The sequence below is a fragment of the Pelophylax lessonae genome (genome assembly GCF_965119305.1).
Source record: "Pelophylax lessonae genome assembly, chromosome: 2".
NCBI classification, from domain to species: domain Eukaryota; kingdom Metazoa; phylum Chordata; class Amphibia; order Anura; family Ranidae; genus Pelophylax; species Pelophylax lessonae.
This window is the reverse complement of record NC_138769.1, coordinates 572,364,355-572,436,443: the sequence shown is the minus strand read 5'-3', so window position 1 is coordinate 572,436,443 and position 72,089 is coordinate 572,364,355. Positions and strand designations below refer to the sequence as shown.

The 72,089-nt window shown below is 42.4% G+C and overlaps 1 long non-coding RNA gene across 1 annotated transcript; it reads left to right on the top strand.

The window, feature by feature from the left end:
* Nucleotides 1-23,708: 23,708 nt before the first annotated feature.
* On the top strand, nucleotides 23,709-71,283 carry LOC309547149. The gene is made up of 4 exons (XR_014224958.1): nucleotides 23,709-23,828; nucleotides 58,325-58,413; nucleotides 62,946-63,042; nucleotides 71,164-71,283. It is a non-coding gene; the product is annotated as an uncharacterized lncRNA (long non-coding RNA).
* Nucleotides 71,284-72,089: the final 806 nt, after the last annotated feature.

Below are 72,089 nucleotides of genomic sequence, written 5' to 3'. Positions count from 1 at the left end.
GTGCAGCTGGCTAGATAGATCCTCTCTGTAACAAATGCATTCGCTTTACAGAATGAAGGGCATTGAATTAGTAATGTGCATGACCCCATTGGTCTTCTAGGAGCTCTTGTGATGTCTGAAAGCAGCCCATCATTTCAATAAGGTACTTCTTGGAATAGGAATAGGTAGATATTTATTTACCAATTGACTGAGTTCACTTTCATGCTCTTTTTTTATGGAGCAGTGTGGGGTGCTAAATTGTTTATTGTGGAGCTACTGTTAAATATCAGGTCTGGTATAGGTGGTTGTTCTCTTTAGGTGGCTCTTCAAAGGATGACGTTGGCTAATCCAGCCTTTTTCAAACAGGGTGCCCAGGCAGATGTTTCATGTAGCCTTTATTCCTGGAACCCATTTGCCCTTAGCTCAGGCATGCAGGCAGGAGGGTGTGCTTAGCTGGGAAATCCCCTCCTCCAGATAAAATAAAAAAATGCAAATGAAGACTCCTGGAATGTATGACATTATTTTGGCCTATGTCATATACCAGGAAGCAACTGAAGAAATGTAGAAGTTTTTCAGCAACTGAAAAAAAAAGTTTAAGTGATTGTAAAGTCTCGTTTTTGTATCTAAATACCAAACAAGTTATACTTACCTTCTCTGTGTAATGGTTTTGCACAGAGCAGCCCACATCCTCCTCTTCTCGGGTCCCTAGCCCCTCCCTCCTGTTGAGTGCCCCCACAGCAAGCAGCTTGCTATGGGGGCACCTGGGCCAAGCTGCAGCTGAGTAGCTGAGTTTGATTGACAGCAGTGGGAGCCAACAGCAGCAGGACAGAGAGTCCTGGACGGCTGAAGAACCTGTGGACATTGCTGGATAGAGAGCAGGCTCAAGTAAGTTTTATGGGGGCTGAGGGGGGCTGCTGCACACAGAAGGCTTTTTATCTTAATGCACAGAATGCATTAAGATAAAAAAAACCTTCTGACTTTATAACCCCTTTTACGCATGTAAACCCTCACCTTGTAAAACAACCCATAGAGTTTCAAATAGAAATTAAAGGTGTCCAGTGCCTCCCCTCACCAATATTTCAGCAGTACAAACAAATGGCCACTTCCCCCACCTATAACTGGCCTTTGCAGCAAAGAGCACATGGAAATTATGAAATATTGGTGAGGGGACGCACTGAACACCTTTGCCGCCATTGTGCTATAGGCTGGGTGTCCAGTGCGCCCCTGTGCCTAAGCAGGGGTGGGCTCCCTCCAGGCTCACCTGCCCTCTGCTTATTCATTAAAAATGAATGTGCTTCCATGGTGAAGGCTCTCTGTAGTTAGGACTACAGAAAATATTAGGGTGCCTTGACAGGGCTTTGCAGCTTACGCATGCATTTGCAAATGTGTGCAACTAAACCCCTGTTTTTAGAGCATACTGTTAGACAAGATAAATTGGTTGGTTTCAGGCAGGTCGGTAAGTTGAGCTGGGAATTTCTTTGTTTTCTTTTTTCAAATACAGTGCATCCGGAAAGTATTCACAGCGCTTCACTTTTTACACATTTTGTTATGTTACAGGCTTATTCCAAAATGAATTAAATTCATTATTTTCCTCGAAATTCCACAAACAATAACCCATAATGACAACATGAAAGAAGTTTGTTTGAAATCTTTGCAAATGTATTAAAAATAAAAAACATAAAAAGCACATGTGCATAAGTATTCACAACCTTAGCCATGACCCTCAAAATTAAGCTCAGGTGCATCCTGTTTCCACTGATTATCCCTGCAATGTTTCTACAACCTGATTGGCATCCACCTGTGGTAAATTCAATTGATTGGCAGAGATGACCTTGCGGTTCGCCTGGCGGTCGGTTCGCGGGGAACTTTGCTCGTTCGCTGTCCGCCGATCATGCCAACATATGGCGATGTTCGCGGCCACCATATTCTTTTACATGGTGAAGAACTTTGACCCATGACACATCCATCAGGTGGTACAGGACAGCCAATTGAGACATTTCAGCACATGGACATACCCCCTACCTTATAAATAGACCTGACCTGGCTGCCATTTTACATTCTGCCTTTTTTCAGTGTAGGGAGTTTGCTGTGTGGAGCAGGGACAGATTGTCAGTGAAACAAATCGCTCTGTAATAGGTCCACAAAAGTCCTTTTAAGGACTGTTATAGGTGTAATATTGTTTGGTGGGCAGTATATAGGGGTGGTATACACTTATAATATACTTTCTAATATAGAAAGCATATTATAGTGTATTTGGCTACTGCAGAAATTTTGCCTCTTTCGCTACGTTAACTCTGCTACACACAGTGACAAAAGTTTCTAGAAAATATTTTTCACAACTGGTGTGATAAACCAGTGGCCCCCCAAAACGACAGATTGAAGCGGGGTGTTATACTTTCATAATAGTGTTGTTGGGTACTGCAGAAATATTGCCTCTTTCGCTGCGTTAATTCTGCTACACACAGTGACAAAAGTTACTAGAAAATATTTTTCATAACTGGTGTGATATACCAGTGGCCCCCCAAAACGACAGATTGAAGTGGGGTGTTATACTTTCATAATAGTGTTGTTGGGTACTGCAGAAATTTTGCCTCTTTCACTGCGTTAACTCTGCTACACACAGTGACAAAAGTTACTAGAAAATATTTTTCCTAACTGGTGTGATAAACCAGTGGCCCCCCAAAACGACAGATTGAAGCGGGGTGTTATATACCTTCTTCCACATATATTGTGCTTCTGTAGAGACTTTTGTCACAGGGTCATCTAAAAAATGATAGGCAGAGGAAGAGGCAGGCCCTTCCGCAGGGGTGGTAGGGGTAGGGCAGGAGCACCAGGCCGGAGCCAAAGTGGGAAGCTGCAGAAGGTGCGTTCGACTACGTCAAAGGATGCACCAGACTTGGTTGAGTGGCTCACTCAGCCTTCCTCTTCTGCACCCTCCTCATCCTCTCTATCTGCACCCTCTTCACTCTCTGCTGTGTGCACCCGCAAAGACACCACCATCAACACCACCACCATATACCCTCCGCTTGAGTCACAGGAATTATTTTCTGATCCATCACAAGACATTTGAAATGCACAGCCATTGTTGGCATCGGATAAGGAAGAGGAGGTAGCAACAGCCGCCCCTCAGCACAGGAGGGACAAACCAGAATGGTAATGTATCAGGAGCAAGCCATCAACCATGTACGGTCACATCTGGCGCTCCCAGGACGCCGGCACATGGCTCCGCAGTGTGGGCTTTTTTTAACCTGTCCGCTGCTGACAATTGTTTTGCCATCTGCAGCCTTTGCAGTCAACGCATAAGACGCAGTAAGCCCGACACTCACCTAGGGACGACCACCTTAAGAAGGCACCTGGACTCCCATCACCGAGCCCAGTGGGAGCAACGCCATCAGAACCCACAAAGCCACACTCCAGGCTCTCACCGTCCAGCCTCTTATCCTTCTCCTTCTCCTCTCTCCTCACAATTGTCCTCCACTCCACCTTCCATCATGCCGTCCTCAAGTTTTTCTGGAAAAAGACTTCCGTGGCCCAAATGTTGGAGCGTAAAAAAATGATGACGCCGGATAACCCTCTTGCCCAACGGTTGACCGCTTGCTTGTCAGAACTGATAGCCCGCCAACTACTGCCATGTAAACTGGTGGACTCGGAGGCCTTTAGAAAATTTGTGGCCATTGGAACACCACAATGGAAGGTCCCAGGAAGGAAATATTTCTTGCAGAAGGGCATTCCAGAGCTATATGGCCATGTTTAGCGGCAAGTGAATGTATCTCTGGCACACAGTGTAGCTGCCAAGATACATCTGACCACAGACACGTGGTCTAGCAAACACGGGCAGGGAAGGTATATCACTTTTACTACCTACTGGGTGAACCTCCTGACGGCCGTCAAGCATGTAACCCGTGGCACCCGTGTAGATTTGGTTTTACCGCCACGGATTGCATGCAGGCCTGCCTCCTCCTTTTCCGCTGCTACCGTCTCTTCCGCTGCACCGCCCAAGATCCCCAGAACCTATTTGAAATGCCAGGTGAGATGTTGCCATGCTGTGCTGCGTCTGTTGTGCCTGGAAGCCAAGAGCCTTTGCATTCAGACAGATCAGTGGCTAACACCGCTCAATTTGACAGTTGGTAAAGTGGTGTGCGACAATGGTGGCAATCTCCTGAGCACGCTGAAACAGGGCAAAATTACACACGTGCCATGCATGGCACGCGTCCTAAACTTGGTCGTGCAGCAATTCGTTGTCAAATACCCTGGGGTCCAGGACATCTTGCGGCAGGCCAGGAAAATCTCGGCCCATTTCAGAAGATCTTACACAGCCATAGCTCGCCTTGCTGACATTCAGTGGCGACACAACCTGCCCATCAGACATCTTTATTGTGACTGCCCAACGCGATGGAACTCAACCTTGTATATGCTTGATAGGCTGCTCCAGCAGAAACGTGCAGTTAACGACTACCTGTACGAACTCTGTGACAGGACAGGTTATGGGGAGCTTGGGTTTTTTTCACTGCGCCAGTGGCTGCTCATGCGCGACGCATGCAGACTTCTGCGGCCATTTGATGAGATCACCAAACTGGTCAGTCGGAGGCAGGGCGCCATCAGTGACATTGTACCTTACGCCTTCTTTATGGAGCGTGCATTGTGTCGTGTCATTGATCAAGCCGTCGAGGAGCAGGTGTAGGAAGATGAGGAAGTCGCAATGCTGGATGAATTCCCAGGGGGGGCTACTCCATATGAGACAAGTCAACAACAGAAGTCTGAAGAGGAGTCAGAGGAGGATAGTGCCAGGGCGGATGAGGAGGAGCAAGAAGAGCATGCTTTAAACCTTTCTGGGATCCCTGGTGTTGTCCGTGGAGGGGGGAGGAGAACGAGGACAAAATTATCCTGGATGATGAGCAGGAGCCAGGCCACTACACCGCTTCCAGTTAAGTGCAAATGGGGCCTTCATGCTCCAGTGTTTTAAGAGGGACCCCCGCATAAAAAGCATAAAGGGCAAGGAACTGTACTGGGTGGCAATGTACTTAGACCCCCGGTACAAACAAAAAATGGCGGAAATGATACCACCATCACAGAGGGCTGTCAGAATGAAGCACTTCCAGGCCTTGCTTCGGGAAATGCTGCGTTCTGCTTTTGCATGTGCTGGCAGAGGAATTTACACTCACAGAGAAACAGTTGCGGGTAGCAATCCAACCACGCCTGCAAGAAGAGGGCGGTTTGAAGATGCGTTGGTCACTTCTGATATGAGATCATTCTTTCAGCCAACCCATCTACAGCTGTCCTCCGGATACAGCATCAGGGAATGCCTAGACCGACAGGTGTCCGACTACATCGGATTAACGGCCGAGGTGGATGCTCTGAGAAGTGATGAACCCCTGGACTACTGGGTGGGCAGGCTTGACCTCTGGCCAGAGCTTGCAGAATTTGCAATGGAACTGTTGGCTTGCCCCTCGCCCAGTGTCCTGTCCGAAAGGACGTTCAGCGCAGCAGGGGGATCGTGACCGATAAGTGCACTAGCCTAGCTCACGACAGCGTTGACTACCTCGCATTTTTAAAAATGAATGAGGCATAGATCTCAGAGGAATTCAACACATGTGACCAGTAGACCATGTTTGATTCAAATTCCTCATGACAGGCCACAAATATCCGCCACCACCCATAACAATTCATGGTCCCTGTCTTAGGTAAATACAGCGGCATAAAAGACCTTTTATTTCCGTTGAATGCCTAATTTTTGGGGCCTGTAATGGGCCACACTTATTTATCCTGTGAATGCCTAATGTACCTCCAGCCACAGAATACCAAGTTCTTTGCTCACCTGTAAACGCCTGTTGGCTAATTTTTGGGGCCTGTACTGGCCGACACTTACTTCTGTATCCTGTGTATGCCTAATGTACCTCCAGCCACAGAAAACCAAGTTCTTTGCTTTTAGGTGAACGCCTGTTGGCTATTTTTTGGGGCCTGTACTGGCCAACACTTACTTGTGTATCCTGTGTATGCCTAATGTACCTCCAGCCACAGAAAACCAAGTTCTTTGCTGTCAGGTGAACACCTGTGGGCTAATTTTTGGGGCCTGTACTGGCCGACACTTACTTGCACCAACGCTCCCCATCCAATCCGATGGAGCTTGAGAGAGGTCCTGCAAAGAAGAATGGGAGAAGCTGCCCAAAAATAGGTGTGCCAAGCTTGTAGCATCATACTCAAAAAGACTTGAGGCTGTAATTGGTGCCAAAGGTGCTTCAACAAAGTATTGAGCAAAAGATGTGAATATTTATGTACATGGGATTTTTCTCCTTTTTTATTTTTTAATAAATTTGCAAAGATTTCAAACAAACTTCTTTAACATTGTTATTATAGGGTATTGTTTGTATAATTTTAAGGAAAATAATGAATTTAATCCATTTTAGAATAAGGCTGTAACATAACACAATATGGAAAAAGTGAAGCTAAAAGTCAGTTTCTTTCACACCGCGTTGGATAAGGCTCAATGGTTACCAATAAGATCAGCCAATCAAATTTGAATATGCACTTGCAAAGGTCAGCTTATGGCTTCTTCACATCAATACAAACAGTTCTCATTTTATACACTGAAACATAATTAAAGGGTAACTGTGGGGACAATAATTCAGTTGCCACTACTGGTTTATTTTTACAAGGGTTTGAACCAAAAAGAACCTCTAATGGGACTTTGTCAAAAAACAGAAAATACACAAAGATTAACAATAAACGTTTTTTTTTTTTTTTTTTTAAAGATCCAAAAGTCAACATCTTTATTTGCACATAATAAAAATATGTCACACAAATTTGGCATATTAAAAGAAGATCTTGTACAGAATATACAACATGTCCATAAAAATATCTAGATCAAGGGTGAAAGTGTGAGTGTGTGATATCTCTCCATCTCCATCCTGGTGTCACCACCTATTAAACCACCTACCCTGTACAAGCATACATCTAGAGAAGTCTGCAAAGTCTCATCTTCAATTAGTCTTTAATTAGGCAGTGATCGTCCTTAAGCCTGGAACTTTAAACAATTAGTCTCTCCTAATGGGTTCCTTTAAAAAGAAATATAATCCTTTAACTCTATTTTCTATTTTCCCACTAAAGGGACGAGCTGTGCTATACTAGATAAAGGAAAATAGGCAAGCAGAAGTATGATCACATGGTGTAGAGACTTATTTGTGGTGTGTTATCTGTGGGTGGTTTCAACAACACACCATTGGGAGCATCCATTCATATCAGAGTTTTTAAAAATGGTCATTGGTTGTAAGATATAAAAAAGAGAAAGGCCTCCATAAAAAGGGACTGCCATTTTAAACCAGAGACAACTACTGTGTATGTTGCTGACATTGATTGGTTAAAAAAGTTTATCACTAAAAATGTTCAGCCAATTAAAAAAATTGGCTGAATCAACCAGCTGGATATATTTAAAGTATAACTAAAGGCAAAAAACTTTTTTTTTATTTTTTTTTTTAATTTTGGATAGAGTGCAGAAGAATTAGAACGCTTATCAGTTTTTATTGCTGTCTGTGCCCCTGTTAAGGAGATTCACCTTTTCTATTTGTCCTGTTTACCATTATTGAAAGTGAAAGTAAAAGAAAATCCCAAATTTTGGGCTGTCCCCAGAAAAGTAATAGAGGGGAAATCTTCCAATGGGGACACTAGGTCTGGTGACCTAGGGGTCCCCAAGACATATGCTTAATTTTAAGGGATTTCCTCTCTTTTGGATTTCCCGTTTAGCTATAGGGCAGTAAACAAAAGTAAAATCTCTGCAATGGGATATGGAAAAAAAATCTGACAGGGGATATAACCCTCCCCTGCTCTATCCAAAATTTTATAAAAAAAGTTTTGCGTATAGTTCTACTTTAAGCTATATTTCAGCAATTAACTCCTCCCTCTTCTCAACAGGTAAGGACAATTGCAGGTAGGCAGGTGTGAATGTTTGATTGTTATTGGGGGAATGGGCAGTGTAAAGCAACACACGCAACGATTGTTGGCCGACCGATCGGCCGTCTTTTGTCCAGTGTTGTTGTGTTGGTTGAAATGTGCTCTAGACTGCACACAAATTTTATCGGCCCACAAAAACCAACTTCAGAAGTGATGTCATGTTCTGGTCAACTTTCCGCGTGTTTTTTCTTCTCTGAGCATGCCCAGTCTTGCTCATCTGATTTTTGTCTGCTGAAATCTGTACTGACTGACGAACAATCGGCTGTTCTGTTGACGGCCAACAAAAATTTTATAGCATGCACACCAGATTTTGTTCGGCCGAAAAGTCGCAGTCGGTTGTCGGAAGCATCATACTAACAAGTCGACAATCGGCCGTTCGGATGTTGGCCGAAAATTCACGGCCAACAATCGTTGCGTGTGTACGAGGCTTTAGTGGGAGAGTTTAACTTTAAGAGATCACTTTACAGATGAAGCACCCTCCTAGATAGGTGCTGGGATTAGGTAGATTTGCTATGGCTCACTGTATCCAGTGGAGCTGCATCTCATTGTTAGGTAAATTTCGTTTTGGCCCACTGAAGTTAGCATGACTGCATTTATTGTTCTGGCCTGTTCTTTGTTTCAGCAGCTGCAAAATTGATTGCTTCCCCCTGGTTGGTCCAGAAATGTTCTGGAAGTTAGTGGACAGGAAGAGTCTAATCTGCATCTGAATATTCATACAACCCTGGCTAATCCATGGGAGAGTTGCCCAGATGGTGACTGGGAGCAGCCTGAGGATGAGATCAATGCCTCTGGGGGGGGGGGGGTTGGGCTGCTAGCTCCCTAGGCCTTGCTGCCATGTGCCTGTGGGGTGTCAAGGCCTCATTTGGGCTGATTGAGGGCCTATGCTAATGAGAGTTGCTGAAGCTGACTGAGGGGCTGTCATCTGAGGATCTGGTCTGGTATCACAGGTAGTGTCTTGAGGATATTGGAAGGAGGCAACCAACTTTCCAAGGACATGTGCAGATGCCATCCTTCTTCTGAAAGAGTCAGCGTGTGTAAAGGGAATATTGTGTCCTATGTCTTGAAGAGCTCTGTCCATGTAATTCTTAGTGAAAGGACTTTACTTAGACTGTCCAAAGACGAAGATTAATCTCCTCAAGTTGCCACTACAAAGCCCCGTCCATTGGTTTCTTATGCAATGACTTATCTCAGTTTTACAAGAGAGAGTTCAGTGTTATCAAATCATTGCTAAGGGTTAATGAAGTGTCCTACTATTATCCACTACCTATCCAAGTTCTTCAATAAAGCATCAGATTCAGAAAAAGCATACTCCTAGCCTGGTTAGTGAGCCTGAAGAGTAACTGGAACTGTGTATTTGGCTGCGAGAAAACCACTGGGAAAAGGATCTGGGCAAACTACTTAGTGGCTCCTATTGGGGTAGCACTACACAGAGTTTGAGGACTTAGACCCTGAAATGCATTTTCACCTGCAAGAAATGCTTAGGAAACATTCCTTGTAATTTGCCAGCCTTAGAAAAAAAAAACTGCATTAGAATTCAAACTGGCCAGTACACCTAAATATTGCATTCAATTTGTGTTTAGTAATTTCTGCAGCAATTGTATTGGTATAAATATTACACCATTGTACTAAAAAGTGAATCTTGCTTTGTGCACTGTTGTGCAGTCATGTTGGAACAGGAAGAAGCCAACCCCAAACTGTTCCAACAATGTTGGGAGCATGAAATTCTCCAAAATGTCTTGGTATGCTGATACCTTAAAGTGTAACAAACCCACAACAGTAAAATCCATCTATACATGCAGTAAAGCATGCTTGTTATACTCACTGTGGAACCTAAGGGGGGGTTAATCCTCTGCATTGTGTATAAAGGCTGTGTGATCCTGTCTCTCTGATCCTCCTCTTTTTTAACTGATTTCAACCCATCTTGTCATAAAACAGAGCATTAAGGGACAAGCTGCACATGCTCAGTTTGGTGTCTATTGCTAGAGAGTTTTTCTTTTTTCTTGGGAGAGTGATTGTGATCAGCACAGGGCCAATCAGCACTGTCCAGACAGAGGATCAGGGGGAAAATGAAAACTCCTCCTACAAGCTTTACTAGGAACTGATACAAGTCACAAGACTGCTATAACTGCTGATGAGAAAAAGTATTTAGAAGTTAATATTTACTAAAATAATTGCATTTCCATGTTCTTTGTACTGTGGGAGACCAGATATAGTGAATGCAGAGTCCTGGGTTTAGTAACACTTTAACCACTTAAGCCCCGGAGGATTTGGCTGCTCAAAGACCAGGGCCTATTTTGTGATTCGGCACTGTGTGATTTTAGCGGAAAATTGTGCGGTCGTGCCATGCTGTACCCAAATGAAATTGACATCCTTTTTTTCCCACAAATAGAGCTTTCCTTTGGTGGTATTTGATCACCTGTGTGATTTTTACTTTTTGCAATATAAACAAAAAAAGAGCGACAATTTTGAAAAAATAATAATATTTTTCAAATTTTTTATATGAAATCCTCAAAAAAAAAAAAAATGTAAAAATCTAATTTTTTTTACATTTTAGGCCAATTTGTTTTCTGCTACATATTTTTGGTAAAAAAAAAATCGCAATAATCGGATTTTGATTGGTTTGCGCAAAAGTTATTGCATTTACTAACTACGGGAAAGATTTATGTCATTTTTATTGTTTTTTTTTTTAACTAGTAATGGCGGCGATCTGTGATTTTTATTTTTTTTTTATTTGCAGGACTGTGACATTGCGGCGGACAGATCGGACCCCTGACTGACATTTTTGACACTTTTGGGGGTACCAGTGACATTACCACAGTAATCAGTGCTATAAATATGCACTGTTACTGTAAGAATGACACTGGCAGGGAAGGGGTTAACTTTATTAGTGATCAAGGGGTTAAGTGTGTCCCTAGGGGCGTGATTCTAACTGTCAAGGGACGTGGCTTGTGATGTAACCACAGAGACATATGATCCTACATAGCAGAATCGTATAGTCTCTGCAGTTACACCAGAGACAATGACAGGCGGCTTTGTTTACATTAGCCGTCTGCCTTTCTCCCTATCCAGCGGGAGATCGCGAGTGGCCGGGGGACATCGGAGACGCCGGTCACTCGCGCGGGGATGTCAGGGAACGAGCGGGGGCGGGATCGCGCCTCCGGTGGCTCGCGCTCACCCCCTAGAGGCTTGTGGGCGAGCGACGTAGCAATACGCCGCTTTGCCCAGGAGGGGCAGACCGCTGCAGTATATGTACTTGCGGCGGTCGGCAAGTGGTTAAGTGTTCCCTTCACTGGAACTAAGGAGCCAATCCAAACCCCTGAAAAACAACCCCACACCAAATTCCCCCTCAACCAAAAATTTTGGACCAGTACACAAAGCAAGGTCCATAAAGACATGGATGTGCGCGTTTGGGGTGGAGGAACTTGACTGGCCTGCACAGAGTCCTGACCTTAACTCGATAGAACAACTTTTGGATGAATTAGAGCTGAGACTGATAGCCAGGCCTTCTCGTACAACATCAGTGCCTGACCTCCCAAATGAGCTTCTGGAAGAATGGACAAACATTCCCACACTCCTAAACCTTGTGGACAGCCTTCCCAGGAGAGTTGGAGCTGTTAAAGCTGCAAACGGTGGGCCAACTCAATATTGAACCCTATGGACTAAGACTGGGATGCCATTAAAGTTCATGTAAAGGCAGGCATCTCAATACTTTTGGTAATATATACATACATAAGATGTATGTATTTTTTTTTTTTTTTTTTAATTCAATTTTTTTTCTATACATCTTTTATAAATGCAATTATTGTCTGACTTGGTTTGCACATATTTCTTTTAGCTTAGGGAGAGGTTGTATATATATTTTAGATTATTTTTTTGATATAGAGATGAATGATTCACTAAATATATTAATCCTAAAAAAACAAATATAAATGGTACTCAAATTCTTTAATTATTGTAATTAATTTCATATGCAGTATATTGGTCAAGGGATAGCTTTAGGCAGCAGTTTTATGTACCAACTACTTATGTATCTATCAATGCATCCACAAGGTTTCCACATTTCACCCATGTACACTAGTTTATTACATATATTTGTTATACTGTATATTCTATTTATATACATTTTTATATAATTCTTTAAAGCCCATCTCTGGGAAAATGTAAAATTATCACTCGCAGTGGGACTGTGCCCACACAGCAAGGGTTAACTATTCCTTTTGTCTAGGGGAGAGGAGAAACACTTTTATTTACTGAATACAGCGCTCCCCTGGCAGATGGCAACATGTCCAGTGCAGGGCTATCAGCCCTGCATTGGTCTTAATGAAGTCAGGATCCTAGACTGCTGGAGAATGGGAGAAAAGACACTTCAGGGATTAGTCTAGCAGCAGAGGATTGGGAAAATACATTTTTTTTATTGTTCCCCTAGTTTTAAGCAAGCAATCAACCCATGAAGTGCGGGCACAACCCTACTGCAAGGGATCATGTTTTAGTTGCCTGGCGTTGGGCATTAAGTTTATTTGTGTTTAACATATTTACCACTTTAACAATAAAAATGGTTTCATTGGTTTTATACCGAAATCTCATAATGTGTAATTGATGTGTCACTAAGCTCCTGCAAACAACCACGGCTATCATATCAGGCATGAGAAAGGTGAGGAATTCCTCAAAATGCATTGTTGTAGGAGCTTCACAACCCAGAAGTGTTGCCAGGAGCAAGGTCACCACCACCCACCTTCATGCCACGGGTCTGTTGTCTATCTGCAAACTGAGACATACAATGGATATAAAAATTCTACACACCCCTGCTAAAATTTCAGGTTTTCTGTAAAAAAAATGAGACAAAGATAAATAATTTCAGAACTTTTTCCACCTTTAATGTGACCTATAAACTGTACAACTCGGTTGAACAACAAACTGAAATCTTTTAGGTGAAGGGAAGTAAAAATAAAAAATTTAAATAATATGATTGCATAAGTGTGCACATCCTTAAATTAATATTTTGTTGAAGCACCTTTTGATTTTCTTTACAGCGGTCAGTCTTTTTGGGTGTGAGCCTTTAAAGGGTAACTCCACTTTTGTGGGGAAATAAAATAACAAATAAAGAAAAAAAAACAACAATATAGCGTATACAATTGCGACACAAATCATATTGTAATTGAATGTTATTAAAAATGACCTTTCCTTTTCAATCTACAGCTGTTGTAATTTTCTGAAAATGCAATGCAATATGGCTACCCGTAGCTGACCACACCCCAGAAACATAATTTCCTGCTTGTGTGATTGGCTCACTGATTTTCCCGGAAGTCTGCCCAAGATACAAGTCAGATTTCTGGCATCCCCTGCAACAAAAATTTCATTTTTGGTGAGATACTCCCAATAGGAACACATCTAAAGGGATGCAGGCCCAGCAGCTTTCCTCATTAGAGCCCTGCAGCTGCCACAGCTGATAGATAATTATGAAACCACTCCCATTTGACCCACTAAGAAAAGAGGCGCAGAGGAACAAACAATGATTTCTTCAGAATAATAAAAGGTAGGAATCTGTAACAAAGTTTGTTAAAATCCTTGTAATGTACATAGATCACCCAGAGGGGAGTATGTTTTTCTCAACAAAAGCGGAGTTACGCTTTAAGCATGGCACATCTTGCCTTGGCAATATTTGTCCACTCTTCTTTGCAAAAACACTCTAAATCTTTCAGATTGCGAGGGAATCTCCTGTTTACAGCTCTCTTCAGATCACCCCACAGATTTTCAACCAGATTCAGATCTGGGCTTTGGCTGGGCCATTCCAAAACTGTAATCTTCTTCTGGTGAAGCCATTCCTTTGTTGATTTGCATGTATGCTTTGGGTCCTTGTCATACTGAAAGATGAAGTTCCTCTTTCTAGCAGAAGCCTGAAGGATTTGTGCCAATATTGACTGGTATTTGTAACTGTTCATAATTCCCTTTACCTTGACTAAGGCCCTTGTTCCAGCTGAAGAAAAACAGCCTCAAAGCATGATGCTACCACCACCATACTTCACTGTGGGTATAGTGTTTTATTGGTGATGTGCAGTGTTGTTTTTGTGCCAAACATATCTTTTGGAATTATGGCCAGAACGTTTAACCTTGGTTTCATCAGACCATAACACATTTTCCCGCATGCTTTTGGGAGATTTCAGATGTGTTTTTGCAAATTTTTGCCGGGCTTGGATGTTTTTCTTCATAAGAAAAGGCTTCCGTCTTGCCACTCTACCCCATAGCCCAGACATATGAAGAATACGGGAGATTTTTGCCACATGTACCAACAGCCAGTACTTGCCAGATATTCCTGCAGCTCCTTTAATGTTGCTGTAGGCCTCTTGGCAGCCTCCCTGACCAGATTTCTTCTCATTTTTTCATCAATTTTGAGGTGGCATCCAGTTCTTGGTAATGTCACTGTTGTGCCATATTTTCTCCACTTGATGATGACTGTCTTCACTGTGTTCCATGGTATAGCTAATGCCTTGGAAATTCTTTTGTACCCTTCTCCTGACTGATACCTTTAACAATGAGATCCCTTTGATCAGGGCCGCTGATAGGGGGGACCACCAGCCCTCTTGTAGGGGGCCCGAGCACACAGGGGGCCCACACAGAGAGGGGGATTAGTGATGGACAACAAATACAGAAATCCTTCTCCAGCACCTGAATCTGCTCTGTCCCCCTCCCTGCTATCAGCTTTTATCTGCTGAGAAAGAGACTAATCTCCCTCCCTGTGTGGGCTCCCCTCCCAGCACTGGCTCTAATGTTATCTCTACTCAGGAGTTTATTTGTAACTTTGTTTCTCTCTCTCTGTCTCTTTGATCACTGAGCTCCAACTGCCCAGCCTGTATATTTTTCTCATCTCATCTTCATTTTTATTTAACATAGTTTTTTTTTTTTTTTTTTTTTTTTTAGATTTAGCAGGAATTTTGTGACTTATGTTATATTTGTGTCTGCTAATAGTGATTTTGTTGTAATTTTAGCTAAATATATCTTTAATATTTTCTTGGGGGCCCTGCCAGGTAGTCTGTACGGGGCCCCGCAATTTCTAACAGCAGTCCTGCCTCTGATGCTTTGGAAGCTCTCTGCGGACCATGGCTTTTGCTGTAGGATGCGACTAAGAAAATGTCAGGAAAGACCTACTAGAACAGCTGAACTTTATTTGGGGTTAAACAGGGGCCTTTTAAATGATGACAGGCGTGTACTGACTCATATTTAACATAAGTTTGAATGTGATTGCTTAATTTTGAACACAGCTACAGCCCCAGTTAAGCACACTTATGCAACCACATTATTTTAGTTTTTTATTTTTACTTCCCCCTAAAAGATTTCAGTTTGTTTTTCAATTGAGTTGCATCGTTTATAGGTCACATTAAAGGTGGAAAAAAATCAGAAATAATTTATTTTTGTCTCATTTTTTAACATCACAGAAAACTGACATTTTAACAGGGGTGTGTAGACTTTTTACTTCCACTGTATGCATAACTGCTTCTGGCCAAAGAGAGCTGCTCAATGTTTTCACTATGCTGCCTACTTAGCTTACCATTGATTCTTTTCAGAGTGTTTGTAAGTGTATTTTATTCTCTCTTAAACAAATAGTTTGCTTTGTTTAAAGGTTTGGTTCACCTTTAATAAAATATATGCCAATGCCGTATACTCATTTATGACCTGTTACATCTAAAGATACTACCAAAATCCCTATACTTCAGATGGTACACCACACTTGGTTTTGGATTGCATATTTTATTATCCAATTATATTCTAATTATATGGGCTTTGCTATTTAATGTTGCCCCTATTTCTGTGAACAGTCTACTGTATACGGGAAATGGGTAGCTTTAACTAAAGCAGTATTACACCCAAAAGTAATTATTATATTGCAGCTTACTTTTTCTTAGATGTGATGGCTGCATTAGTTTCCTTGTTTAGGCTTTTCTTTCTTCTGTTTTCATCTGGTGATCCAGCAAGTAAGTTGGTTGTTTTTCACTAGCTTAAAGTGGTGGTAAGCCACTTAGTGTTAGTGCTACAATCCTCTCTGTTATAATAAATGATTTGCCCCAGTGTATGTGTTTTGTAAAAAATACGCCGCTAAATACCTTATTTTTTAAGGCCGCTCAGCGCTCACGTGACCGGCCACCTCTCTCGATCTGACAGCAAAGTGGGCCGGGCTGAGAAACCTCCGCTGACGTTGCCCAGGAGGAGGAGAGAGGCGGCCAGTCACGTGAGCACCAAGCAGCACTAAAAAATAAGGTATTTAGTGGTGTATTTTTTACAAAACACATACACTGGGGCAAATCATTTATTATAACAGAGGGAATTGTAGCACCAACACTAAGTTATGATGCCAGCAGGTTAGGAAGGGCCGGGGAGCGATTGGAGCTGACAGGCAGGGAGGGGAGGGGGGGGAGGAGGACAGAGGAGAGCTGCAGATGATGGAGGCACATAAACTGACCACAGTGTCAGGGTTCAGCAGCCATGATAAACCCTGGTCAGTTTATAGGGGGGTGGCACAACCAGGCAGGATCAGCCAGGTATTTCAGGTGATAGAAAGGGCCAAACTACACAGCACAAGCGCTGTGCTTTTATTCATACTTTAAGGGAACAGGATCCATGTTTTTCTTTTTAGGGTAACAAACACTTTAAGCTCTCTAGCAGAATGTATCAGTTTACATGGATGAGGCAAACCAAGTAACACTGGCCGGGGTGAATAAAATGATCAGCTTTTATTTATTCATGCAAAACCTTTATTCCAAAAGAAAAAAAAACTGTTTGCTGTAACTGATTATAAAGTGTGAGCTGGTGTTTGGCTTCAAATTGCTAGTGTATCTAAATGTGCTAATACATTTAACATTACCCTCCTTCCCAAACTGACAATGCTGCTGTCTGCAGTGTCTCACTAATACAGAAGGTGTGTTACTGGCCACATCACCAGGTGAAAACAGAGAGAAAAAAGGCAAACAATAGAAAATGAATGCAGCCACCACATCTAATGATTGGTAAGCTGCAATATAATACATTTTTGGTTTTAGGTTTATGCTTTATGCTTGGTTCACACCTATACGTGTGACTGCAGGTACGGGAATCGCAGCGATTCCTGCACCCGCAACCAGTCACAGTGAAAACGCACAGCTGTGAGAAAACATGTGGGGCTGTATTTCATTCTGAATGGCCCCTTATGCATGCAAATTCACAGTGCATGTGCGGAGGCAGGAAACGCAGAAAAATTGCATTGTCAAAATGACAATGCAATTTCCCTGCCAGGTGCATTTTGAAAAAGGTGCATGTGGGAAACGCAGGCGCGGCAGCCCATTGCCTTTGCCTGTGCTTTTATTTAGCCCTAAAGCTAAATAAATAGCTGTAGGTGTAGTCCATTTACATACCTCCCGAAGTTTGACTGAAAAACTCAGAGGTGGCATCCTCTCATCTTGCCTTTGTTGCTAGGACATTGCTAAGACATTACCAGACATTACTGTTTACCCCATCATTACAGGAGTGAGCTCCTAACCACTTACCCACTGGGCACTTATACCCCCTTCCTAACCAGACCAATTTTCAGCTTTCGGTGCTCTTGAATGACAATTATTCAGTCATCATCACTGGGTTTTTTTTTTTTTTGGGGGGGGGGGGGGGGGTTGCACTATAAATGAAAAAAAGACTGAAAATGTAGCTGTAGCAAATTTTTTCTTAGTTTCTGTTATAAAATTTTGCCAATTTAGTAATTTTTCTTCATAAATTTTGGCCAAAAGTTATACTGCGACATATCATTGGTAAAAATAACCCAAATAAGTATATACACTGCTCAAAAAAATTAAAGGAACGCTTTGAAAACAAATCAGATCTCAATGTCTTAGGAACGAAAGGATGCCACATCATTTCATCGAAATGAAAACTATCAACCTACAGAGGGCTGAATTCAAAGACACCCCAAAAATCAAAGAGAAAAATTGATGCAGCAGACTAGTCCATTTTGCTGAAATTTCATTGCAGCAACTCAAAACGGTACTCAGTAGTTTTTATGGCCCCCCGTGCATGTATGCATGCCTGACAACGTCAGGGCATGCTCCTGATGGGAGGATAGATGGTGTCCTTGGGTACAGTAAACCCCCCTCCATTGCGGGGGTTACGTTCCGGACCCAGCCGCGAAAAGTGAAATTCCGCGAAATAGAAAAACCCTATTAAAATGCATTGTAGGCATGTTTTTTTACTGTCACTGTACGTGTAGAAGCATTTTAAGGTCTTTAAACACACTTTTAAAACAATAGAAACTCATTTAAACACATAAAAGATACTAAGAGACATAGCAAGAGCTATGGAAAACACAAAAATATTTCATTTTTAATGATTTATATAGTAAAATAACATTACAAAAAAAACCGCGAATTACCGGGACAGCAAAAACTGAACCGCGATGTAGCGGGGGATTACTGTATTTCTTTCCAGATCTGGACTAGGGCATCACTGAGCTTCTGAACAGACTAAGGTACAAACGGGTGGCATTGGATGGACCGAAAGATAATGTTTCAGATGTGTTCTTTTGAATTTAGGTCAGACAAGCATGGGGGCCATTAAATGGTATCAATTCTTTCATCCTCCAGGAACTGGCTGCATACTCTCTCCACATGAGGCCAGGCATTGTCATGCTCCAGGAGGAACCCAGGACCCACTGCACCATCATAGGGTCAGACAATTGGTCCAAGGACTCCATTCTGATACCTAATGGCAGTCAGGGTGCCATTGTCTATCCTGTATAGGTCTGTGCTTCCCTCCATGGATATGCCTCACCAGACCATCACTGACCCACCACCAAACCGGTCATGCTGAATGATGTTACAGGCAGTATAACATTCTCCATGGCTTCTCCAGACCCTTTCGCGTCTGTCACATGTGCTCAGGGTGAACCTGCTCTCATCTTTGAAAAGCACAGGTCACCAGTGGTGGACCTGCCAATTCTGGTGTTCAATGGCAAATACCAATCAAGTTCCACGATGCTGGGCAGTGAGTACAGGGCCTACTAGAGGACATTGGGCCTTTAGGTCACCCTCATGAAGTCGGTTTCTGATTGTTTGGTCAGAGATATTCACACTAGTGGCCTGCTAGAGGTAATTTTGTAGGGCTCATCGTGTTCCTCCTTGCACAAAGGAGCAGATACCGGTCCTGCTGATGGGTTAAGGACCTCCTACAGCCCTGTCCAGCTCTCCTAGAGTAACTGCCTGTCTCCTGGAATTCCTCTTGAAACTGTTCTGGGAGACACAGCAAACCTTCTGGCAATGGCACATATTGATGTGCCATCCTGGAGGAGTTGGACTGCCTGTGCAACCTCTATAGGGTCCAGGTATCGCCTCATGCTACCAGTAGTGACACTGACCCTAGCCAAACGCAAAACTAGTGAAAAACAGTCAGTTGCCTTCACCTGTAAAACCATTCCTGTTTTGGAGGTTGCCTCATTGTTGCCCATTTAGTGCACCTGTTGGTAATTTCATTAACACCAAAATCAGTTGAAACTGATTAACAACCCCCTCTGCTACTTAAAGCGGAGTTCCACCCTAAAAATAATTTTTTCACCGTCCACTAGCTTAGATGAACCTTTTTTTTTTTGCTTACCTTGTTTTTAATGAAAATATACTTACCTTCCTGCCTCTTCCTCCCTCTGCGGACACGGCCCGAGCCATCACCTCCTCCTCGCATTGACTCCTGGGAGATGAGTGTAATCGATCCCAGGAGTCAATGCGCCTGCACCAGCCCTGCTCGTCACTTCCGGCGCAGGCGCGTCATTCCCTGCTGAACAGCTTCTGTGACAGAAGCTGCACAGAAGCTGTACAGGGATGACGCGCCTTCACCGGAAGTGACAAGCAGGGCCGGTGCAGGGCATTCTGGGACTCCGACGTCACTGAAGAGGACACAGAAGAGGGCGCTCCGGCTTCAGCTGCCCACACCTGAGATGGAAGCGCTGGACAAGGGGACAGTTCAGAGGCTATCGTTGCTTAAATGCACTAGCCCTGACTGTTCCCGGGGGTATTTTTTTTAGGTAAAAAAAAATTTTCAGGGTGGAACTCCACTTTAACTTGCCACATCACTATCCCTGGAAGTTAGTTGACTTAATACTATTCTCTGATTAAAAGGTGTTCTTTTAATTGTTTTGAGCAGCGTATTATTTGGTCTTGTGAAGGTTATAGAGTGTACAAGCTATGGTGTCAATCATCAAAAATTAATCACACCTGATGTACTGCCAGCCTATCTTATTTCTTGAGATGCTAAGATACCAGGACAGCACAAATACCCCTAAATGATTTTTGGAAAGTAGACATTGTAACATCCAAGTAGCACCTCCAGGCGTTCTAGAAGCCTAAATTACACATATAATTTCCTGACAACCTATTACACTTTTGAAGGCCCTGGAGCACCAGGACAATGAAAACGCCCACAAAATGACCCCATTTTGGAAAGCAAACACCCCAACACATAATCTAGGAGGCATAATGAGTCTTTTAAACATGTCATTTTTTTACACAAGTTTTTGGAAAATGTGGAAAGAAAATGAAAACAAATTTTTGTTTACACAAAGTTGTCCATTTATAAAATATTTCTAACGCATAGCATGTACATAGCAAAAATTACACCCCAAAATACATTCTGCTGCTACTCCTGATTATGGCGATACCACATGTGTGAGGCTTTTTACAAAGCCTAGCCATATACAGAGGCAGGTGCTCTAGGGACATAAAATTACAAATCTAATTTCCTGACTACCCATTACACGTTTGTGAGGCACTGATAAGCAATGTAGTGGCACTGGTGTGTCATGGATGAGCACTGATGTGGCACGGATGAGCACTGATGTGGCACAGATGAGCACTGATGTGGCACGGATGAACACTAATGCACGGATGCACGGATAAGCACTCATGTGGCATGGATGTGCAACAGGTGAGAACTGATTTGGCACAGATAAGGCATGGATGTGGCATGGATGAGCACTGATGTGGCATGCATGTGGCACAGATGAGCACTAAGGTGGCATGCATGTGGCATGGATGAGCACTAATGTGGCACGTTTGTGGCACGTAAGAACACTGATGTGGCATGGATGAGCACTGATGTGGCACGGATGTGGCATGAATGAGCACTGATGTAGCACAGAAGAGCACTGATGTGGCACAGATGAGCACTGATGTAGCACGGATGAGCACTGATGTAGGACAGATGAGCACTGATGTGGCACAGATAAGCACTGATGTGGCATGCACGTGGTAAAGATGAGCACTGATGTTACATGGATGTGGCATGAATGAGCACTGATGTGGCATTGAAGAGGCACAAATGAGCACTGATGTGGCATGGGTGAGCATGGATGAGGCATGGATGTGGAACAGATGAGGCATGGATGTGACACGGATGAGCATGAATGAGGCACAGATGAGCATGGGTGAGGCACAAATTGGCATGAATGAGGCATGATTGCGGCACAAATGAGGCACACATGGGCATATTTGAGGCACAGATTGGCATGAATGAGGCATGATTGAGGCACAGATGGGCATGATTGAGGCACGGATGGGCATGATTGAGGCATGGATGAGGCACAGATGAGCAGAATTGAGGCTCCAATTGGCATGAATAAGGCATGATTGAGGCTTGATTGAGGCATGGGTAAGCAGTGCTGCAGACTCTCTTCTCTCCTTGCACGCTGTACCAATCAGTGTGTGCAGTGTGCGAGGAGAGAACTGAACATGCTCCGGTTTGTTGACAACTGATTGCCCTGTCATTGGACGGAGCAATCACATGGTAAAGGGCAGTTGTCATTGGTCCTTTACCACGATCAGTGATGTGGCGGGTCCGGTAAACCCGACGAGCATGGACACTTCTGTGTGCGCGCCCCAGGGGCGATTCTGGGAGAATACGCCCTCGGTCGGCAAGCGGCTAAACCCCAGCACATGTGTGGTTCACTATCTTCTCAGTCTCAGCATCTGTGAGCTCAGAACTAGAGTTACTGCTACAGGAAGAGTTCAGTGGAAAAATAGCACTGGACCTGTAGGTTTATTTTACTGGAATCTTTATCCTAAAGGAGTTGTAAAGGCAGAAGGTTTTTTATCCTAATGCGTTCTATACATTAAGATAAAAAGCCTTCTTTGTGAAGAAACCCCCTCAGCCCCCCTAATACTTACCTGAGATCCATCTAGACCCAACGATGTTGCACAAGAGACTCAGCTGTCCGAGACTCTACCTCCTCATTGGCTGAAACAGCAGCGTGGCGCCATTGACTCCCGCTGGCGTCATTGAAAGTCAGTGAGCTAATGAGGAGAGAAAGGGGGTGGGACCGAGTTATGTATGAATGGACACACAGAGCAGCGGCTCGGGTGCCTCCATAGAAAGCTGCTTGCTATGGGGGCCCTTGACAGGAGGGAGGGGCCAGGAGCAGAGAAGAGGGACCCGAGAAGAGGAGGATCCAGACTGTTCTGTGCAAAACCACTGCATAGAGCAGGTGAGTATAACATGTTTGTTTTTTTTAACAAAAAAAAAAAAATGAGACTTTAGGTATTAATGTTGGTGTAATTGATCTATTTCTTGGGCAGGCGGCTTTTAAACCACAGAGGATCTCTGCAGTCTCCTTGGCGTGTAGTGTAATGTAAGAACCCTTCTTACATTAAACTGCTACAGGGAAGACAGAGTGCATGTTAGGGGGTCTGAATCAGCTGTTAGAGTCAGGGCTGGGACAAGGGGTGGGCAGAAGTAATGGCTGCCCTGGGCGCTGCGTGTATTATAGGGATGGGGGGTGCCACAAGTCCCTTCTACTACAAGACTGACAGGAGCAGTGACAGCGGCATTACTACTTCTGTAAGCTCAGCACTGGAAGCGGCAAGGAGTGGAGGGGAGAGCTGGGAGGAGGTGCAGGCTGTGCTCTTTCTCCCCCTCCTCCTCATAAGCTCACACCTAGGGGGGGGGGGCGCAATTTGGCATCTTTGCCCTGGGCACTGGATGATCTTGTCCCAGCACTGGTCAGAATGTCTTAGCAATGTCCCAGCAATCAGGTAGGATGGTATGATGACATCTCTGGGAGCTTTTCAGTCATAATTTGGGAGGTACATAAATGGCCTACACCTATAGCAAGGGGGTTATTCATCTATTGCCAAAGCTGCACAGTTTGTTTCTATCTACAGACACCCCTTATCTCCACAGGCTGAATTAACCCTTTGTTGCACAAGATTGTTGAACCCTTTTCTCCTTCTATCCCTGCACAGTGTGTGGACTACCCAAGCCTGCTCTAAGGTGCTGCACATTCCATATGCTCCTAATTTTGGATTGGATTTTCTCATATTGATCTTCCTAGCAGTAAGCTCTGAATAACGAGTCGTATGTACTTTCTTCAGTATGTGAGCAGAATGATATGGTGACCAACAGGTTAAGCTATCCAGGCATTTTTTAAAACTCTGCCTTCATCGATAGTTGATCAAAGTAAAGCTGAGCAATAGGGGGTCAAGTGATGTTCTCTGCCTGTGATACTACAGAATGCACGTACAGTAGACCACAGAAATTACAGCAAAGTAATTAATGATCCCTGCAATGGGAAGAGAAAGATCAATACACAAAGGGAGACCAGGGGCTATATGTACCATGAACTACACTAAAATGAAATAGTAGGCAAATAATTGAATTACATTCCCTTCCAATTTATTAACAAAATTATGTTAAGAGGTGTAGGAGGAGGGATAGGAGAGAGGAAGGCAACAAATTTACTATATACACCCACCTCCCTGTGTTATCACCCATCCTTAAATATCCCTGTCTAACAAGACTTGGACTACGACTTGTTGCTGTCAGGAGTCAGAGGCACAAAGCAGAGATCCTACTGAGACAAAATGTGGTGGAAGTTCTCAACATTTTCAAAGCAGGTGAAGAAGCACCCTGGAGTAAGTCCTGCATTTACTATTGTTATAGCTTTTCTTATATATATATTTCTGACTACATAATGTACACGTGCTGTAAACTTTTTAGGTTATAAAAAAAAAGAAAAAGTAGGTTAGAAAATTGTCACAGTTAATTATTTTGCAGTGTCCTGGAAAAACGAGTCATATATTCTGCTGTATATTCTCATCTGAATGATGATGCTCCAGTCACTCTTACAAGTAGGAATAATTTATTGTAAGGGATGTAACTATGCCCAGACTGCTGCTTTTTATTTCAGCACTCTTTTTAGAAGGAAAAATTTTAGTGTATTCAAGGTACTATGTGGTGAGAGATGTGCGGGAGCTGCTATTGCTGACATATCTTTAAAAGAGTGAGGCTAGTGAGTTACAGACCTAGAACAAGTATGCACCCAGTGAAGGCTGTCATCCTGCCTAATCACAGGTGGGGTGAAACTAGTGTTAACTCCTTTTACAATAGGCAACAACTCTTGTATTTATCATCTAATTAATTGATTATAATTCTATAGTATATAACTTGTATTTGAAGCAACATAGATAACGTGTAGAAATTGCATTTACTTAATTTCATTCTACCCTTTGCAGAGTAATCAGCAGTGAATATATATATATATATATATATATATATATATATATATATGTGTGTGTGTGTATATGTATGTGTGTGTGTGTGTATATATATATATATATATATATATATATATATATATATATATATACATTCTTTTTTTTAACTGATTTAAGTTTCATTATCTGAATGTCAGAGCTTCTTCCCGGGTTACTACAAATAGTTATGCAATTGGTAGCAGTGTGAGATCATTTTTTTAAAACCTTGAAATGGTAAAATGTACACAAAGGCAAAAAAGGCAAAATTTATTGTCAAGGTGAGTCCTTTTAGCAGTTAACATATTAAAAACACAAGCTTTATAACACTGGCTTCCTTCTTCAGGTATATTGACTGATAAAAGCTGAAGTACAAAATACTATAGATTCTAAGCTAAGAGTTGTACGGAGCTAAAGTGTTGATAGGATAATAAAAGATGGCATGTAAATTAGCTGTTAATATGTTTGCTCACAAAATATGATACATCACAGCAAATAATAATACAATATTTAATTCCACGTGTAGTACAAGCGGAAACATTTATTATATGTGATGAGCAGCAGCCATGAGGTGTTAAAATAGTACAGCTTATTAAAAAGAAGTCATTGTGCAATCTAATTCTCTAATAGTCTAAAACTTTTTAAACATTTTTGACAGTCCATCTACTGGTGAGAGTAACATTAGAGAGAAAAAATAATCCAAATATAATACTTATAGCCTTGTGATTCAAGGGTATTGCAAGGATTGTGAAAGCTGCAACGGTCAGTACACATGTCCACATCACACTGAGCAGTGGAAGTGGCTTAAAGGGTCATTGTTAAATAGCCCACTCGTGCATATGCTGCACACATATTCCACAGTCCTTGTACTGTCATAAGTGAGAATCTCACAGACAAACATAAACCTCAGGACCAGGGCCGGTGCTAGACTATTTTACGCCCTAGGCAAGACCAGCTACTTGTGCCCCCCCCCCCAAAAAAAAAATAAAAAATAAAAAGGGAAAGGGTTAAAAACTCCTCTATGTAATACCCAGTGACCCTGATCTGATGGTTCCTCCATGTTATGCTGTCATACCCAGTGACCCCCATATTCCTTCATGTCTTTATGTCCCTCTATGTCACACCCAGGGACCCTGATGTTTTTCCATGTCACATCCTGGGACCCCAGTATTCCTCAATGTCATGCTGTCATACCCAGTGACCCCAATGTTCCTCTATGTCACACCAGGGGCCCCTGATGTTCCTCCATGTCATACTCGGAGAGACCCTGATGTTTTTACATGTCACACCTGGGGACACCAATCCCCCATGGCACATGAAGGGACCCCAATTTCTCAGGGCACACATGGTGACCCCGAACCCCTGTTACACCCAGTGACCCCTATCCCCCATGTCACGCCTGGTGACTCCGATTCACCATGGCAAACCTGGTGACCCCGATTCCCTTTCACACCAGGGATCCTCCATGTCACACCCCGGGACCCCGATCCCCTGTTCTGGGGACACCCACTGGGCAGTATGAAGAGAGTGTTCCCCACTCTGCCCTCCTTCACCGTGATTCCTTTTCCCAGGATGCTCCTCTCCTGGACCACAGTGCTCACCACGGCTCCAACCGGCTCGTGGTGGATGGAGAAGCAGCAGTCAGTGCCAAGCTCCGGCTCAGGTTCAGCTCTCCTCCGCTCCCTACTTAATATCGACCCAGGGACGTGAACGGCTGCCCACCAGCTCAGTTCAGAGTTTAGGCCACTCAGCTCCAGCCGAAGAGGATCATCATGCAGGCAGCACTCCGGTGTGCTCCCTTCCTGCCTATTGGGGCCCCCCCAAACAGCAGTGGAAAGCCAAGGCCTGGTAGTTCTGCCACTGCCCCAGACACCTATCATCTTCCTCTGTCCCTTCTTCCTCACTGCCGCCTCTCCCCTCAGCTCACAAGGATCATTAATGATGGAGATAGAGTGCCGACACATGGCTGCGCCCCTAGGTGGCAATGCGCCCTAGGCGGCTGCCTAGTTTGCCTAGTGGAAGCACTGGCCCTGCTCAGGACAAAGGAGAATTTTTACACATCAATTCTCTATCTTTCTGCATACGGAATATCAACACATGATACTTTTTTCTCTACATGCAGAATATAAACAAAGAACTAACACATTTTTGAGCCTGCCCTAAAGAAGAACTTCATATAAAAAGTTAGGAACCACTTAGTAACCAACTGAGATAATGAATACTTTAGTCTTAGACAATATATATATATATATATATATATATATATATATATATATATATATATATATATATATACATATACAGTATCTCACAAAAGTGAGCACACCCCTCACATTTTTGTAAATATTTTATTATACCTTTTCATGTGACAACACTGAAGAAATTACACTTTGCTACAATGTAAAGTAGTAATTGTACAGCTTGTATAACAGTGTAAATTTGCTGTCCCCTCAAAAAAACTCAACACATATCCATTAATGTCTAGACTGCTGGCAACAAAAGTGAGTACACCCCTAAGTCAAAATGTCCAAATTGGGCCCAAAGTGTCAATATTTTGTGTCGCCTCCATTATTTTCCAGCATTGCCTTAACCCTCTTGGGCATGGAGTTCACCAGAGCTTCACTGGTTGCCACTGGAGTCCTCTTCCACACCTGCATGACAACATCATGGAGCTGGTGGATGTTAGAGACCTTGCGCTCCTCCACCTTCAGTTTGAGGATGCCAAACAGATGCTCAATAGGGTTTAGGTCTGGAGACATGCTTGGCCAGTCCATTACCTTTACCCTCAGCTTCTTTAGCAAGGCCAAGGCAGTGGTCATCTTGGAGGTGTGTTTGGGGTTGTTATGTTGGAATCCTGCCCTGCGGCCCAGTCTGCGAAGGGAGGGGATCATGCTCTACTTCAGTATGTCACAGTACATGTGGGCATTCATGGTTCCCTCAATGAACTGTAGCTCCCCAGTGCCGGCAGCACTCATGGATTCCCAGACTAAGACACTCCCACTGCCATGCTTGACTGTAGGCAAGACACACTTGTCTTTGTACTCCACATCTGGTTGCCGCCACACACGTATGACACCATCTGAACCAAATACGTTTATCTTGGTCTCACCAGACCACAGGACATGGTTCCAATAATCCATGTCCTTAGCCTGCTTGTCTTCAGCAAACGGTTTGCGGGTTGTCTTGTGCATCATCTTTAGAAAAGGCTTCCTTCTGGGACGATAGCAATGCAGACCAATTTGATGCAGTGTGTGGCGTATGGTCTGAGCACTGACAGGCTGACCCCCCCCCTCCCCACCCCTTCAACCTCTGCACTCATATGTCTATTTCCCAAAGACAACCCCTCTGGATATGACGCTGAGCATGGGCACTTATCTTCTTTGGTCAACCATGGCGAGGCCTGTTCTGAGTGGAACCTGTCCTGTTAAACTGCTGTATGGTCTTGGCCACGGTGTTGCAGCTCAGCTTCAGGGTCTTGGCAATCATTCTATAGCCTAGGCCATCTTTATGTAGAGCAACAATTATTTTTTTAGATCCTCAGAGAGTTCTGAGGTGCCATGTTGAACTTCCAGTGACCAGTATGAGAGAGTGAGAGAAATAACACCACATTTATTATTCCTGCAATTTGGCTAATTTGGCCCAATTTGGACATTTTCACTTAGGGGTGTACTCACTTTTGTTGTCAGCGGTTTAGACATTATTGGCTGTGTGTTGAGTTATTTTGAGGGGACAGCAAATTCACACTGTTATACAAGCTGTACACTCACTACTTTACATTGTAGCAAAGTGTCATTTCCTCAGTGTTGTCACATGAAGATATATTAAAATATCTACAAAAATGTGAGGGGTGTACTTACCTTTGTAAGATATATATATATATATATATATATATATATATATATAGTAAATATAAATATATATATATATATATATATATACAAAACCTCCCAGCTTATATAGTGCAGAAGCCTGGATGTATGCTATGTCCAGCACAACTTACAAAATGAAGCAGCATTGATTACATACAGCAGGGCTTAGGGAGGCCAGTGATCAAGAGTATACCTGGGGAATAGACATGTGCAATTTGTTTCATTATGATTATGAATGTAAATTCGGACGAATTTCAGCAATTTATACATTCGGATGCTCATGAATGTCCGAAGTGCAGAAGTACCAAAGTACTGACGTTCGGGAGTTCGGAAGTGCTGAGCCAAACCGAATTGCTGAAGCACCGACACTTGGGAGTTCGGAAGTACCGAACCGAATTGCCGAAGTTCTGAAGTGCTTCAGAATTCCGGAAAAGTGGCAAAACAAAAGAGATGGAGGGAAAATTATGTGAATGATGACAGGAATCTTGACCAATAAACTATTTCCTTTTGTGCAATATAATACTTGCTTGCCAAATCCGATTTCAATATTCCCTGTCCAATGAAATGAAGTGAACTGCTAGCCAGAGGCATATCCCATGGGCACAGCAGAGCTGACAATCTCCCCCTTCAATGCTTAGTGAACTGACAGCCAAAGGTGCAGGGGGAGATGCTGCTGGCACCACAGAGTTACTGATAAGATGAGTGGCCACGGGGTGATCTGCTAGAAGTTCACTGTTGTGTGTCTAGGGAAAGTGTGTGTGCACTCGCGTGTGTGTGTGCGTGTTTAGGGGGTACAGAGATGTGCTGGGGGTTGGAGGTGCACATCAACTGGGTACAGAGCAGAGATGGGTTGGACCTCTTTCACACTGGTGGCCTGAAAAATAGACAGGTGGTCCCAATCGGTCCATCCATAGCTCTCTATAGAACGGTAGGTGTAAAGCTGATATCCCCGCCGATGTTTGATCCAATCCTGTCCGCTAAAAACAGACAAATGCAGATCAGTACCCCATCCATCTGATCCAGATGTGCGGCAGAGTACATAGAGGTGCTGGGGGAATACAGAGGATGCTGGGAGGTGCAGAGGTGTGTTTGTGTGTGTTTTTGTGTGTGTGTGGGGGGGGGGGGGGGTTGGGGGTGCGGAGGTGTGCTGAGGCTTACAAAGGCTTGCTGGACGTATGGAAGCAAACTTGGGAAATAAAGAGATTGCCAGAGGGTGCAGAGGTGGAGAAGGATCTGGGTGTTTTGGTAGATCATTAGCTTAATAATAGCATGCAATGCCAACCTGCAGTTTCCAAAGCGAGCAAAGTTATTTCTTGTATGTAGCACTGCCCCCTTGAGGACTGCTTTATTATTCACCTTAGAATCCCCCTGGATTACCGTTAGCAACTGCAGCATGCACATTTAACTCTTTACTCCTTGGCTCAGTCAATAAACAGCCTAGGGGTTGTAGTCATTTTTGTGGTTTTTATTTAATTTAGGGATGGGAGAAGGGAAGAGTGGGATACTCCAAATTAAACTATTCACAATGGAGTAAGACTCCTGTCTGAAGATGCAGCCATGCTGCAGATCCACCTTGCCACTAGATGAATCAGGATTAAGTTTCTATAAGATCACTTGTAAGGAAGACTATCTTCAGGATACCCGCCTAGTATCCCCTTTTCACTCCACAGACTGACACCCGTCCTCTGACTATCCTACACCGGGGTGGCCCCCTCTCAGGTCGGGCCTTTAGACACAATCCCCTTTTACTCAGGATACTGTTTTTCAAGGGTCTCCAGGGTCTCAACCCCTTCCAGTCAGATCTTCTGGACCCCTGGGTTCAGCTCCTTTCCTACTGGTCCCCAGGCTGACTGCCTGGGACCACGTGCCACCAATGCAGAGGAGGAGACAGCCATCACCCTCCCTCCGGGACTCTGCTCACCAGCCAAGGACCCCGCAGCACACATGCTCCTGGCTTTTATACCACACCTTAGAATGCACCGAGACCACTAGTCTATGCCAATCACTGAAGCTGTATCATAGCCTGTGTACCCACTGGTTAGGTTTCCTCCACTGCTCAATGTGCCTCCCCATTGGACCAGCGCGGAACACAACCCAGACCAAATTAATCACACACTGAGCACCATGAGCAGACCCAACTCACAGATCCTGCTCTCTGGTAAGCAGAAAGCAATAAAGAATTTGCCTGCTACTCCTCTGATAGGCAAACAGAGCCAGAACTATACTCACTTTCTAGCACCTACCTAGGAGGGTGCTACATGTATTAGGAGAGGTATGGACTCCAAAGAGAGAGATATCGTTTTGCCCCTGTACAAATCATTAGTAGGACCTCCTCTGGAATATGCAGTTCAGCCTTTGGCACCAGTTAACAAAAGGGATATCCGGGAACTGGGGAAAGTGCAGAGAAGAGCAACCAAACTGATCAGAGGCATGCAGGAGCTCAGCTATGAGGAAATATTAGAGGAACTGAATTTATTCTCTCTTGAGTAGAGGAGATTAAGGGGGATATGATCAACATGTATAAATACATAAGGGGTCCATATAGTGAACATGGTGTTGAGTTATTCACTTTAATGTCAACACAGAGGACAAGGGGGCACTCTTTACATCTGGAGTAAAAAATATTTACAGTTTAATTATGGAAAGGCTTTTTCACAATAAGAGCTGTGAAAATGTGGTATAGGCTCCCTTCTGGCCAGCTCACTAGATTGTTTAAAAAAAAAAAGGCCTGGGTTATTACCTAAATGTACTGTACATAATATAACTCAATACTAATATTTATAGATAAAGTTGGTAAGTTATTGTTATTAATAAATGATTGCCTCTTGAGGGTTCAGGAAGGATTTATTTTCCCCGCTGGAGCATATTGGATAATGTTTTATTGGGTTCTTTTTTGCCTTCCTCTGGATCAACTGTGGGTATAGAATTGGGTATATGGAGGTTTGTGATTTGTATGTGTGTATTTGTTTTTATGCTTGTTTTTTTTTTTTTCTCTGTGGGCTGAACTGGATGGACTTGTGTCTTTTTTCAACCAGACTAACTATGTGATTTTATATATTAGTGCCCAGTGAAGAAATTTCCCTTTCTGTTGCTAGTGTAGTGCCCCTTATATTGGCGGTGAGTGAATAGATTTTTCTCAATTTTATTTAGCATCTATAAAGGTCAATGCAAAGTATTGCTATAGCAATGCTATGTTGTTTGTTCTGTATGTTAATGTTGATGGAGATACACTGCAAATGTTTCAGAAGATGAAAGTAAACCTTTATGTTAGTACTGGTGTGCTTTGGAATTCTTATGTTTAACACTATGGGGTGAAAGGTCTTTCATTTGGAGGCTGTCCAGAAGCAGAGCACACTTCCCAGGACCTCGCTTCCTCCCCAGATTCATTCCCGGTGGCTGATTATACACAGTTTTCCCATCAAACTCATTATTGTCCCTCAGAGTTATCACAGAATAACAACCTCTATAGGGCTCATTATCATTGCAGGGATCCTTAGCTGCTGCCTCGTATGTACTCTGACTTGAGCATGACTTGAGCACGGGGCACTGACAGGCTGTAGAAAACTGACTTTACTTTTGTAAATAGTTATCTAAATGGGTGATTGCTCCAAATAATAATAATAATACATATACATTAAAAATAATGATAATGTGCATTTTACAATGAAGCTCTACCCAGATTTTTCTTCTTTAGCTTCAGATAAAGTAACATTTAGTTTGATCCACTGGCAGTCTTTACATGTTTTTGTCTGTTCAATTAAAATCCTGTCTGTGACAGCCAGATTTTGTCTGTGAGCTCACTGGTTACTCTCTTTGCAGTGTTCATTTGAACATCCAACAAAAAAGGCATATCATTTAAAAGGGATGCAAGAAGTTCATCTTACAGTTGGTCCTGAGGCTGTAAAGGAAAGACCGCAAGTAGGAAAGATTTCCTTTTTGAAGGGACATTATAGACCCAGTAGGGATCAAATCCCACCCAATCTACCCAAAACTGAATGAAAATGTGTGGTGTACAGTTTGCTTTAGCATTAGTGCATATTTATGTGCACAAACCTTTACTTTCATTTACACTTTAGTTAATCCATATTTTATGATCTTTTCTGTCTCTATGTATCCCTAAAACATTGAAATAATTAAAGGGATGGTCATCAGCTATGCTATTTTTTTATACATATTTTCAGTATTACTGTTATAGGGAATCAAATAATTATCTAGCCATAGAACATCCACTAATGTACCACTAATAGAAAACAGATGATTCTGAAACTGTGATCCACTGTACTGAAGAGTACCGAAGAGAAGGTGGGAGAAGTAAAGAAGCTTGACATTGCCTTATTGTTCCTTACTGTGTTTGAAGTCTATGTGTGGACAAAACTTAAACTTTTGGGTAGATTAAGGAAGAATTAGAACCCGTGTCAAAGTTTTGTTTGTTATCTGTGTTCCTGCTAGATGGAATAACCTTCTATGTGGGAGAGTTACTAAAGCTGGAGAGTGCCAAATCTGATGTACTTCTGCACCAGTGGCGGCTGGTGCTTAAAATTTTTGGGGGGGGGGGCGCAAACAGAAAAATGTAATAGGCATTGTTTTGCGGCAAAAAACGCTGTAAAAAATTGCGTGACTTTGAGGTCACAAAAGTGTGAAAGGGGCCTTCAGTAATTAAGGTATAGCGTGCCCCCTTTCAATGCAGACATCCTCATCCCCCATCATCAGTGTCCCCCCCACACAGACATCATCATCCCCCATCATCAGTGCCCCCCCCACACACACAGACATCATCCCCCATCCTCAGTGTCTCCCCCCCTACACACACACACACAGACATCATCATCCCCCATCATAATTGTCCCCCCCCACACAGACATCATCCCCCATCATCAGTGCCGCCCCCACACACAGAGACATCATCATCCCTCATCATCACTGCCCCCCCTCCTCTTCCCCGATGTCACACTGTGTCCCCCGGAATGTGCACTCACCCCCATACACAGGAGAAGTCGGTGGACAGATCATGGCTCGGTGGGTCACTATCCGGGCTGTACACTGCAGCCGCTGGGTGACTCCTTGCCAGGCAGATGTCCGGTCGGCAGCAGCGGCTCGCGGCTTCAGTTCCCCGGTGTGGCGGCGTCTCCTGAGTCCTCACTCAGGCCTCCCGGCTCCCGCCTCCTCCCCAGTCGATGGCATGGGGTTTGCCTTTCGGCCAATCAGGAAGCGCATATCGGACCCACTTCCTGATTGGCCAGAAGGAGGATCCAGGTGACAATAGCAAATTTTCATTCGCTGTTGTCACACAACTGGGTGGGCTCGGGGCGCACTGCTCTGCGCCCGGGCCCACCCTTTTTTTTTAGCCTGTGAGAGCCTCTGGCTCTAATCACATGGCTAAAAAAAAAAGCCACATTGAACTCAATGCGTCCGGCGCCCCGCATGTAGATTATGGGGCCGGACGCATGGATAGGGGGGGCGGCGCCCCTGCGCCCCCAACACACCGGCCGCCACTGTTCTGCACAGAAAATCATCTTCCAGGTTTTGTCAACCATAATTGAACAAGCTGAAGTTAGAAGCTGATTGGCTACCATGAACAGCTGCACCATATTATGAGTGCTCCAGTTTTATTGAATCTCCCCCTCTATGTCCTGGTGGTCATTTTAAAGAGGAGCTCCAGTCATTTTTGTTTTTTATTTTAAAAGTCAGCATACATAAAGTGTAGCTGCAGACTTTTAATAAACACACTCACCTGTCCCAGAATCCAGCGATGTGGTCACCCGAACCGTCCTTTGCCCGGCAGCTTACAACTTCACAGCTGGGTGCACACTGCACACCCGCCTGCTGAATGGCTTTGCAGTCTTCTGGCACCTGTGATGTGTCCCAGAGAGGTGCAGGGAGGGAGGGGAAGTGAAGAACTTCTGCTCAGATCACTTAAGTACCCGCTCCACTCCCCAAGAAAAATGACTTGCCAAATGTGGCACGGGAGGGAAGGAGGAGTGCTTAAAACAGAACCTCCCCTTTTGGGTGGAGCTCCGCTTTAGGAAATACAAAAAGTGAAGGGGAAATCCAACATTTTACAGTTGCCACTAAGAACAAGTGGCGAGGGGAAAATATTACTTTTGGTGGTCATTTTAAAGAGGAGCTCCAGTCATTTTTGTGTTTATTAAAAGTCAGCATACATAAAGTGTAGCTGCAGACTTTTAATAAACACACTCACCTGTCCCAGAATCCAGCGATGTGGTCACCCGAACCGTCCTTTGCACGGCAGCTTACAACTTCACAGCTGGGTGCACACTGCACACCCGCCTGCTGAATGGCTTTGCAGTCTTCTGGCACCTGTGATGTGTCCCAGAGAGGTGCAGGGAGGGAGGGGAAGTGAAGAACTTCTGCTCAGATCACTTAAGTACCCGCTCCACTCCCCAAGAAAAATGACTTGCCAAATGTGGCACGGGAGGGAAGGAGGAGTGCTTAAAACAGAACCTCCCCTTTTGGGTGGAGCTCCGCTTTAGGAAATACAAAAAGTGAAGGGGAAATCCAACATTTTACAGTTGCCACTAAGAACAAGTGGCGAGGGGAAAATATTACTTTTTAGGGATTTCCTCCCACTTCCCATTGCATCTCCAGGACAGAAGTAAAGCAATACTTCCCAATAGGACACAGACAGTAAAGAGAAAACCTGACAGAACTTTTACCCATTTCTTCTCTACGCAAACAAAAACGTTTTGGCTATTCTACACTTTAAGGAATCTATTTTCTAAAAAAAAAAAAAAAAAATTGTTGGACAAATGTGACAAACATTTGCCTAGCTTTGATGAATTCTGACCATATTTAACTTAAACGGGGGATTTCCTATAATGGTCAGCTCCATCTAGTGGCCATATTGTGATATTTGTTTGATTCAGGCATTTCAGAAAAAATACCGCTTTATGGCCACTATATGAAACTGTCGATCATTGGAACTAACTGTATTCAACTTAATACAGTTAGAAATTGTCACAGCTGAGAAAATGCTTGTCAATACGGTCAGAAATCATCACAGCTGAGAAAATGCTTGTCAATACGGTCAGAAATCATCACAGCTGAGAAAATGCTTGTCACATTCGTCCAACTAATTCTGTATAAATAGATCCCTACCCTTAACAATAATTTCCCTTTATTTCCTGAAGTAAGAGGATAACCAAGGAGGATCTCCAAAACAAGGGGATATCCCCTCTTCTTAGACAGTTGTCACCAGAAGAGGTTAACCCATTGTTAATTTTACTGGTGACAACTGTCTAAAAGGGGATATCCCCTTGTTTTGGAGATCCTCCTTGGTTATCCTCTTACTTCAGGAAATAAAGGGAAATCATTGTTACTGTGACAGTTTAGATGTCCTTCCCTTTCTGTCTCAGTGATAATAATCAACAGGAGTGGGGGTGAATCCCCCCCCAGTGGGGACACATACAGCAGAAAAAACCTGGCAGAGGTTCTATTCCTCTCCTTCTCAATGCAAAACTAAAAATAAAAGTTTTGGCTAGACTTACACTTTAAATCATAGCTCATTCATAAATCTAATTCTAGAGCAGCTTCAGGAGCTTCAGGGTGCCACTTAGATACATATTCTGTAAATGCTGAAGGAAAGAACATATTTTACCATAGTTTTCTAGGACAACCTAACCTCCCAGTACTGATATAGTAACAGTCAACAAAGATAGAATAGTGCAATACTACAGTAGCTCTGAAAGATTTTCAAAATACAAGGTACATTTTTATTTTTCTGGATGTGCTGATATGCTAAGCCAAAGCAGCAGAATACTCAATACTCTGTTTAGTTCCATAATGCTCGTACAGTGGTTTAACGTTTCCATTGTGCTCGATCAAGAATGTTCACATTTTGCTTGTTAACCCGTGAGAACACGTGGGAAGTACAAAAACTATTTTATGCCGTGTCTGTAAACATTGCATAGCTCAGTTATAAACCATTGGAAAATGAGCCTCAACTGCAGACAATATTTTATCATTTCAAACAAAAACCAAAGAAAATTCCCTGCTCAACCTACCGACCAGCCTGCAACCAACAGAATTATCCTATTTTATCATTTCAGGTAGGTTAACATGGACACCATCCAAAGCCCATCCAGGCTTGAAGCAGAACTTCAGTTTTCATTTATTTTTTTTTGTAATAAATCTCTCAGATGTCTTTTAAAATAGGAACACAGTGTCCCCCACAGATGTCATCTCCACTGCTGCCTACCAGCTCCTATTCTGAGTTGAATGGTGGCCAGAATCATTCCACTCCCTTCCTGTGAGCCCTGGCTGTCATGGACACCCCCCCCCCCCCCCGAGAGATTAGTCATCTTGTGGACGAGGGCTCACAGGAGAATGCTAGAGAGAATGGCCCTAAATTCAGTATGTGTGTCATCTTCTCTGCAGCATTTATGATCACCCACTACTGACAGACACCAAAGAGAATAGACCCTGGGACTGAATGGCTTGCTGTGTAGTGTAATTCACTACAATGGTCACCAATGAACCCCAGCGCTAAGACCAAAGTAGCCCCTGTTCTTCCATTTGCTTAAAGCAATATTAAACCCAAAAAACACAAATGTATTATATTGCAGCTTACCAATCCTTCGATGTGATGGTTGCATTCGTTTTCTTTGGGGGTTTTTTAGGCTTTTTTCCTTTATTTTCATCAGGTGATCCAGCCAGTAAGTCTAATACTTTTTACCTTCCTTCAACAGAATGAGCTGTACAGACAAAGTAGCAGTTGGAAGGTTGAGACAAACTACAGTGGGGAAAATAACTATTTAATCCCCTGCAGATTTTGTAAGTTTGCCCACTTACAAAGAAATTAGGGGCTATATTTTTTATCATAGGTGTATTTTAAATTATATCAACTAAAATTTAAAACAAAAAAAACACGATACAAATATTATAAATTGAGTTGCAGTTTAGTAAGTAAAATAAGTATTTGATCCCCTACCAATTAACAATAATTCTAGCTCCCACAGACTGGCTACTGTATGTGCTCATTTGGTACACAGATTAGTCCTGTCAATATAAGAAGGTGCTCAAAATGACAACTCATTGGTGTGCATAAAAGACACCTGTCCACAGAATCTTTTTTCCATTCAAACCTCCTCATGGGCAAGATCAAAGAGCTGTCAAAGGACATCAGGGATAAGATTGTAGACCTGCATAAGGCTGGAATGGGCTACAAGACTATCAGCAAGAAGCTTGGTGAGAAGAAGACAACTGTTGGAGCGATTATTTGAGAATGGAAGAAATACAAAATAACCATCAATCACCCTCGGTGTGGAGCCCCATGCAAGGTTTCACCTAATGGGGTAAGGATGATCATGAGAAAAGTGAGGGATTAGCCCAGAACTAAATGGGAGGAGCTTGTGAATGATCTCAAGGCAGTTGGGACCACAGTCACCCAACAAACCATTGGTAACACAATACGCCTCCATGGATTGAAATCCTGCAGCATCCACAAGGTCCCCTCCTCAAGAAAGCACATGTACAACCTAATCTAAAGTGAATATCTAATTCTAAATGATTCAGAGAAGGATTGGGAAAAAATGCTGTGGTCAGAGGAGACCAAAATTAAGCTCTTTGGCATTAACTCAACTCGCCAAGTTTGGAGGAAGAAAAATGCTAACTATACCGCTAAGAACACTTTTTCTACAGTCAGGCACACAGGTGAAAATATTATGCTTTGGGGCTGTTTCTCTGCTAAAGATACAGGCTGACTTTGCCGCATTGAGAGGCCAATGGACGGGGCCATGTATTGTAGAATCTTGGATGAGAACCTTCTTCCCTCAGCCAGAACACTGAAGATGGGTCGTGGATGGGTCTTCCAGCATGACAATGACCCAAAACATGCCGCCAAGGCAACAAAGAAGTGGCTCAAGAAGAAGCACATTAAGGTCATGGAGTGGCCTAGCCAGTCCCCAGACCTTAATCCTACAGAAAATGTATGGAGGGAGCTGAAATTTCGAGTTGTCAAATGACAGCCAAGAAACCTTAAGGATTTGGAGAAGATCTGTAAAGTAAAATGGAACAAAATCCCTCCTGAGATGTGTGCAAATCTGGTAACCAACTACAAGAAACGTCTTACCTCTGTGCTTGCCAACAAGGGTTTCTCCACCAAGTACTAAGTCGTGTTTTGCTCAGGGATCAAATACTTACTTTACTCACTGAACTGCAACTCAATCTATAACATTTGTATCATGTGTTTTTTCTGGATTTTTGGTTGATATTCCGTCTCTATCAAAATACACCTATGATAGAAATTATAGACCCTTATATTCTCAATAGGAGACCATATGGGTTAAAATAGTCTTGGGTTATTCATTTTTAATCTACTGTCTTCACACATGTTATACATGTTTTGTTTGGACACTTGTCCTTTCAAATAATTTTACTGTGACTCTATTTTGTAATAAAATTATGTTTTAAGAGAATTTGTGAGTCGCTATGATTCATTTCATGATGTGCCTTAGAAAGTCCAGTTTTCTGTTTTTGTGATGAACCAATTTGGGTTCTGGTTTTCCAGCCCAAGATTCCCCACAAACTCCCATTTTCTATATTACTTTGGATGATGGCACTAGTTGGGTAGTTCAGTTTTCCTAATATCAGATTTTATGCATTTATGTAAAACCTTTATCCCAAAAGGTAAAAAAAAAAAAAACAGTTTGCTATAACTGCAAATAAAGTATTAGCAGGAGTTAGTCTTGAATTTGTTAGTCATGTCCATCCAAATTTGATAGTACATCTAACACTACCCTCTCCCCAGACTGACAAAGCTGATGTCCAAAGGCGTCTGCTCTACTACTTCATCCAGAATGCAGACGCCCTAATACAAGAAGTGTGTTACTGGCTGGATCACCAGGTGAAATAAAGGAAAAGAAGCCTACAAATGGCAAACTAAGGCACCTGCCACATCTAAGGATACGTTGCAATATATAAAATTTTTGTTTTTGAGTTAATACCAATTCAAAGGCTAAGTTCACCTTTTGGAACATGTTACATGTCCCACCCATATTTAGCAAGAGGAAGAACAAGAACACAATCAGGCAGGACAGCCTGCCTGCTAAACCAGCAGTCGGGAGTCAGAACAGTCTCTATTTTATGACACATCTTCTTTGTGCCAGATCCCAGAGGGCAGCATCTGATGGCTCCATGGGGGACTAACTGAGCTGCCAGCAGGCCAAACTATAGACTGGAGTGTCCAGGCAACTGTAGGATTACTCCGTGGACCAACCACACAGGTATTTCCCAAACTTTCTTCTATCATTGCCACCAAGTGACAGTGGGCTCCATTCACAAAGTGGTATTCTCCCCTTTATAAAATTTGCGGTAAAATTGCTCATAGCATTTTGTTTTACATTTTTTTTGCAATTTACAAAAAAAAAAAAAGGCTACTAAAATACCACATGCAGTATTTTATTAGAATATTCGGTATTTATCTCATGAAACCATGCGGTATTTTATCTCATGCAATATCCAGTGTGATAGATATAGTGGAGAAGGATTAGAACCCAGAGATGTATAGTAACGAAGTAGAACTACTTAAGTACTGTACTTAAGTACCGAAATGCGGTATCTGTACTTTCCTAGAGTAGAATTTTTTTCTCCTACTTCTACTTTTACTTCACTACATTTTTTCGATGATTTCGATACTTCTACTCAAGTATTTTTTTTTTGTGCTGCATAGTTACTCGTTACTTTTAAAAAAATTACCAGTGCCAGAACAGTAGATGGCAGGTTGCATAAAGCTCAAAAAAATGTGTATAATGTCATTTGTAAATCAGCGCATACGAAAATAAAGGCTGTGTATAATAAAAGCTGCTATACCAAATCTTTCCAATAAAAAGAAAATATGAAACAAACAAATAAATGGTGCTACAGCGCTTAAAGTGCATCAAGAAACTACTAACAAACACAGGTTAATCATTTGAATAAATCATTTGAAATAATAAAAACAATATGATGTTCAAACTTTTGACTTATTTCTTTAATAACTACATAACACAGTACTTGTACTTCTACTTTCAGTACTTGAGTAGAAATTTTTTTTCAAAACTACTGGTACTTTTTACTTTTAGTACTTAAGTAGCAAATTTTTTGAAAAAACTACTTGCAATACTTAAGTAAAAAAAATGTTGAATACTTTAGTACTTCTACTTAAGTAACTTTTTCTGCGAGCACTTCCACTTCTACTCAAGTAATTTTTTGATCGAGCACTTGTACTTTTACTCAAGTAGAAATTTCGAGTACTTTATACAAGTCTGTTAGAACCCCTCTCAGTTTTATTGCTAATAAAGAGGTAAAATGGTTTCAACTGTAGAAATATGTCAACTCACTAAGACAGTGCACTCCCTGCAGCATATGTATTAATACAAAAGAAAAAAGCTGACTAGAATACCAATCAAAGGGAAGCTGCTTTCAAAGGACACACGTGGCCTATCAAAAACAAATAAGTTAAATTAAGTTAACACTAAATAGCTTTAAAAATGTCAAAATCCCTTGGTAACCTCTGGAGGAAGCCTAGGGTTTCATGGAACCCTGATTGAGAAAGCCTGCAATAAAGTCACTTTTGCTGTGATATCTGGCAAAGTCATTGGACAGGTCTGCGTTTTCTAGTTAGAAAATAGCGATTGTAATTTTCTGATGTTCCTGAACATGTCACTCTGGTCTCCATCTGTCAAACCTTCAAATTGATGACCCCCCCCCCCCCTTCTAACAGCTCAAGTTCCACACCTTTGTAAGAATACTTGTCTAATCATAATCCCATTCTGTTTTGCAAATTATTGAGCCATAGACAACAAATAATAGTGAATAAGTAAAGTATTCCCACTACATGTAACATATGTTCTAACAAGGGGTTAGAACATGTTTGGAGTGATTGGGAGGTTTGCAGCAAATGATGTATATCAGGGATCCTCAAATTACGGCCCTCCAGCTGTTGCGGAACTACACATCCCATTAGGCATTTGAAAACCCTGACATTCACAGACATGACTAGGCATGATGGGAATTGTAGTTCCTGAACAACTGGAGGACCAAAGTTTGAAGACCCCTGATGTATATGCTTATATAAACAAAAAAAAGTCTCCAAAAATCTACAAGAAAAGGGGGAAAGCTATAAAAGGTAACTCATTTATATATAGCACAAGATAAAGAAAGAAGAAATGTCAGAACTTTCTGGTACCAAAAGAGGAATGGCCACATTCAATTTACAATAAAATATCAATGTTTATTACAAAATGTATATTAAAAAAAGTTTAAAAAGACAGGCTTCATCCACCTGCTTGTATACAATTTTTGATAATTTTTTAAGCATTTTCCCAAGGCACCCCTGAAGAAACCTCAAGGCACCCCTGAAGAAACCTCAAGGCACCCCCAGGGTACTTGGGCACTCTGGTTGAAAAGCGCTGTTCTAAAAAATAGTTTGTGCGTCTTCTGCTATCAACTCCTTAACCACTGACTACATTTTTTGGCATCATCTGTCTGGTTGGTTCAATTATCTACTTCCTCAAGACCAACCCATGTTTAACTTTTTGGCATTGTATGGGCCTCTTTAGTTTGATGTCAGCCTGTCTGCACATCTTGTTAGTGTGCAGCCTGTGGCCTGCCCCCTATATTATTTGGATTACTGAGCACCCACACATTTAGAGCTTACTTGAAAAGTACCTGCTAATGGTGAAGAGCACTAAAGCAGTAATCTTAGGGTCTGAACAAGTAGATCCTGTAGTTTCTGCCCTTTGAATATCTAAGACTATAAAATAGTTTTAAATATCTATTCCTTTGCAATATACATGCACAGGTGTAAATCCAGATGTGTCCAGCGATTTGTGCCCATGCATGTTTTAAGGACAGTACAGTGTATATCCACATACAGCCATTCCTTACAATGGGCAGCTGTATGCTGCAACTGTGTCTCCCAGGTGCAGCAATATGCCCGCAGTTGACACGGTATGGCCTCATACATCTGTGTACATGAGGTCTTATTGGACCTTATAAACATGCTGGCCATGGACAAAGACCATGCAATGCAATATGGTTTTGAAAAACTTTCCCAGGCGAGTCTGCAAATAAATTCATAGGAACAGCAAATCTTGAACCCACGTGATTCACCTTGAACTCATGGTAGCAGTAAACACAAACCTGTTCCCTATTAACAGCATGACAGTGCAGGAACACAACTGGAAGACGGGAGAAAAAAGATTGTCAATCTAGAACAGGAAGTGCCCAGTGCAGGATCAAACTCTGTGAAAGCCCCTAGGCAAAGGTGCCGCCGACCGAAAGAGGGAGCAGGTACCTGTCAAAACCAGGTACCCGCCCCCCCCCCAAAAAAGTGCCACATTTTAAAGAGGAGGGTGGGATGTATATAAACAGAAAATCCCCTTTTGGGTGATGTTTCGCTTTAAGTTTTTACCGGGTACATTACAATAATACAATAGTTTCTCCATAGAATCTTTAATGTAAAGTTTTCTTTTATTTAATTCTTTTATTTAAGTTGATTCATTTTTTTCCAACTTTTGTGAACAATTTAAGAAAGCTTCATAGTAGTTTTCTTTCAATATCAAATCACTAGGATTTGTGGATCTCTTGTCGTGGGGCCCTTAAACAGCATGGGGCCCATAGGCCAGTGCCTACACTCCTCATTTGGTAACCCAGCTCCGGAAGTGCCTGAACCAGGACCTTCATGGCAGAATCACTTAGTATTATTCTGATGAAAGCTGCAGATGTAAAAATATTGAAAATTACTTTAAAATTACAGTATTACCATATTAAATAAAACGTGAAATTATAGTAATTGACTTTAAAAAATAGTTTAAGTGAAAAGAAATAGAAAAAAAAAACTAATAGTATATAGTAAGGCATCTTTTGAAACAGAACAAACCAGAGCTGGAAAATAATGGCAGCCAAGCTTAGACTTCCAGATGATTACTTAGCTAGGTACTCCACCTGCCCTAAATCACATTCTACCCTCCCCATTTGTTGTTATTATTTCCAGGGTGCGTTTGCGAGTGGTATTCCATGTGCAATTGGTCCATTTTAAATGAGGCAATCAGCAGCACGACACAGCCTGGCAGGGGACTCTAGCTTACTTAAGGTCAAGTGCTTGTGTATAGTATCCGATTGAGGGCAAAGCTCTCTGTCCCCTGGGATAAACACAAGCAAAGTAGACCTAGAGACAGCAACAAAAGCCATTATTCTGAGAAATAGAGAAACAAAACTCCTATTAGAGAGCCAAGGATGCAGGAGATTGACCCATCGAGTGCTGGAGAGACTGGAGATGGTAAAGCACGGCTAAGATTACAATACGATTTTGTGTCAGCTTTCATTTAACAAGCCATTAATCTTGAAACAAGATCAGGAAAGATATATATCAAAATATAAAGCTTAAACTTCATGCACATAAGGCTTAATAGATTATTTTACTGTATATCTGTATGGTTATAATAATTTTTACTCTTGTTCTAATGCAAGATTCGTCTATTGCAGATACATTGTATAAAATGTATGTATTAAAGAGGACCTTCACCCAAAATGTCCAAAACAAGATAAGGCACCAATATAAATATTGTAAAAACAGCAAAAAAAAAAAAACATTTAGCGATACATGCAGCCCCCCCCCCCCCCCCCCCCCCAGGGCCATGTTTAGTGCACACCTTGCACCCATGGATGATAGGCCACTGCATGTGAGATAGGGACCTTTGTAAGCTCCTAGATTGGGACTGATGTGAATGTACATTATGTAAAGCTAATGCTAAAATTGTTGGTGCCATATAAATACCTATTATAATAACAATAAATAAATTGGTTAATTTTTTTCAAATTGCTTTACTGCTGAGCATGGGGAACAGGGAGACAGGGACACTATTATACAACGTGACCTAAAAACTGATCTACAATTATCTGTTAGAAAAAGAAATTGCAATTACAGAACATGCTGTTATTTTTTCATGGCAGTTACTTGAGCGGTGTCTATATAGATACCATAAATAGTTAAAATAAAAATGTAATTATAAAAGTTTTTCCCCTAAAAATAGATAAAAGCAGAACAATGGTCAGCATGACAGGAGAGCTTATGAGTACTTGTATTATCACCTATGGTTCTGCAAGATTGTTATTCATAGCTGTGACATCATAGCCCTGAATAATACAATTACTATGGGTTACACAGCTGGAAGGAAATTAATATTAGTCCTCCCACTGACAAGTGAAATCGCTTAGAACAAGGCCTTCATTTTAGAAGGCTACATCCACTTAGCGCTGCTTCCAGTGCATGTCTTTCTATCTTAAGTGCCTTTCCTTTTGAAAAACGTTTCAAAGATGAATACATAAAATCTACATTCAAATGTACTAAACATTTTAACAGATTGTTGGTTATCTATTCTGTATGTCAAAAGCTAAAAAAAAGCATAATGTTTTCTTCACATTACAAAGTATTTTTTTTACAAAAAGAGAAGTTCATCCTTGGAATAGACTTCCAGCAGAGGCAGTGAGTCAGTCAACAGTAGGTGGATTCAAAATGCTTTGAGCAAACATAAATGTATACTCAGACAAAAAAAGTAGAGCCAGAGTAGAGCCTGGGGCTCAGACAACATTGCTGAGAGAGCTACGGACTGAATACTTTGTAAAAGAAAAAGGTACCAGAGCCCAAACAGAGGGGAAATATAGCGTCCTTCACGGACCCACCCTCGACGACCTGTACATATCCCCCCCTCTGCCCCAACGCCGAGGAGGTGGAGGCAACAGTGGAGCTATCAGGCAACAGTCAGCATCAGGGGCACTACATTGAATTCCATATCTTTTGGGACTACTCCATCTCTTATTTGCTTGCAATATTCATATTTCTGGTAAGCAGTGGTATATGTTGGTGGTGGTCACAGATATGGATTGAACTTGTCGCATGGGATGGATCAGTGGCGGCTTTGAATTTTGTTCTTTCTGTCACCAAATTTTTTATATTCGGTAAGCAGCTTGTGATGCTGGTGGTGGTTCTTCACTTTACTTAGCACCCACTTCTAATTCATTCACCTAGGGTGTTCCTAGTGTGTGTACTTCCTGTTCAAATACACTATCACGCTATGTATATTTTTATTTCATGTGCACTTGATTGATGTCCATTGAGCCTATCGTATCATCTGTGGTCTGGAATCCTCCTCAAAGGTCTTCCCTTAGGATTCACATTTGATCCGGAGAATTACCATCTTCTTATCAGGCGATTAATACTGCTGTATCTGGTAAGCAGTATGTATATATAATACCATCTATAGAGGAGTTTCTCTTGGAAGCATTTGGACTCTTGTTTTATACAGTGCCTTGCGAAAGTATTCGGCCCCCTAGAACTTTTTTACCTTTTGCCACATTTCAGGCTTCAAACATAAAGATATAAAACTGAATTTTTTTGTGAAGAATCAACAACAAGTGGGACACAATCATGAAGTGGAAAGAAATTTATTGGATATTTCAAACTTTTTTAAGAAATAAAAAACTGAAAAATTGGGTGTGCAAAATTATTCAGCCCCCTTAATAAAAGTTAATACTTTGTAGCGCCATCTTTTGCTGCGATTACAGCTGTAAGTCGCTTGGGGTATGTCTCTATCAGTTTTGCACATCGAGAGACTGACATTTTTGCCCATTCCTCCTTGCAAAACAGCTCGAGCTCAGTGAGGTTGGATGGAGAGCGTTTGTGAACAGAAGTTTTCAGTTCTTTCCACAGATTCTTAATTGGATTCAGGTCTGGACTTTGACTTGGCCGGCCATTCTAACACCTGGATATGTTTATTTGTGAACCATTCCATTGTAGATTTTGGATCATTGTCTTGTTAGGAGACAAATCTCCGTCCCAGTCTCAGGTCTTTTGCAGACTCCATCAGGTTTTCTTCCAGAACGGTCCTGTATTTGGCTCCATCAATTGTATCCATCTCCCCTGTCCCTGCTGAAGAAAAGCAGGCCCAAACCATGATGCTGCCACCACCATGTTTGATAGTGGGGATGGTGTGTTCAGGGTGATGAGCTGTGTTGCTTTTACGCCAAACATAACATTTTGCATTGTTGCCAAAAAGTTTGATTTTGGTTTCATCTGACCAGAGCACCTTCTTCCACATGTTTAGTGTGTCTCCCAGGTGGCTTGTGGCAAACTTTAAACAACACTTTTTATGGATATCTTCTTGCCATTCTTCCATAAAGGCCAGATTTGTGCAGTATACGACTGATTGTTGTCCTATGGACAGAGTCTCCCACCTCAGCTGTAGATCTCTGCAGTTCATCCAGAGTGATCATGGGCCTCTTGGCTGCATCTCTGATCAGTCTTCTCCTTGTATGAGCTGAACGTTTAGAGGGACGGCCAGGTCTTCGTAGATTTGCAGTGGTCTGATACTCCTTCCATTTCAATATTATCGCTTGCACAGTGCTCCTTGGGATGTTTAAAGCTTGGGAAATCTTTTTGTATCCAAATCCGGCTTTAAACTTCTCCACAAAAGTATCTCGGACCTGACTGGTGTGTTCCTTGTTCTTCGTGATGCTCTCTGCGCTTTAAACGGACCTCTGAAACTATCACAGTGCAGGTGCATTTATACGGAGTCTTGATTACACACAGGTGGATTCTATTTATCATCATTAGTCATTTAGGTCAACATTGGATCATTCAGAGATCCTCACTGAACTTCTGGAGAGAGTTTGCTGTACTGAAAGTAAAGGGGCTGAATAATTTTGCACACCCAATTTTTCAGTTTTTATTTGTTAACAAAGTTTGAAATATCCAATAAATTTTGTTCCACTTCATGACTGTGTCCCACTTGTTGTTGATTCTTCACAAAAAATTACAGTTTTATATCTTTATGTTTGAAGCCTGAAATGTGGCAAAAGGTCGCAAAGTTCAAGGGGGCCGAATACTTTCGCAAGGCACTGTAAATTCACTTAATTCATTGGTTATGGGACTTTATGAGGACTTTCTCCTATAATTCATTTTTTGGTCTTTTTAATTTTGAAAAAAACCCAATATTTTTCTACTTTCTGCTAAAAAACCTATCCATTAAAAAATTGAAAAATAAAACAAATTTCTTCATAAATTTAGGCTAAAATGTATTCTGCTACATATTTTTGGTAAAAAAAATCCCAAGAAGCATAAATTGATAGATTTGCACAAAAGTTATAGCGTCTACAAGCTATGGGATATTTTTATTTATTTTTACTAGTAATGACAGCGATCAGTGACTTATAGTGGGACTACGATATTGCGGCGGACATTCTGACAGTGACAATTTGTGGTAGTAAAAGCTATAGCTACAACAAAATGGCAACCATCTGCGAATAAGCACGGACTTCCTGATGCATGAGTGTGAGTGAGGAGGCTTTAGCTCCTATTTCCACCTTTAGAAAAATCCTCAGATGCGTTTCGCCATTTTCAGGGCCTAATCCAAATTCAAGGCCTGTACGATTAGGTCCCGAAAATGGTGAAACACGTCTGAAGGGTTTTCAACAGGTGGAGAACAGGAGCTGAAGGCATCCTTTACCCATTTCACTCCCACTCATGCAACAGGGTGTCTGTGTGCAGACAGCCGCCATTTAGTTGAAGTCTACTGAAGCTTGACAAGCCGATCCTGTCTGTCTTGCACCAGTCTTTCCACATGCTGATCCGACGGATATACTGTACAAGGGTTGGACAAAATTATTATAATAATATGATGTCGGACCACCTTTGGCATTCAAGACGCCCTGAATTCTTCAGGGAATTGACAAATATTAGTCTTGGATGGTGGATTATTGAGTCTCATATTCATGCAAAAATATGGGTCACAATCCTAAGCAATGTGCTTTTGTTTCTTTCGGTCAGTTGACCATGTCGACCGCGCTTATGCTTATCAGATAATGTTTTCCCAGAAACTGTATATGCTGTCATAACCTTTGATACTGTACCTTGCGACACCACATATACATTTAAAGTTCAGTCACAGAGGCACCTGCTAAGTGGGAACTAACAATTTTCCCTTTTTGAAGCCCAGTAAGCTCTGACATGACTCAATATTACTAGCACTCCACACAGTGAGTGACGAAAGTGAGGCTTCCCACCTGTTAGCTAGGTGTCTCATCACACAGCGGAAGCACTTGGTTGCAAAACCCTTTTTGACAATCACAGAGGTCAGACATTTTTTTTAGTTAATGGTTTGGTGGTGAATTGGCGCAAGAAGAGGTCTCAAAAAAAAAAAAAAAAAAAAAAAGTCTGGTCCTGGGGACCCGGGGGCGGGGGGGAAGGGAGAAGGGAAACACCAGGGGTGGGGGGACCCCCAAACAGTTCAGGGGGTAGCTGTCCACTGTAGCGGCTGCCGGCGGAAGAGACAGAAGAGATCTCTGGGGGGAGACAAGAGGGAAGACAGCGCAGCGCCTTCTAAGTGCAGCAAGACATTTATTGAAGTATGTGCAGCAGTATTACACTCACATTTAGTCGGTGAATAAGATGCAGTTAGTCAAGTAATGTTGATCATCAGGAGCATCACTGGAGCGGGTCCCGGTGGTGGAGGCAGTGGAACCCGGTGAGAGCAGCAGGGGGTTCCTCCGTGTGTACAGGGATGGCCTCGGTGGTGTCCGTGGGCTCCTCGTCAACTGGTGGAACGCTGGCACTCGTGGGTCCTGGGATCCTGAAGTCACTCCTGGCGGTGATGCGGGATGCTACGGCGACGCGTTATCGGAGCATGCGCTCCTTCCTCAGGCCGTCCGTTTTTTAGTTGGCCACCAGGTTTGCACATGTTTTAGGAGTCATTAAGATTTTGAGGCTGACATTTGGACCCATGCTGACGAAGTCGTTCAGTCGACATAACGCGTACGGAGAAGGAGCCTGTCCACACACATCGCATCGTATTGTATCCCTGTTTGTAATGCCCGCACTGGCCGAGTGCTTGTACATGTGAGTTTCCTTTTGCTGCTTTTTTTGTATCTTTAATACATTTTAAAATGGAGAGCACTAGGATCCCTGTCTTTACTTTACACATGGTAACTCTGCCTTGAGTGAGGAGAGAGGTGACGTCCCTATTACCCCATTACTGTGTTAGTGTACACAGCGGGTCTGGCTGCTAACCTACCATTACCCATTAAGAGGTATCCCCACCTTGGTAAAAGAGAGAAGGAGGTGAGGAGCCCATTGCCTTTTAGCACCATAGAGTGCACACAGCGTATCTGGCTAATTATAAGTTGTGAGCCAGATTGGGAGGTGAGCTTCTAGAATATTATTACCAGCACACAGAGTCACATATATGGTATTGAAGCAGCAGCACCTTTATTGCTTTTTGCACAGCACTGAAGATTTTCTGGATTTTTGATTATGGACTCGGCCCTATTTTAATATTGGAGTATTTTGACGATTGTCACATTATTGTTAGCACGTGCCCTTTTTGTTCACTGTGGCACTTTTTGACAATTTTACCACTGCCATATTATTTATTGAATCCTATATACATTATATGTATTGATTTTTTTTGGTAGCACTTGCACTTTAATCACTGTGCTTAGTCACCATTTATCAGTTGTTTTCATATTTATTGGATTTGTATTTATTTATTTATTTATTTATCCCCCTGGCGCTGCATTAATTCTACTCTGATGTTTGCTAACTTGAACCTTCAGCTCTCTCCACATTTTTTATATGGGCTTAAGGTCTGGAGACTGGCTAGGCCACTCCAGGACCTTAATGAACTTCTTTCTGAGCCACTCCTTTGTTGTCTTGGCCGTGTGTTTTGGGCCATTGTCATGCTGGAGTACCCATCCACGACCCATTTTCAATGCTCTGGCTGAGGGAAGGAAGTTCAGACCCAAGATTTGACGGTACATGGCCCTGTCCATTGTCCCTTTGTTGAGGTGAAGTTGTCCTGTCCCGTTTGCAGAAAAACATCCCCAAAGCATGATGTTTTTTACTTCCATGTTTGACAGTGGGGATGGTGTTCTTGGGGTCAAAGGCAGCATTCCTCCTCCTCCAAACACAGCGAGTTGAGTTGATGCCAAAGAGCTCAATTTTGGTGTCATCTGCCCACAACGCTTTCACCCAGTTCTACTCTGTGAGGAATCTGGGCCGATTCCTCACAGTTCTCATGATCATTGAAACTCCACGAGGTGAGATCCTGCATGAAGCCCCAGATCGAGAGAGAGTGACAGTTATTTTGTGTTTCTTCCATTTGTGAATAATCGCACCAACTGTTGTCACCCTCTCACCAAGCTGCTTAGCGATGGTCTTGTAGCCCATACCAGCCTTGAGTAGGTCTACAATCTTGTCCCTGACATCCTTGGACAGCTCTTTGTTCTTAGCCATGTTAGGGAGATTGGAATCTGATTGGTTGATTGCTTCTGTGGACAGGTGTCTTTTATACAGGTAACAAGCTGAGATAAGGAGCACTACATTTAAGAGAGTAATCCTAATCTAAGCTCATTACCTGTATAGAAGACTCCTCAGAACCAGAAATCTTGCTGTTTTATAGGGGATCAAATACTTATTTCACTCAAGAAACGCAAATCAATTTGAAATGTGTTTTTCTGGACATTTTTTGTTGTTATTCTGTCTCTCACTGTTAAAATAAACCTACCATTAAAATTATAGACTGATCACGTCTTTGTCAGTGAGCAAACCTATAAAATCAGCAGGGGATCAAATTATTTTCCCTAATTGTATTGGCCAGTGATGGTGAACTTTGGCACCCCAGATGTTTTGGAACTACATTTCCCATGATGCTCAACTACACTGCAGAGTGCATGAGCACCATCACTGGTTCACCATCACTGGTATAGGCTCTCCCTCCTCTCCCCTGCAGCAGACACAGGAGAGCTGAAGCCGCAGGATCATGTGACATTAAAAATAGGTAAGTACAAATGGGAGAGCATTTCTGTATTGACAGCCCTTATTTGCTGCAGGCATATCTTAAAATGCAATTTTTGCTCAAATGCTGGCTGCATGAGCTTTAGGAGCTGGGCATGACCGGGGACTTTTTTTCTGCAACGGCTGTGTGGCACCAGGCAAGGCCACTTGGTGAAGAACTCAGAACTTGAAAAGTGACAATGCCCTTTAAATTTCAATTAAGATTGACAGTGGGAGTGATTGCACTGGCGGCTGGAACGTGAAAGAAGGGGCAGAGTAGGGATGATTGACACAAAGTATTCTCTGCCGTTTGCTTTTCCTGCATCCTCCTGTCTTATTAAATGCAATGACATTAGGTAGGGTAGTTAGACAGCACATTTAAGAGAAAGAGGAGAAATCATTAGCCACACTCTATACAATAGAATTTTGTTATAGCTGGCTGGAATGACTGAAACAGATGGTACCATTCCATAAATGCAAGACAAGATATGTCATCTGTACATAAGAAACTGCTCAGCAAGCTTTTAATTGAGTCATAATGGCAGACATGAGGAGTTTCGAGGGCCACAAGGGGTCCGCTTTATTAGGCAATAGTCAACTGATGAAAGAGACCCTGTGTGGCCCTAAATTATTGCATATCTTTCTTTGTGACTACACAATAAGCTCTCACAGAGCAATTTCTGATGTACAGATGGCATATCTTGTCCAGAACAACAGAAGTCACACAAAGTTTAAATACATGCCAGGAGGCAGAGTTGAGAGCCCTTACAAAAATAATTATAGTCTGAGAAAATGAGAATCTAGTTTCAGGGTAAATATGGATGACAAATCATGTGGAGAGCTACACAAATTTCACTTGTTTTTGGCTTTGATGGATCCATTCTAAAGCAATAGTTTCCACAGCAAAGTTACATTAAATTACATTAATATCAGATACTTTATTATCAGTGGGTTAAATTCAGTACATATTTATCCATATTAGGCCCCATTCACACCTCAGCATTTTGTAGCTTGAAGTTTCAAAATGCTGGAGGAGAAAAATAATCAATTATTCTCTATGGAGAGGGTTCACATCTCCACTCCAAGTAGCCTGAAGCCAAACGCCTGATGCTCAAAAAAGTTCTGGCGCTTTTTTTATAGCTTTAATCGGGCAGATCTGAGCATGTTTGATGTGTTTGTATTCCCATAGAAATGAATGTAAACGCACTAGTGATTGACCGATATCGTTTTTTCGTTGCCGATACCGATATTTTGGTCATCGCATATCGGTATCGGCCAATATTGGCCGATATTTTTGCACATTTAAAATTTTGCAAGATAAACACAAATTTTGACACAAATTTGTTACTGAACATGTAAATCTTTATTTATTTTACATTTTTAACATTAAGGACTCATTCTTCACACCTTAACTGCATGAAAACTGATAGGAAAACTTCAATTTCAGGGACATTTCACATCATCTGATTGTGCATTAATGCACAACAATCTGCTGCAGTAGTGCACTCACTCACTGCAATAATTGTAATTCACTACTGCAGTGCAGCAAGTGCAAAACTGCTAGAAAAAAAGCTAGGCAACAGCTACACAGTGGATTGGACTGGGGTCAGTGGACTACCTCTGCAGTAGGGCACTCACTGCAACTACTGCAGTCAGTTCAAAACTGCTAGAAAAAAAGCTAGGCAACACAACAGCTACACAGTGGATTGGACTGGGGTCAGTGGACTACCTCTGCAGTAGGGCACTCACTGCAACTACTGCAGTCAGTTCAAAACTGCTAGAAAAAAAGCTAGGCAACACAACAGCTACACAGTGGATTGGACTGAGGGTCAGTGGACTACTTCTGCAGTAGGGCACTCACTGCAACTACTGCAGTCAGTGCCACACCGCTAGAAAAAAAAAGCTAGGCAATACAACAGCTACACAGTGGATTGGACTGGAGTCAGTGGACTACCTCTGCAGTATGGCACTCACTGCAACTACTGCACTCAGTGCAAAACTGCTAGAAAAAAAGCTAGGCAACAGGTACACAGTGGATTGGACTGGGGTCAGTGGACTACCTCTGCAAAAAGGCACTCACTGCAACTACTGCAGTCAGTGCAAAACTGCTTGAAAAAAAGCTAGGCAACAGCTACACGGTGGATTGGACTGGAGTCAGTGGACTAACTCTGCAGTATGGCACTCACTGCAACTACTGCAGTCGGTGCAAAACTGCTAGAAAAAAAGGCAACACAACAGCTACACAGTGGACTGGACTGGAGTCAGTGGACTACCGCTGCAGCGGGCAGTCACTCACTGCAATAATTTTAAATTACTACTGCACTACTGCAGTAGTAATTTAAAATTATTGCAGCAGTGAGTGACGCACTACTGCAGCAGTAATCCACTGACTCCAATCCACTGTCTAGCTTTTTTTCTAGCAGTTTTACACTGACTGCAGCACAGTCATTGCAAAACTGCTAGAAGAAAATAGCTAGACAAAAGCTAGACAATGGATTGGAGTGGACTGGTGGACAGACACTACTACTACACTTTCAAATCAATACTCCCAGTTAAGTAGAACAATATTATAGTGCAGAAAGCATAACATTTCAGCATGTTCACCAGTTAAAGGGCTTCTTTTCTTTTCAAATATTGCTTCCACTTCACTAAAAACATGCTCATCTGGTAGGAAGGAGGAGCAGAAGGGTATCTTCTAGCATGAGAAGCAAGTCTTTTGTAGCGTGCCTCATTTTCTTTCCACCACTGAAGAGGATTACTTCTTCTGTCAACTACTGGTTCCTACAAATAGAGATGAAGTTCATCTTTCAGGCTCATTATTGCAGATTCTGATGAATCCTCCGCATGAGGCCCCAATAAAACGCTTAACATGGCCTCTATTTGACCACAACAAATTTTCTCTTCTGTCCATTGTATTTTTGGACATATTTCTCCTGCATCCTGCTCTTCCACATCAGAAACCTTCTCTTCTTGACTTTTCTTTTCGTCAGGAGGAACCTCCTGCACCTTCTGTTGAATATCTTCTGTCAGCCATTGTTTTTGACCCTCAATCAGTCGTGAATGAGAGTGAGTTGCCAGCATCCTCTGGTTGCAGCATAGTCTTTACTTTGTCAACGACCTTTTCATGAATCTTTTGCAGCATTTCAGTTCGATAAAATTTGTCACTCTTCAGTGTGTACCTTGGCTCAAGTATGGACATCAACCGCCTAAATCCACAGTCAGACGCTATTGTAAATGGCTGGTTATCAGTGACCATCATCTCTGTGATTACTCTGTCCAGCAGTTGGGATCTTCCATCAGATTTTAGCCACCTGTTTTTTTTCTGAAACATATCTGTTATTGTTGCCTGGAATAGGGATGATTCACTTTGTGATTCATTTTGTTTTTTTGTGCTGCATTATACAATTCAACATGATGAACTCTTAGTTGGGCCAAAGATTAGACGTATTTTTGGTTTTAGCAGTTATTGATCCCATGCTTACATTGTTTTTGCAAGTGTTGCACATCGCTGCTAATTTTCCTGGAGATGGAGAAGAGAAATAGTCCCAGACCACACTTTTAATTTTTCTATCTCCATCCATCTCCATTGAAACTTGACAAGACACTAATATAGGCTTAAACAAAAGGGCTGACTGGCACCCTTTGGTGATGAGTGGCTGGCACCCTTTGGTGGGTGGCTGGCTGGTTGACACCCTGTGGTGGGTGGCTGGCTGGCACCCTGTGGTGGGTGGCTGGCTGGCACCCTGTGGTGGGTGGGTGTCTGGCTGGCACCTTTTGGTGGGTGTCTGGCTGGCTGGCACCCTGTGGTGATTGGCTGGCTGGCACCCTGTGGTAGGTGGGTGGATAGCTGGCTGGCTTGCACCCTGTGGTGGGTGACTGGCTGGCACCCTTTGGTGGGTGTCTGGCTGGCACCCTGTGGTGGCTGGGTGACTGGCACCCTGTGGTGGGTGGCTGGCTGGCACCCTTTGGTGGCTGGCTGGCACCCTGTGGTGGGTAGTGGCTGGCTGGCACCCTTTGGCGACTGGCTGGCTGGCAACCTTTGGTGGTTGGCTGGCACCCTTTGGTGCCTGGCTGGCTGGCACCCTGTGTGGTGGGTGGCTGGCAGGTACAGGTCCAGGGCCTGTGGCTGGCTAGCTGGTACAGTCAGGCAGGGTCTGTGGCTGGCTGGTACACAGGTGTGTGGGACTGGGTGGCTGGCTGGCACCAGGCAGCTGTGGGGGCTGTATTACACAACGTGCACTGTGTCTGTGACTGGTCACTGTACTGTGATTTTGATAAGAACTAGAAGATCACTCACTGTCCCGACCGACTGTGCACGGCATGCAGACTCCAGTATGGCCACTTTAAAACACACTGTAACGAGGCTCAGGGAGGCGGCCTAAGAAGGCCGCAAAAGCTGCCCAGTGCGCGGGGGCGCGTGGCGCAACATACGCAATGACGTCACAGCAATATCGGTACCCGCCAGGGCCAATTCTGATATATCAGGGAAAGTGCAAATCGGCCCTGATATATCAGTGTTACTGATAATCGGTCGATCTCTAAAACGCACCATTTGTGAGTTTTTGTGCGCATTCGCGTGTTTTTCTGCTCAAATGAATAAATGTAAAAATTACATAGTAATAATATAGGAATAATTAAATGTAACACAAGTACATGGATAACTAAAAATCATCATAAATAAATTAAATAAATGAAAGTGCTTGTAAAGTCTTGTTTTTTTATTTCTAATAAAATACCAAACATTTTCTACTTACCTCCTCTGTGTAGTGGTTTTGCACAGGGCAGCCCAGATCCTTCTCTTCTCAGGTTATGGCTGGAGCTCCTGACCCCTCCCACCTGTTGAGTGCCCCCACAGCAGGCAGCTTGCTATGGGGGCACCTGAGCCGAGCTGGAGCTTCGTGTATACATTCAGACATAGAGCTTCTGTTCGGCACAAAAAAAAAATACTATTAATAATAATAATAATTTATTTATTTTGTGTTAGGGTGTTTAGTTATTATTTTATTTTTTAAGGGTTAGGGGTTAAGGTTAGGGGTTAATTATTTATGTATTACTTAGTATTCATTTGTTTAATTTATTTATTTATGACTTTTTTTATTATTTGTGTATTTATTTTACATGTATTAAATTATTATTATTATTATTATTATTATTATTATTATTAGTAGTAGTAGTAGTAGTAGTAGTAGTATTAATAAAACCCAAACAAAAAAATTAATAAATAACCCTAACCCCAACTCCTAATCCTAACCCTAACTTAACTCTAACCCTTTACCCTAATGAGAAAAAAATAGTAAAAAATTATTATTAATAAATAAAACTAATGAAAAAGCTAAAAAATACCTAGTAACAAACGATGCAGCATATGATAGTTTTTCTATTCGCTAATAAAAAAAGGCAAAGCTCAGAAATGCTGTATAAAAACGTGCCAAAATGATGCATAAAAATGCACAAAAAAACGCACAAAGACGATTTGCTCAGGTGGGAATGCAGCCTTAGCGCAGCACCTCTGTTTTTACATTACTGATTTATTTGACATAGGAATCTGTCATTTTGGTGTATGCAGGGCCGGTGCTAGACTATTTTACGCCCTAGGCAAGACCAGCTACTTGCACCCCCCCCCCCCCAAAAAAAAGGGAAGAGATTAAAAACTCCTCCATGTCATACCCAGTGACCCTGATCCGATGGTTCCTCCATGTTATGCTTTCATACCCAGTGACCCCCCATATTCCTCCATGTCACACCCGGGGACCCTAATGTCTCTCCGTGTTACACCCAGGGACTTTGAGGTTTTTCCATTTCACACCCTTGGACCCTAATATACCTCCATGTCATGCTGTCATATCCACTGACCCTGATGTTCCTCCATGTCACACCCAGGGACCCCCGTGTTCCTCCATGTCATGCTGTCATACTCAGTGACCCCAATGTTCCTCTATGTCAGACCCTGATGTTTTTCCATGTCACGGTTGGGGATCCTGATGTTCCTCCATGTCACACCTGGGGACCCTGATGTTCATACGTGTCACACTTGGGGACCCCAATCCCCCATGGCACACCCAGGGACCCCAATTCCTCATGGCACACCTGGTGACCCCGAACTCCTGTTACACCCGGTGACCCCAATCCTCCATGTCACACCTGGTGACTCTGATTCCCCATGGCACACCTGGTGACCCCGATTCCCTTTCATACCAGGGATGCTCCATGTAACACCCAGGGACTCCGATCCCTGTTCTGGGGACACTAGCTGGGCGGTATGAAGAGAGTGGACCCCGCTCTGCCCTCCTTCACAGTAAACCTGCTGATTCCTTCTCCCAGGACATTCCTCTCCTGGACTACAGTGCTCACCACAGCTCCAACCGGCTCCTGGTGGAGGGAAAAGCAGCAGTCAGAGAGCTCCGCATGTCCTTCATCACCAACCTCCTCAGGCCATTCCGGTGCCTCATCGCTTCTGCCCCAGTAAAGGTACCCCCCTCCAGCGCCGAGCTCCGGCTCAGGTTCAGCTCTCCTCTGCTCCATGCTTAATACCAACCCAGGGAAATGAACAGCTGCCCACCAGCTCAGTGCAGAGAGTCACTTCCTGCCTGGGGTTAAGGCCGTTCAGCTCCAGCTGAAGAGGATCATCATGCAGGCAGCACTCTGGGGGGCTCCATTCCTGCCTCTTGGGGCCCCTCCAACAGTGGTGAAAAGCCAGAGCCTGAAAATTCCGCCACTGCCCAAGACACCTGGCATCTTTCTCTGTCCCTTCTTCCTCCCCTACCGCCACCTCTCCCCTCAGCTCACAATAATCATTCATGATGGAGAGAGAGTGCCGACCCCTGGCTGCGCCCCTAGGTGGCAATGCGCCCTAGGCGGCTGCCTAGTTTGCCTAGTGGAAGCACCGGCCCTGGGTGTATGCAGCAATTCTTTCTTTGGTCTCATTATTTTACTTCTGGAGCCAGATAGCGCGTCGGTACACCCCCTTTTTTTAATACAGCCTTATAGCGATCAGTTTAATTGATCCCTTAATAAAGACAAAGATTCCTGGAGAATCAAGATGGTCACCCTTATAAAATAGGCTTTTCCCACCTTGAATAGGTGGCTGATAATGTTTTAAACTGACATGAAATAAATTATATTTATTACTGCCACTATTTACATATTGCCAGTGCCTAATGTTCTACTTTCTTTTTTTAATACAGCTGGTGCCATTGCTTGGTTTCACAGGACTGGGAGTTATTAATGTTACTATCTACTTGGTGAAGAACACTCTGTTCAACCGAGAATTAAGGTAAAAATCACACTATAATAAAATATATACCTAAGAAGTAACAGTAGAAAAGTTTGGTATTTGAAGTGTCTGATAGCAGTGATTTTGCAGGACAGCCAAGAATAATCACCTGTAAGTATTTGTTCCTTTCAAATACAGGGTGCAGTGTCTACATTTTTTTAAATGAGTAACAAGGTCACTTTTGCAGGGGCAAAAAATGTTTTGACTAGAGATACTTTTTAAGAGCCCATTCAGACAGGGGCGACACGACTTGCTGGGGCGACCTGTGAAGTCTGTGCACCACGACCTTGGCGCGACATGCACCGACTTCATATAATTGAAGTCTGTATGATGTGAAAAATCGGCGCTAATTCAAAATGATAAATAAATGTGATAAACACTGTGACAATAACGATGTCCATCCCCGTGGATGGTGCTCAAAGTAATTGAGCACTGATGCAATTTGCGCTAGTGTGAATGGACCCTAAAGTGATTGTGAGGTATCATTTTGTTTCTAAATAACAAATATGTTAGACTTACCTGCTCTTCCTATTCGTTTTGCACAGAGCAGCCCTGATCCTCCCCTTCTGGGGTCCTCTGTCAGCACTCCTGGCTCCTCCTGCCTTCTGACTGCCCCTCCCTGGGTGGCCCCGCCCCTTACCTATTTAGGAACGTCACTCGGCGGGTGACCGTACTCAAGAGCAGAGCTGGGTTTTTTTGCAACTTTAGTGCCTTAGATAGAAAAAAGCATTTGTTTAACCACTTAAGCCCCAGGCCTATTTTGGACACTTTTTGTTTACAAGTTAAAATCAGTATTTTTTCCTAGAAAACTACTTAGAACCCCCAAACATTATATATATATATATATTTTTTTAGCAAAGACTCTGGAGAATAAAATGTCGGTCATTGCAATATTTTTTGTCACGTGATATTTGCGCAGCGGTCTTTAAAACACCATTTTTTTGGAAAAATTACGAAAAATCACATTTCACTGCATTTAAAAAATACTAAACAGTAAAGTTATCCCATTTTTTTTGTATATTGTGAAAGATGATGTCACGCCGAGTAAATAGATACCCAACATGTTACGGTTTAAAATTGTGCGCACCCGTGGAATGGCGACAAACTACGGTCTATAGAAATCTCAAAAGGGAACGCTTTAAAAAATTTTAACGGTTACCAGTTTGGAGTAGAGTGTAGCTCTTTTTTTTTTTTAATTATTTCTCACGCTCTGTCGATCGCGGCGATACCTCACATGTGTGGTTTGAACAGTGATTTAATTCGCGGCTCGACTTCCGTATACGTTTTCTTTCGTGCGCGAGCTAACGGTGACGGGGGCGGCTAAAAAAAAAAAAAAAAATATGATCACTTTTATTGCTGTCACAAGCAATGTAAACATCCCTTGTGACACCAATATGCAGTGACAGGTACTCTTTATGGAGGGATCGAGGGTATAAAAGACCCTAGATCCCTCCACTACACTTTCATATATGCAAAACGCTGAAAAAGGCATTTTTGCATACAGTCGTTTTTTAAATCTGCCGCCTTTTGCAGCAGAGTAACCCGGAAGTGACGTCATGGACGCTGCCTCCGGTTTACGTCATCGGAGACCCGATCAAAGCCGCTTCCGGCTTAGATAAGGACTCCATCCTAGCTAGAGGCATCATCCAGGTATAACCCCGCAAAGTCTGCCGACGTATATATATATGTCACTTTGCGGTAAGTGGTTAATGTATGTTAGCCTAATGTTAGCCAATGTTAGGCTAACGTACATTAAACAAATGCCCTTTATATCTAAGACACTACGGTTAATATAAAAAAAAAAACATACTTTAAACTACGAAAGGAAAACAAATAACCTGAGGGATCTGTGTTAAAATTGGAAAAAATGAAGCCTGAAAACGAATCTAAAATGAGCTTCCCCTTCTTGATATGTACAAATCCATGCACAATGCAGTGAATGCATGTGCACAAAACTAAATTCAGCTATAGGGAACTACTAGTACCTAATCTACCTGATGTCTGTAACACATGGCAGCATCTGGCATTCTGTCCGGTGGTCAGGACGCTTGGGGCTCCCACGGCTGTAAGACACGCCAAACACCAGCGGCTGGGGGACGTCAGCGGTGGGAAAACAGGACTAGCTAATGCCCACGACCCCTCCTTTGAGAAATCTCCCAACTAGGAAGAGGAGGGGTCTTTATCCACCTCTTGCTGTGTTTCTCCAGGAGAGGCAGGACACCATGTGACATGCCGGGATGACATCCTCGGCAATCAATGCAGCCGTTCTCTGCATCGATGCAGCAAAGTAAGTAAGTAACCCCCAAGTACTGATGAGACTTTAAAGGCAAGTAAAGTTAACAATAAAATATGTATTTATACATACATAAAAAAGAGGTGTATACATCACCAATATACAATATAAAAACAAGTCATCAATGGTGAAACAGCTGGCTTAAAGTGGGTGTAAGCAATTTAGTGACACTGTCTTCTCTGTATACCCAACGCATTTCAGGAAGGGTTCAATCCTTTCTTCAGGGGTGTTTTTGTATAGAAAATGTAACATAGAATACTGCATTCTATAACAGAGCATAGCGATTATCAACCATGAAACACGTAGGTAACATCATATTGAGTGATTGCTAAAATAATTTATTATGACATACCATTCCTATGAATAGTACATATAGATCATCAGAGATGTATTCAGAAGTTTCGCTGTGCCACAGGCTGGGGTGCCTCAGATGCCACCGAATGGATAGCTGGGGCCCCAAATATAGTTACATAGTAGTTGAGGTTGAATAAAGACAATAGTCCATCCAGTTCAACCTGTGTAGGCGCGCGTGATCGTAATCATCTCTCATACAAATATTTCACACAAGGATCACCCCTATGTAGATCATGCAGAGCAGCCATAATGGTCAAATATACAGAAAAAGAGAGGGGAGGGGGAGAGTGCCCAGACTGTATAAAGTTATGTTTTATGCAAACCCACTTTTTTTTGTTAACTTTAGTTGCCTTTAAAGTCCCATCAGTACTTGAGGTTACTTACCTACTTTGTAACAATTTAGGAATGTGGGCAACAATTAATGGCTTTCTATGATGGTTTACCTTTTCCATTTGCATCTATGCAGAATCGCAAACAGCTGTGTCAGTTTCATGGGACAGTAGACAGGATTTTCTTAAACTCTAAAACTTATCTAAAAAAGGATGACACTGCACACATAGCTGTTGGATTATAAAAAGGCCGCGGCCGTTTATTATTTGTTTCAATAAACAGTTAAACTTTTTTCAAAACATTTCAAACAATGAAAATAAACCCGGCCACTACGGCCCAGGTTTAACAATAAATAATAATCAATAAATTATCCATACTAGAAATATATATAATACCATATACAGAAAGTATCGTCCCCCTTTGCACTAAACAAAGGTGACCCGACAAATAATATACTGGCCGCGACAAACCAAAAGGGAGGGGGGGAGGGGAACCGCACGATCCGGGATGATGAGGTGGTCTGAGAGTCCGGTCACCTGAGAGCCCCCTTAAATAGGGCTGGAACAGACTCAGAAGGCGGGAAGATTACCAGAACTAACCAGGTACCTCACTAATCTCCCCAGCTACACGGCAGGCTCACTAGGATAGGGGCTTATTCAGCCAACCGCAAGCTAGGGACCCTATCTCCCCCTAGCAACATCTAATCTTCTCACAAAGCCCGCCAAAGCTATCTCCCTGACACTAAGCTCATTCCCTGTCACTAAGCTCAATATCTGTCACTATCCCATATAGAAAAGGGGGTTATTTGAACCCCTTTTCTTTCTATTCCAGGGCACTGTATTGTCCCGGAATGAAGGTGCCCAGGACAGACCTGAAAAATGTGGGACTGTCCCGGGAAATCCAGGACACGTGGTTTCCCTAGTACTCCCAGGGCATGGCAGCACATATACAGTGCGTTTTAGTGTACTGCATGTTCAAAAATGGAGTTGTGTATGCTTTTTTAATCTGTTGTGGTGCATTGGGGAGCCCATTTATATTGAACACACAACACAACGCGTGCCACAACACACATTATGCAATAGAACACTTAGGTGTGAATAGGCCCTCAAGTCTCATGTAAAAAGAAAAACGATCTATAAGATTCTTGTTAATCGTTTGTAGTTTTCTTCCCTTAATGGCAAGCATATGCTACTGCAGGAGTTCCTTAGCTATTATCTTTACACAAATGTTCATATAATAGCATGCAGATGGTGGTCGAAATGTGGTCTCTAAGTACTTGCAGCTCCTTGCCAGGATGTGTGCTTGTTTGTATCATGATCACATTGGCTCTACCTGCTGCACAAGGTGCTGTGTATTACTGATTGGTTTTGATACTATCAACAACAAAGAACTGGCGTCAAAAGGAACTTCCCAGGTTCTCTTAACACAATCACATTTTTGAAATCTCACAGGATCAGTCTATAAAAGTCGCCTATCTATTCTATTACTGGACAGAAAAAATAATAATAATTTGATCTGACTCATACTTTTTTTGTCTTGTTGTTTTTTTTCGCAGTTGGGTAAAGAAGGAAGAGCCAGAACCATGGTATAAATGAGGTGCAGACCTCTGAAGGAGAGGTGAAGACCTTAAAGTGTTTTTATAATGAAAACAGGTAGAATGGATTGAATTCTAAATGACTGTTCTTGTACCTGCTGTAGTGTGAGATTACTCAGCAGATCTGCAATAGGTGCAATCTGCACACCCACCTCTTAAAAGCATGGCACTTGTCACTCTGAAGACACGATGCTGAAATGAGGAAAAGACCAGGGAATTCATATATCCTTTTCATATCCCAATGTATATAGCGATATACAAGGTAATCATACAGACAGGAATGAAACACAGCATGCACATGATAATACAAAATATACAGTATACAGTATATAATCATATCACCACTTTACCCATAAAGAGTATAAGTAATTTCACAGAATCACTTGGAAGCCACTGTCAGTGAAGGACACTAGAAAATCTGAAAAGTACTCCAATGTGACAGAATTTTTCTAACCCAAAGCACTTTGTTGCAATAAGGCAGGGGTCTCTAAACTGTGGCCCGCAGGCCAGATGTGGCCCTTTGCTTGCCTTTATCCGACCCTTGGGGCACTGTTCCTCCTACTGATGCCCATGATGGAGTACTATTTTTCACAGATGGGGAATTAATTCTCCCACTGACACCAATTATGGGGAACTATTCCTCTCACTGACACAATGATGGGGCACTATTTCTCCCACTGACACCAATGGTGTCATTTTTTTTTTACTACCTCTTACCAACATGGTTTACTCAATGGCAGGATATTTTCTACTCCCGCTGGCCAGGGTCCTGCCCCCCTAGATTTGAAGTGCTTTGTTCCAAAAGTTTAGAGACTCCTGCAATAAGGTATCAACCTGTTCCCTCGCTGGTGGAGATTTATTGGATATTTCAAACTTTTTTAACAAATAAAAAACTGAAAAATTGGGCGTGCAAAATTATTCAGCCCCCTTAAGTTAATACTTTGTAGCACCACATTTTGCTGCAATTACAGCTGTAAGTCGCTTGGGGTATGTCTATCAGTTTTGCACATCGAGAGACTGAAATTTTTGCCCATTCCTCCTTGCAAAACAGCTCGAGCTCAGTGAGGTTGGATGGAGAGCGTTTGTGAACAGCAGTTTTCAGTTCTTCCCACAGATTCTCGATTGGATTCAGGTCTGGACTTTGACTTGGCCATTCTAACACCAGGATATGTTTATTTGTGAACCATTCCATTGTAGATTTTGCTTTATGTTTTGGATCATTGTCTTGTTGGAAGACAAATCTCCGTCCCAGTCTCAGGTCTTTTGCAGACTCCATCAGGTTTTCTTCCAGAATGGTCCTGTATTTGGCTCCATCCATCTTCCCATGAATTTTAACCATCTTCCCTGTCCCTGCTGAAGAAAAGCAGGCCCAAACCATGATGCTGCCACCACCATGTTTGACAGTGGGGATGGTGTGTTCAGGGTGATGAGCTGTGTTGCTTTTACGCCAAACAAAACGTTTTGCATTGTTGCCAAAAAGTTCGATTTTGGTTTCATCTAACCAGAGCACCTTCTTCCACATGTTTGGTGTGTCTCCCAGGTGGCTTGTGGCAAACTTTAAACAACGCTTTTTATGGATATCTTTAAGAAATGGCTTTCTTCTTGCCACTCTTCCATAAAGGCCAGATTTGTGCAGTATACGACTGATTGTTGTCCTATGGACAGAGTCTCCCACCTCAGCTGTAGATCTCTGCAGTTCATCCACAGTGATCATGGGCCTCTTGGCTGCATCTCTGATCAGTCTTTTCCATGTATGAGCTGAAAGTTTAGAGGGACGTCCAGGTCTTCATAGATTTGCAGTGCTCTGATACTCCTTCCATTTCAATATTATCACTTGCACAGTGCTCCTTGGGATGTTTAAAGCTTGGGAAATCTTTTTGTATCCAAATCCAGCTTTAAACTTCTCCACAACAGTATCTCGGACCTGCCTGGTGTGTTCCTTGTTCTTCATTATGCTCTGTGCGCTTTAAACGGACCTCTGAGACTATCACAGTGCAGGTGCATTTATACGGAGACTTGATTACACACAGGTGGATTCTATTTATCATCATTAGTCATTTAGGTCAACATTGGATCATTCAGAGATCCTCACTGAACTTCTGGAGAGAGTTTGCTGTACTGAAAGTAAAGGGGCTGAATAATTTTGCACGCCCAATTTTTCAGTTTTTTATTTGTTAAAGTTTGAAATATCCAATAAATTTCGTTCCACTTCATGATTATGTCGTCCCACTTGTTGTTGATTCTTCACAAAAAATCACAGTTTTATATCTTTATGTTTGAAGCCTGTCTCTGATTTTGAAGGAATGTCCCTAATTTTGAGGGACTGTCTCTGATTTTGAAGGAATGTCCCTAATTTTGAGGGACTCTCTGATTTTGAACAAAGTCTCTATGTCCCTCTTTCCTTCTCATGTGTCCCAAATTTTGGTCCAATCTATATAGTTTTATATAAAATGCACTTTTATATCTTTCAAAAAGTGATCCCCAGTGCTAAACCTTTCATCCAATTTCTAAATTGCTGCATTTTAAAATTTTAAAAAACCAATATAAAGGAATAGTAGTGGTAAAAAAAGTTTCCTTTACGTTTCTACATTTATTTTGCTAATAGGTGTCCCTCGTTCCCATCTCAAAAAGTTGGAAGGTATGTAGTAGTAGTACTAGTACAATTGTGGTGGTAGGAATGTTTTTGTACCCCCCTCTCTACTACAACTTGCAGCACTCTGCTACTGAGTTGGCCTGGCCCTGCTAGTAAGTGCTGTCATGAGCTGGCACCGAATGTGAAATAGCTTAGTATTCACAAATTCAAGCTTCACTTTTTTCACATTTTGTCATGTTACAGCCATGTTAAAGTTTTCTTCAAAACTCTATAAACAATACCCCATAATGACAATGTGAAAGAAGTTTCTTTGAAATCTTTGCAAATTTATTAAAATAAAAATTAAAAAAAAATCCCATGTACATAAGTATTCACAGCCTTTGCTCAATACTTTGTTGAAGCACCTTTGGCACCAATTACAGCCTCAAGTCTTTTTGAAGTATGATGCTACAAGCTTGGCAACATCTATTTTTGGGCAGTTTTTCCCATTCTTCTTTACAGGACCTCTCAAGCTCTATTAGGTTGGATGGGGAGCCTCGGCGCACAGCCATTTTCAGATCTCTACAGAGATGTTCAATCGGGTTTAAGTCTGAGCTCTGGCTGGGCCACTCAAGGACATTTACAGAGTTGTCCCATAGCCACTACTTTGTTATCTTGGCTGTGTGCTTAGATTTGTTGTCCTGTTGGACAATGAACCTTCACCCTAGTCTGAGGTCCAGAGCGCTCTGGAGTAGGTTTTCATCAAGGATGTCTCTGTGCAATGCTGCACTCATCTTCCTCTTAATCCTGACTAGTCTCAGTTACTGAGGCTAAAAAACATCCCCAGAGTATGATGCTGCCATTGAGGCTGAAAAACATCCCCCACTGCATGATGCTGCCACCCCATGCTTCACTGTAGGGATGGTATTGGCCAGGTGATCAGCGGTGCCTGGTTTCCTCCGGACATGACGCTTACTATTCATGCCAAAGAGTTAATTCTTTGTTTCATCAGACCAGAGAATTTGGTTTCTCATGGTCTGAGAGTCCTTCGGGTGCCTTTTGGAAAACTCCAGATGGGCTGTCATGTGCCTCTCACTGAGGAGTGGCTCCCGTCTTGCCTTTTCTGGAAGCTGCTGATGCTTATGTCTCAGCCTGACAGCTGCACTTCCATCAATTACCCTGCTTCAACCAGCCACATGCCTGCTGAGCTCGGCAGCCTCCTGCTGATCCTATGGAGGTCTATATGGGTCTATGACAAGCCTTGATTTACTTTTATCTAGTGAGTAAATTTTTATTGTCTTTTATGCTATTTTAATAAATCGCTACACCTAGATGTAAGTCCCCACTTGTGTTTGTTTTTTACTCTACCATACAGGCCTGATTGGTAGAGTGCTGCAGGGATGGTTGTTCTTCTGGAAGGTTTTCCTCTCTCCACAGAGAAACACTGGATCTCTGTCAGAGCGACCATCAGGTTCTTGGTCACCTCCCTGCCTAAGGCCCTTCTTACCTGATGTCTTGGTTTGACTGGGTGGCCCGCTCTAGGAAGAGTCCAGGTGGTTCCAGACTTCTTCTGTTTACAGATGATGGAGGCCAGTGGGCTCATTGGGACCTTCAATGCTGCAGACATTTTTCTGTACCCTTCCCCAGATCTGTGCCTCAATACAATCCTGTCTCGGAGGTCTACAGACAATTCCTTGGACTTCATGGCTTGGTTTGTGCTCTGACATGCACTGTTAACTGTGGGACCTTATATAGACAGGTGTGTGCCTTTCAAAATCATGTCCAATCAACCGAATTTACCACAAGTGGACTCCAATCAAATTGTACAAACATCTCAAGGATGATCAGTGGAAACAGCAGGCACCTGAGCTCAATTTTGAGTGTCATGGCAAAGACTGTAAATACCTATACACATTACATTTTAATTTTTTTTTTTTTTTTAATAAATTTGTAAAGATTTCAAACTAACTTCTTTTACGTTGTTATTATGGACTTCTGTTTGTAGAATTTTGAGGAAAATAATGAATTTAATTGATTTTGTTTCTGTAACATACCAAAATGTGGAAAAAATGAAACACTGTGAAAACTTCCCGGATGCACTGTACAGGCGGTCCCCGGGATACAAACATCTGACTTACAAACGGAGGGAGACAACAGGAAGTGAGAGGAAATCTAACCCTAGGAAGGGAAATTTACTCCTGTAAGGCCCCTTTCACACGGTTTTTCCGATCAGGTTCACCTGTCAGTTTCACAGGCGGACCTGATCGGATGCTCCATGCACCCCTATGGAGCAGCGGATGTCAACGGTGACATGTCCGCTGCTATCTAATCCGATCCTGTCCTTGAAATCCAGACAGATGGAAACCCTATTTTCCATCTATCTTAACCACTTAAGCCCCGGAAGATTTTACCCCTTTCCTGACCAGGGGGTATTTTGCGATTCGGCACTGCGTGACTTTAACGGACAATTGCGCGGTCGTGCGACGCTGTACCCAAACAAATTTGACGTCCTTTTTTTCCACAAACAGAGCTTTCTTTTGGTGGTATTTGATCACCTGTGCGATTTTTTGATCATGCGCTATAAACAAAAAAAGAGCGACAATTTTGCAAAAATAACAATATTTTTCAAATTTTTTTTATATGAAATTCCCCCCAAAAAAATGTAAAAATCAAAATTTTTTTACATTTTTGGCCAATTTATTTTCTACCTATGTTTGGTAAAAAAAAATCACAATAAGCGTATTTTGATTGTTTTGCGCAAAAGTTATTGCGTTTACTAACTAAGGGAAAGATTTTTGTTGTTTTTTTTTTAACGCGTAATGGCGGCGATCTGCGATTTTTTTTGCGGTACTGCGACATTGCGGCGGACAGATCGGACCCTTGACTGACATTTTTGACACTTTTGGGGGTACCAGTGACATTACTACAGTAATCCGTGCTATACATATGCACTGTTACTGTAAAAATGACACTGGGAGGGAAGGGGTTAACTTTATTGGAGAGGGAGGGGTTAAGTGTGTCCCTAGGGGCGTGTTTCTAACTGTCATTGGATGTGGCTGTGTGTAACAGCACAGATCAACGGTCCTACATAGCAGGACCGAGTGATCTGTGCTTTTACACAGGGGAGAATGACAGGCGGCTTTCTTTACATTAGCCGCCTGCCTTTCTCCTTCTCTACCCAACAATCGCGAGTGACCAGCAGACATCGGGTCCGCCGGTCACACGTGCCGGCTTCGTTGGGTAAGAGTGGAACGGGAGCGCGCCTCCGGCGGCGCGCGCTCGCCCCCTATTCGTTCCCAGGCTAGTGACGTACCGGTACGTCACTTTGCCTGGGAGGGGCTGACCGCCGCCGTATATAGTCGGGCGGCGGTCGGCAAGTGGTTAAAGATTGGATCGGATCAGATCGGATGAAAACAGACAGGTGGTCCGTTTTTATCAGATCTCCCATAGAGGAGAGCGGGGATCTGACTCTGCAAAGTAAGCGGAGACGGAACTGTCATCCGCCTGCTTAGCGGGGATCGGCGGATTAATCCCTGCTGAGCAAAATGGAGTCCGCCGGGCAGAAAGCCTGTGTGAAAGGACCCTAAGAGTTCTCATGGGAAAAAGGTGTCTCCACTGAAGCTTTATCACCAATCCTTGTTCCCACAACTTTCCAAAATTTTCAAAATCCAATTGTCACAGGGACAGAAAGTGAGTTGAAATTCTGAACAGGGGCACAGACAGCAAAACAAATGATACAGAGGTGATAACCCTTCCCTATGCTATCCAAAAAACTTAAAAATTATTTTTTTGGCTGAAGCTACATTTAAAAAATTTACTTGTTGGGAGTTACAAACAAATTGAACAAACCTACAGTCCCTATCTTGTTTGTAACCCGGGGACCGCCTGTATACAGTATTTTTCTTCTCTTTAGACACCTGCCTGTTATTTTCTGTTTAATCGATCTTGTATGTGCTGATGTCTTGATTCCATTGCCTTGCAGCTGTCACTATATTTGGCTAAGTACTAAATAATACAAGATCACTGCCTATTCTAAAAAACAATATTCATGTAATGCAGCCAAGTACATCTGAGTAACGCCACACCTTCACAAGGAAAAGGAAGCAATTACCAGGCAATCTAAAGGTGGACATGTCAATGACAGTAGGCAGTGAGATGGTTAACCTGGCTTCTAAATAGCATTTCTTTTGTATAGACCAGTCACTAGAGCAGATTCTAATTTAGTGTATAAATCTTTAACAAACATGCATTAATTGGGGCCCACCTGTCTCTAAATGGGTCATAAAATCCCTGTAGTAACTAGTCACAAAATTCAATGCTATTAGCTCTATTTATAAATGATCGTATCGAATGAACGTTAAGACAGACACTGCATTACCTATAACAACTTATTTTAAATCAGCTTTAGGAAAAATAATCTTTTTTTTTTTATTTTATCCCAAAATAATAATACATGCAACTGCAAGAACATAAGTAAGACCATCCAGGACCATGTCCTTGCCAACCAACCGCCATAGTTATACTGTGGCAGGTCAGGTCTGTTACGCGAGACGATGTACATGTATGTCCCTTCGTGCAGCAGTTAGTGTGGGCACCCGCACATGCCCATTGGCTAGAGGGGGAGCCAATCAGCAGGTCCAGTGGCCGCGATGTCCGCCGCGCACCCGCGATCGCTACCCATGGAGACAGAACAGCGGTCTGCCGAAGAAAATCTGGCAGACCATTGTTATGTCAGAGATAGACACAGGGATCCTGTGTTCCTCCTATGTAGGAACACAGGTTTCGGTGTTCATCCAGTGAGCCCATCCCCCACACAGTTAGAAAACACCCCCTAGGCACACATTTAACCCTTTGATCGCCCCTGGTGTTAACCCTATTCCCTGCCAGTGTCATTATTACAGTAACAGTGTATATTTTTAGCACTGATTACTGTAGTAATGTCACTGATCCCCCCAAAAGTGTCAAAAATGTCATTTAGGGGTCCGATCTGTTCGCTACAATGTCGCAGCCCCGCTAAAAACCACTGATTGCCACCATTACTAGTAAAAATAAATAAATAAATAAAAATGACATAAATTTTTCCCCTAGTTTTTAGATGCGATAACTTTTGCGCAAACCAATCAATATACACTTGTTGAGATTTTTTTTATCAAAAATATGTAGCAGAATACATATTGGCCTACAATGATGAAAAACATTTTTTTTATTTTTTTATTTTTTTTTTTTTTATTTGGAATGTTTTATAGTAGAAAGTAAAAAAAATAATTGTCGCTCTTTTTGTTGTTTATAGCACAAAATTAAAAATCACACATACCATCAAAAGAAATCTCTATTTGTGGGAAAAAAAATATATCAATTTTATTTGGGTACACATGACCGCGCAATTGTCAGTTAAAGTAACGCAGTGCCGTATCGCAAAAAATGGCCTGGTCATTAAGAGGGTAAAACCTTCCGGTCCTTAAGTGGTAAAGGAAACAAGAGTTTATCCATCAACATCTGTGTTGTTTTCTATTAGTATTATAGGGTAAAAAGGATTATAAGGAAGAGTATTCTGAATGTATAGTGACGGCATCATAGAAATTGTAATATTATTATTTTTCTCCACAGATTTCCTGGATTTGAAAATGCGTTTTGCAAGGTGGACTCATGCTGCTTCTGCATAGGATATTATTTCTGTCATGACCGGGCACCTGTACTATATAAAATCATCATAACCTCTTCTTTCTTTGGAAATCAATATTAATGTGGGCAAACCAGGAGTCAAATCTGTATTTATTTGCATGATATAACTATATATATATATATATATACACACGTATTATGTATATATGTCCGGATACACCTCAAAAGCCTTCTGAACTGATTTAGAGAGTATTTTTTTTTATTAATACATTAGTTTTAGGATACAATATAACTATGCAAGACATTCTCAATATACAGTCTTTAGACTAGGGCAAAGCTTGGCTGAGTAAACTCACTACAGCAACAGGGTCACTGTAAACAAAGTCAATTTATTCCAGTTATATAGTATATTTGCTCCATTAAAAATCTTCCTAGATGTACATTTAAAGCAGAACTTTACCCATAACAACTTGATAAAAAAATAATGCCCTTTAGCAAGGAACATACATTCCACATTATTAATTATGCTACAAAATGAGTGTGTGCTGTAAATTGTCCTCAGCATGTCTCCTGTTTCCTCTTGCTGGAGGATGCCATTTTGCTGAAGCCCAGATCCCCTGAGCAGCAATAAAACATAAAGTTGAACTAAACCCATCAATTTAAGGGTTTCAAAAAAACAGTCATATTCTTGGCATACTGGGATTACCAATTGTCACATTTGCTTGTATCCTCAACCATATTGTCAAACCATCAAATGCCTGGTGTCATAACTGATAACATGTGCAGTACCATGGCAGTTGCAGATCAAACAAAAGCAGCTTCTTTGGTTGTAAAGGATAGGAGGGTTTAATTCTATTTTAAGGCTGTCAGCGGATCAGCCTCTACAAATTCAGCAGTGCCTAAAGTTAGAG